Source organism: Centroberyx gerrardi, chromosome 3 (assembly GCF_048128805.1).
Source record: "Centroberyx gerrardi isolate f3 chromosome 3, fCenGer3.hap1.cur.20231027, whole genome shotgun sequence".
NCBI lineage: Eukaryota > Metazoa > Chordata > Actinopteri > Beryciformes > Berycidae > Centroberyx > Centroberyx gerrardi.
In genome coordinates, this window is record NC_135999.1 from 16,009,557 (window position 1) to 16,071,516 (window position 61,960).

The 61,960-nt window shown below is 42.7% G+C and overlaps 3 protein-coding genes across 3 annotated transcripts; all 3 read left to right on the top strand.

The window, feature by feature from the left end:
* The first annotated feature begins 18,079 nt into the window (after nucleotides 1-18,079).
* Nucleotides 18,080-47,447, top strand: sorbs2a (sorbin and SH3 domain containing 2a). Its single transcript, XM_078289848.1, has 23 exons — nucleotides 18,080-18,089; nucleotides 20,025-20,114; nucleotides 22,265-22,291; nucleotides 22,500-22,624; nucleotides 23,032-23,697; nucleotides 24,162-24,575; nucleotides 25,477-25,603; nucleotides 26,399-26,574; nucleotides 28,456-28,522; nucleotides 29,125-29,175; nucleotides 29,312-29,525; nucleotides 29,843-29,957; nucleotides 36,273-36,322; nucleotides 36,891-37,066; nucleotides 37,695-39,488; nucleotides 40,239-40,318; nucleotides 40,783-40,829; nucleotides 41,282-41,396; nucleotides 41,551-41,679; nucleotides 41,889-42,080; nucleotides 45,485-45,522; nucleotides 45,724-45,830; nucleotides 46,435-47,447. Exons 1-23 carry the CDS (start codon nucleotides 18,080-18,082, stop codon nucleotides 46,494-46,496), a joined length of 4,872 nt encoding a protein of 1,623 aa, XP_078145974.1. The 3' UTR covers nucleotides 46,497-47,447.
* LOC139923649 (uncharacterized) lies at nucleotides 42,756-43,817 on the top strand. Its single transcript, XM_071914450.2, has 2 exons — nucleotides 42,756-43,444; nucleotides 43,481-43,817. Exons 1-2 carry the CDS (start codon nucleotides 42,756-42,758, stop codon nucleotides 43,815-43,817), a joined length of 1,026 nt encoding a protein of 341 aa, XP_071770551.1.
* A 3,173-nt stretch (nucleotides 47,448-50,620) lies between the features above and the next one.
* LOC139923656 (PDZ and LIM domain protein 3-like) lies at nucleotides 50,621-60,377 on the top strand. The gene is made up of 7 exons (XM_071914465.2): nucleotides 50,621-50,802; nucleotides 55,647-55,798; nucleotides 56,057-56,141; nucleotides 56,275-56,462; nucleotides 57,983-58,110; nucleotides 58,848-58,959; nucleotides 59,358-60,377. Exons 1-7 carry the CDS (start codon nucleotides 50,710-50,712, stop codon nucleotides 59,545-59,547), a joined length of 948 nt encoding a protein of 315 aa, XP_071770566.1. The 5' UTR covers nucleotides 50,621-50,709; the 3' UTR covers nucleotides 59,548-60,377.
* The last annotated feature ends 1,583 nt before the right edge of the window (nucleotides 60,378-61,960 follow it).

Consider the following 61,960-nt stretch of genomic DNA (forward strand, 5'->3'; position numbering starts at 1 on the left):
AAGTAAACTCCTTTTTGCTTTGTAGGTTCAGATTAGTACTAAAGTTCTACTCTAAACTGATATTCATCTCAGAGTTTAAATTTTAGCCATTTCATTAACGGTAAGGGCAAAGATAAGTTCATTACTGCCGCATGAATAACTTGTAGAAATGATGGGCAAATGAATTTGCAGGGTTGCATGCCATGAATAGAGAGCTTTTTCAGTTTAAGTAGCTCAGGATTGGGGCAAGTCTTAAAGTGATTAGCAACAACAAGAAGGATTAAATAGCCTGTCCTGCCAAGCTTGGAGAAAGTTTTGGAGGACAGCCTTTAGTACACGTGTGTAGTGCTCACAGACATTTTTTTCAGCTCATGTACTGTATATGTGTGCTTCAAAAATGCCTCACACACACACTAGATTTTATGTAAATGACCTATTTATTGATAACTGACACAAATTCTGAATGTGTGCATGGACCTGAAATAAATTTTGAATCATTTACATGATTCGGTATAAATTAGTAGGCCTCAAAATAAATTACGTTTTACAATAGATAATAAGTTCTGTTAAAGTTTTTGGATTTCCGCCCTCTTCCAACATGCAGCTGACACACACAGTATGATTGTGCATTTTGTTGTTTGTTGTTTTACTGAGATGAAAGTTCAGGTGACAGTAGCAGTTGCATTCTGCAGCTTGACCTCCTACTGTGAGTTGCTCTTCTAAGCAAGGTGTCACTGCAGCCCTGCATTCATTTTTCTGCAGGTGCGGTCTCTTCTCTGTCTGTTTTATCAGAGTCCGATATGATGAGCTACTCTTATTTCTACTCTGCTGGATGGCTGCAGGAATAAATAAGCCTTGCTGAACATTAGTTGAGAGGTCTATACAAACTCTATACAAACCACACCTATTTTCAACATATCTAATGTTAGATATCTGTGACACGACGACGAGTATGTTAGCTAACCTATAGTGACTGGCAAACAACTACATTTAGCGTAGTGTAGTGTATTCATCAATGTTGCTGGACAGTTGGTTTCACATGATGATGCTGATGATGTTCTAACTACTACGACGTTGTTAATTAAGTGCCTCACACATCAAACTTAGTTTTATTTCATATGTTATATTATTGGGAACCTGGATTCACAGTCTCTACTTCCCACATGCCCACGTTTACTCTCAAACTGAACTTTGTCTACTCGATGAAAACCAGTGACAGCAGGGTGGGGGGGGAGGTTGTTATTCCCTTGTTCCTCATGGGAATATCATTTATCGCTGTAGTTCTGCTTGGGTGATACATTATTTTTTTTAATGGGAGAACAATCTGAAAAGGCTGACACTTACAACCTTCCATGAAACTTTACAAATATTAGACTTGATATCATGATAATATGAGAACCCTGTATCAAACTGAACAATGAATGAGATGAGGTCTAATAGAATAGCAGCATCTTTGTCAAGGTTTGACGGAGACCCAGGAATTTATCTGTAAACACACTACTTAGTATGCTTCATACTATTATTTTGTGTACGCATCTGTGTTTTTAGATGTGTGCATATCTCTGTGTGTGTGTTTGTGTGTGTGTGTGTGTGTGTGTGTCTGCTATCACTTTGTGTTATTCCTTAATGCTCCACTCAGTGACACACCCTCCCTGCAGTAGCACCCACTCTTGTCTTTTCTGTCTTGCCATTTGATGAAAGAGGTGTGCTGCTAAAGAAAGCCTGCTCATCCCTAAACCCTACACCAGTCAAAGATGTGCAAATCCCTGGGCTGACACAGACTAAGCCAGAAGGCCTGGGCACCACGGCCAACATTTGGATCCTGTTGCTCGTCAGAGAAGTTTGCGAGCTGGTCATGGGAGCTGGACTGGCTGCCTTAATGAGGTAACCTGAAATGTGTCCATCTGCGGGCCCCACTACAGAGCCGTTCGAGAGAAATGTTTTAGCTGGATTTTCTTGATGGATGGCTGTATCATTGTTTATTTTCAGGACTCTGCCGTGAGGAATGAGAAGTGTTTGACATTGGATACCTAAAACCGTTTGAGGTCATTGGATAGCTGGTTTGCAACTTACTGTAGGTTCTTTCTGTAAAGAGCGTTACACACATTTTGATGTAGGACAGCATTTTTCAGCTACATGATTAAGGGCATAGAGCTCAGGTAAGAATTGATACTACTTCATCTACACAAAATATATTGGAGTTCCTAGATCATATTCCAAGTGCACAAGTGTGTACTGTATCAGAACACCAAAATGTAGGTTCTGTCTCTGTAGAACAGTACATCTGTGGATATGTTTTCCCTTGTTTTTGGTTTGCTTGCAAGTTAAAGTGTTTTCCAGTAAGTGACATTGTAATGTGTACATGCACAGCTCTTCTGCTTTTTATATCCTGCCACTTACTTAACTGGGAACGGCAGGGCCGCGCTGGAGCTGATAATGAATTGGGTGTTGAAACTGGGCTGGTGAGACCATGTCGACGCTGCCACTGTAGTCCTGAGTGGCTCATAGGTCAAAGTGTCTGTGTGTTTGTGTGTGAGTGTGAGTGTGTGTGAAGCGTTATAAAAATAGTTTGCTCTGGTACTTTAATGAGAGCATTCCTTAGCTGCTGCTACTGTTAGTTTAATTGTTTTTTTTCCAATCATTCCATGCAAAAAACTGACATTACATCCATCAAAAGTCAGCAACTTTGGCCTGAAAGATGTTTGTTTAGAAGTTGATGGGGATCATCTCTTATAAAGTCCATACCATTTAGGTCAAGGGGTAATGTCTATCTTAATCCGTTCAAGGGGTACAAAAATCTAGTCTTGTGAAAAAGAAAGAAGTCATTGTGCTCGCCATCATTTCTTATGAGTAAAATTGCAGTAGAAGGGACCTAAACTCTGGTGCTTCTCTCTTTTGGTCCTCTCTTGTCCCCCTGATCCTCCTCTGATTCTGTCCCTAAGGTTACATCATTAGCACCTGTCAGTTGTCAGCTTTTCACCATACCTCGGTGATCCTTGGCACGTGACCAGAAGATTCTGGGGCCAGCTGCTGTTCGATACAGGCCCGCTGACACACCGATCGCGGTAGGAGGCTGTGGGTGCCCCGAGGTCTGAGGCTTGGGTGCTCATGGGACGTAGTTGCAGGACTGCTGTCATGTAGCTCAGTGCCACTGGAGCCATCTGTGCCTTTTTAGCTGGGATTTATACATTACCACTTCATCATTGGCATGATGACAGCAGAAACAGACAGTGTTGATCCAGGACAACGCAACTAAGCGCATCCACGCTTGATTTACAAGGTTGACATGCTGGTTGACACCCCACTGTGTCGGTGCATGATGTTTTACCTTGGTAGCTTTATGCACTTAAACATGCTTGGTGTTGGCCCCAATTAAACTCATTTTTGCCATTGTTTTTGATACACAAGCAATAATGCGTCCATGTCAAGTCATTGTTTTCAAGCATTTGCAAGCATAGATGCAGGTCATCTAAGCAAGGCAGTGGACTATAGTGTGAAGTCAACTCGCTGCTTCAGTTAATGAAGTGGACATTAGGTAGGACCACCTCAAAGGAGGCAATTTCAATTACTGTGAAGGTCACATTATAAATTTAAATTGTTTTAGCCATCCATTTTTGTCAAGGTGAATAATTCATCAGTATCAATTATCTGATCAGCAACCACTTGTCCATTAATAGAGCTGCATTAACATACATTAATGAATTTCCTGGGTACCTGACTGCTGAACTCTTCCTGAACCCTACCATGCAGTAGCTTGCTAGTCACTGATTTCTGTGCCTGTTTTGTTTATTGTCAAGTATGAGTGTGAAGGGAAGAGGTGGAAGTGGTCCAAATAGCATATTACACAGTAGCTGCCTGGGTGGTTTTAGGTAACCAGACTCTAAATATGAGATGCTAATAGCAGTCGTTACATCATCACTCTGGGAATAGCAGGGAGTCTGGGGTCTAGAGGTGGTTCTGCTTGACCTCTCTGCTGTGTATATTCAGTGACTATGTGTGTGTGTGCGTGTGTGTGTGTGTGGTCATTTCCAAATATACATTCCCATATGGATTACACAGCAGTAAGATTATTAATGACACAGGTGAGTGAACACTTAATTTGTCTGTATATATTTACAGTTAGATCTGAGACTGAGAGCTGCATAATGTGTGTGTGTGTGTGAAAGAGAAAGAGAGAGATAAAGAGAGTGTGTGTGTGTCTGTGTGTGTGTGTGTGTGTGTGTGTGTGTTTTCATGTGTATATGTGTCCACATTTGCACATCTCTCTGTGTGCCTGCCCTTGCTCTTCTTGACAGGCAATCAAACTGTCAGCAACAGAAAGTGAAAGAACGTTTCATGTGAGGACAATTTGACACTCAAGTCAGTTTCAGTCTGGAAAGTCCACTTTACATAGCCCCGCACTGACGACATCGACTACTGTGTGACATTAAAGCGTGGGAGGAGAGGTGGGCGTGTGCAGCCTCTCCAACACCTCTCTCTCTGTCTGCTCACGCCCACCGCTGTCTGTCATTGAACCATGCTGCTTATCTAGTCAGACGCGTACCTAGCTGCTATTGATCTACACCAAAGCCATAACCTAGGGCCATGGGATGAGGATGTGTATGGTAGTGTTGGTGTTTGTGCGTGAATGTAAGCGCGTTTGTATTTGTGTGTGTGTGTGTGTGTGTTTAGACGCGCATATGTGCATGTGTGTGGCAAAATAGAGATAGTCAGCCCTGTCACTTAGCCCCCACCCATCGACACTGGGGGTAACTTTCCAGTCTCATAGACGAGCATGCCTGTGTCTGAAAATAGCCCTATCTGATCACTGCTTCACCCAAACAGGGAACTCTCTTTCCCTCTCGCTCCCTCTCTTTGGCTCGCTAACGTTTCTCCTCGCTCTGTTGTCTCTGTGCTTCCCAGGCATTGAACAGGGTGAGATCTGGAAATAAAGCTCGACCCGGAGGAGAGGCTTAATCTGGAGCAGGGGGAAACGAAGGAAGAATTTTGAGAACGTAAGAAGAGAAGGAAGAGAGGAAGGAAAAGGCACTTGGACATACAGCTCACCTATACCTGACTCTCCTTAGCAAGCCTCCAGCCTTTTGATTTTATGACGGTAAGAGTTAAATCCTCTCTGCTTGATGGACTCCTGCACCTGCACTCTGCTGGGGAAAGGTCAGGCTTTTAGGGTTAAATGTCACGAAAGATACTCTGACTGCAGTGTTGCACTTCACCAGTTATTCATGTTCACTCTCATCAATGCGTTTTCATGCTTACGCAAAATTTAGACACCATCAGCCCAGCTTCTTTGAGCCACATTAGGCAATGCTTTACAGGAGGCACTTATTATATCCTTATTTATCCAAATTCCAGACTTGACTAGTTCACAGAATAAATAACATACTGTGTATATTATGGTTTGAGCATAACAGTTTTCCCTTGATGATCCATTTAACTAAACAAATCTAAACTGAAGATTAAACTGTGCATACAATAATATTTCAGTATGTGTATGTATGAACAGTTCATTATTTCAAACATTTTATTTTTTTAAATGTCTTTTTGATGCTTGGATACACACAAAAAGATGTTAAATTGTCATCACATATAGTGCTTTCTATTCATTTGTGATGTGTATATGTCTTCTTGCTGTGAAGACATCCATTCTTAAAAGAGAAAGCACGTTAAAAGATATTTAAATAGCTATTACAAACCAAACACCAAAAGGGACTTGTATTTATCTGTTCTGCCAAACCCCAGAATTACAGCCCAAGGATAGAATTTCTGTCTTTTGCGACAGTGGACAGGAGAAAATGGTGTCAAATAAAACAGTGGTTTGTTCCCCGGTTACCCCAGAAATAGCATCAGCAAATACTGAGCTTACAATTTTGAGGGTTGAAAAGTTTTTATGCACAAACCCCACCACATTTATTGTGCCCTCAGCAAAATATATTCACCATGTCTTGTGACTGAAAAGGGAAATATCAAGTTTAAAACAAATATACATAGAAAGATTAGATAGAGAAGATATTGTTGAATACTGCAGAAATTAAGCTATTGAATTTTTCATGTATTTTTCTGTCTAGAGAATCTAGACATGGAAAAAAGTTTCAATTCAAGCCCCCGAAACGTCCCTGTCCTCGTTCCCTCCGCCACTTACCTTCCCGTAATTTTTCCCCTGAATCTCATTTTCCTCCCTCTCTCCTTTCTACATACTTCCATCTCTTGTTACACCCGTTTTCATGGTCTCTTCTTTCCTGCTCAACAATAGCCATGCACCAATCCCTCCATTAGGCCAGTCTCAGAGGTGTTGTGGAATGTCACCTTGACCCCTTGGGTACACAGTGAGGGGTGGTTCCCAGCCCCGGTCCGTCGCACGGTTCGTTTGGTTCCCTTTCCCCCGACCTGACACACAGAGAGCCGCTTTGTTGGTTCCCCCCGTAAACGTCACAGTGCACTTGTTTTTTTTTCAGAGGACCAAATTCTTACATGTAAAAAAAATTTCCTCTTGCATTGTTAATATGCGGGAATTAATCATTCCTATCTCCCTAAACTGTTATTATGTTTGCTGCTATTCTCATTTTCGTTGGTGTAATTACTTACCAGTCGTTTGGGATAGGCATGGCTTGATTGCCTGGCTGGATTTGCATCACCAGTGATGCAGATCTTGGAATTACGCACTGTATTTGAAAGAGTCAGAAAAAAAACATAATGTTTGAACTATCCCTTTGTGGAATTAGATGTCTAGAATTAACCAAAAAAAAGGAGTTTTGAGGTGCATGATCCTAGCAGCTCAACTGGAATCTACAGAAATACCACTGGCTCAATTTTCAGGCAGCCTGAAAAATTTAATTCCCTTGTTATTGTCGCTCTGTTTGTTTTGCCCCTCCTCTTCCTCATTCCTTCCTGTTAGTGGTCATTTGTTTAAAAGCATCTGACGTACAAAAGAACAAAGACATTCAAAAGTTGCTTTTACAGGATGCTGGCAAAAACAAGGCTCTTGAGTTTCAGTATCGTGTGATAGGGCGAAATATACACAGACAGCTTTTGAACAGGCTTCTTTCCTGCTCTCTCTGATAATGCAAAATTCCTTTAAAGACACCTCTAGATTTCACACAGACACGTCCAAGAATATTCACACTCACTCTCGGTACTTCTACCATTAACAGCAACAAAGCTCTGTAAGAGGAAGCAGTTTTGTCACAGCTAAACATTTGCCGTGTTGTTATTTGATGACCTTAAAAACATAAGAACATAAAAACAGAAGCAATTGTCTGTTAGAGGAGCCAAAATCACTAGGAGAGGTGTCCAGGATTATGTGGAACTGTCTGGGCTGTGAAACCGAAGCTCAAACATAAACAAAAGCCTTCCAAATTCGCAGTGTAATGAAAAGCGATTGGCTTTGGTGTTCCTCATTTTCATTGTGATGACATAGTTTTCAGATAAAAGAAGTGTCACCTTTCTGAGACACTTTCACCGACTTGGGATGGTGAAGTCGACCATCTCCGTATAACCCCAGGGTGAATTTTAGGATTTTCATTGTAGCATCTACTGAAAAAGCAACTATCACAGGCCACGTTTTCAGGTGTTCCAGTGCCTGCCTGACACTTGTGGTTAGATGTCTTAATAACCGGAGGTAAGACCCATAGAGATTCTTCAGATAGAGTTTTCTCAGTCCAGACCACCTTAGAGGGTAAGGGTCCTGTCTAATGGCAGTAAATATAGCGCTCGACCCCACGCTAATCAAGTTTCTCTTATCTTCATGCTCCACACTTAACACTGGTACCTGGGGAATTCAGACTATGTACGGGGTTGTAATTTTAGGCACGTTTTATAGCCAGTCTGCCTTAGTGTACCCCTTGCCTGTTCATTTTCTCCCTTAGATTTCAATCTGTCTTTTCTGTTCTGGTGCAATGGTTCATGAGGCTTCTTCACTGTCATGCTACATTTTGTAGAAAACTTCCTTCCCCTTGAAAGCCATTAGTAAAGAAGCATTGCTTACGAGGAATTTAGCTGTAAGTGCCGGAGAGACCCCTGGCCTTTCAAGATTAATTTCTTCACTGCTTTTTCACCATCCTTCCTGATTCCTGCATATAGTGTTTACCTTCAAACCAGTTAGTGGTTAATGTTAGCATCAGAGTGTTCGAATAGCGAATAACGTTGTTTCCCCCTGAAAGACTCTCCTCCCTCAGGCCTCTTACAGCACATCACAGGCAGAGCTGTCTGTTAGTACTGATACATTTCTGAATTCAAATTTTCAGGCCTTTTGCATGGGTACCAGATTGGATTCAAATAAGACAGCAAGAAAAAGTGCATATAAAAATCCTGCTCACTTGTGAAAGGAAATACTATCCAATTTAAGAATTAATTATGGTGGTCTGGGGCCTTGCCAATCATGAAAAATTCAGTGGTATTCCCATTAAGACCCAGCGGCCCATTTACGCCCCAAACGCTCTGTGCTGTGTTTCATGCCTATGGCCTATTTACGGTATGGGACTCTTCTCAGATGCTCTCCAGTGACTTTGATTGCTATGGCTCATTGACCTCCGCCTGCCATGAATGTCTGCTCTTTAAAGGGGAAAGTGCTCATAAAGATCATTGCCACCACAACACTTAAAGAAATTGCTGCCTTTCATAGCTTGACAGACCCTGTTCTTTTTTAGGGTGCAGAATAAAATTTTGCTAGTTTAGATTGTCTTTAGTTGACTTTATCACCAACATATGTTCAAGTATCACAGTTTTAACTGAAAATATTTGAGATTCTAGAAGTAGCCAATGTGTTTTTTCTTCTGCACACTTAACCATGTGAGAAATTTGAGGCCATAACTGGGGCCCAGCTAGTAAACCAAGTCAAAAAGGAAAAAAGTTCCTCAAGACACCATGTCCTTCCATTTGCTCATCTTATCATCTCATTGTAGCACATGTCCATCCTGTTAGCTAGTTGTCTGTGTCTCGGTTTACGGTTCAGGACTGGGGTTCCACAACACTGCATGTTGTAATCACTAGCCATTACTATAGAGCTCTAATTTTGCATGCTCCAGTCTCTGAGAAGAGGAGATGCAACTGTGGCAGCGTGTTGTTTTCTGTTAACGCTCTGTCCCCAGACGGCCTCAGCCATACAGCTTACATAATGCTACATGCTCATATCAGTTTTTTTTCTCTGTTCACCAGCATGTCATTACGTTCTGTTTTTGCCTCCTTACACATCTGTCTTTAAAGATGTTACCCTGTATCTCTTTTCCCCTTTGTAATCTCTTTCAACCCCCTATCTGTGATCCATATCTTTTTCCATATCTATGTTTTTATTTTGCCTTTTTCCTTTCATTCTTGTAATAAACAAAAAGGCAAATCTCTCTCTTTCTCTTAATGTTTTCCACTCTCTCTCTCTTCCTCTTAATGGACATCAGAGTAGTGTACAGTGAGTGCATCTTTAGTTCCGCAGACAAATTTGTAGGATAACAACACCATGAATTGTCACATCCAATTCATTCTCCTCCCATAGCTCTGCTTCTCAGTACAGGCGCTTGTGTTGCATAATTGCATTAGTGCTCTCGGGCCAATGGCTCTGCTCATTAGTGGGGTTGTGATGCAATCTGTAGAACACATGGGCCTCTGTTGTTTGCAGTGTGGGCAGTGAGTGGGCACGCAGGGTCAGCGTATTGACCTCCCCTATCCATTCATACACCCAGAGGGGGGTCTGCTAATGAGTGGCGAGGTTGAACAAACAGGGACGTTGTTGGAAGTGGCTCTTGTTCAACTAGACTGCCAGTGATTTGATGGTGGGACAGTTACATGGGACTGACAAAGCAAAAATGACCTGCATCTAACAACTAGTAGCTTTGCACTTGTGTGGAAGAGAAGATTACAACAGTGTTTTGGGTGAATACATACATACATCTCAAAATGCTGTTTTTTAATTTAATATGAAGTAAAGCATTACTTGCATCGAGACTATGAGTGTTCAATTACTTTTTATGATCAAAAATATGAACTGGACAAGCCTTAGCATGAAGTTTTACAAAAATGCTCATTTTACAAAATGAGCATCCTGTCACAGATTCCCAACCCACTGTTACAGGATAAAATTAAAGCCAATTTTGCCTGAACAGGTTTCACTAACCTCAATATTTAAAATGGACCTAAAACCACCATGGATGTATGCATCACTATGATCGGTGAGTGTGATTTACTCTAGGTCAATGTACAAATCTCAACTGATAGACCCTAGTTATTGCTATTATTACAATTATCCTACTATGTTTTTTTAGCACAGATTTAAAGATTTTGTGTTTTGTTTACTTGTTTTACTTGTGTCAGGCCTATTTCAAAGATGAATACTGGAAGTACTAAAACACCCGTAGCTAAAATACAGCAAGCTGTAAAATGTTAAGTGCCCACTTAAAGCACAATGAGCAAAACATTATGGCTAGACTCTTATTTTGATTCCCAAGCCTCTCTTTTTTCCTGCCACAGCCTTTCACTCCCCACATATTTACCACAAAAATGCACCACTAAAATAACTTGGCTCCAATTCAGTAATTAAGGAATGGAGCAATTCTAAATTCTGCCTTTTTTGGAAGGGTCACTCTCCCTGTCAGTTGGGTTTCAGGCTAGCCATGTCTCGACTAAGATTTATGTTGGACCTCCAGGGACATTCTGTTGCCTCGTTGAAAGGGATTTGTTTTCTGACTCAGGTTCAGCACGAAATTGCTCTGCTTTGCTCTCCAGTTTTATCCCCATCAAATTACAGAGTCCAGACTTAAAACTCATCTTCACTGCTGGGCATCATTGCCGAAGGTAAATAGTGGCTCTTATGAACTGGCACAGAATATTGCACCTAGTGTGCATTAATATTACTGCCAAAATTTATATATCATATTAAGCCTTCAATCTTAAATTTGGGAATAGAAACTTTAAAATGTCAGATGACTTTTTGGTTAGGTCTTTAAATAGATTGGCTAAAGAGCTTCATCTGCTGACATCCTGTGAGTGTGTCCCTCTGAGTGGCCACTCCAGGGTCAGGACCCGGTAGGCCACAGTCGGCTTATCTCCAATGACTGCTCACTCGCTCCTGCTGTCTGCACACACACACACACACACACACACACACACACACACAAAGAAAGAAAAAAGAAAAAAACATATATGCAAAAAATACACACTGAATTTACGAAGCTTGCATATGCACAGAAACTAAAGTCAACATCAACCTCTTGTTTGACTCGAAAATTGCACAGAGCAGGAATGCTGTAGCCTTATATACTATAAAGACTATGATCCAAAACTGTTTTCCCATGCAGAACATACATGGAACATACTGTACAGTATATGGAACTGTCAGGGAAACGTCTTAGTACAAGAGGGGAAACAAAGTTGAAAATGGGTAATAAATATAGTACGAAACCAGTCTTAGTGGTCACTGGCATCGTTTGCTGCAGCATTTCTATTGTGGGAGTGGTCTCTTCCAGTCACATTTTTCTGATCTGCAGGGCAAGAGTGGTCACTGACTGGTTTGATGAGCATGAACACAATGTAAACAATGTTCCAGAGCCACAAGATCTCCACAAAATTGAAGAGTCTCATTGGAAATCCAGACACTGTTAAAGTCTGTGCCAAGGAAGATCGAAGCTTTGCCAGTGACTAATAGCGGCCCGATGCTCTATGACGACACTGTTGTATGGGTTTCCTTTATTTTTGTTTGTCTCACTAGCTGCAGCATGTTTTCCTTCCTGTTTTTATCTATAGATTTCTTTTAACATCAAACATCAACATCATTTTTTTCATGTGCTGTCACCGAGCAAAGCTAGTGGTGCATACCTTTGTGTCATTTTCTGCTTTTCCATTTAACCTCAGTCTCCAGTGGACTCCATTAAATCCTTTGTCATGTTAGCTCCAAACAGTGGCCTGTCTCCATTCTAATTATATCAGCTAATTTAAATAGCGCACACAGACACTGATTGCTTTTGGACTGCCCCATATAAACTCCCTGTGACTTCTCTTCCCTCTTTAAATGATATTTGTGGCTACCAGAGTTTTGTCTAGGTCATCATTATTATAGCTATTCTATGGTGTGGAAAAGCACCATGTCATCAAGGGGAGAAAGGCAGAACTACCCACCTGACATGATAGAAGAGGGGGCAATTCCTGGTTATCAGCTCAGACCAGTGAATGCTCTAAAGACATGTAGTAAAGTAGTTACTATAGTATCTGATAGTTCAAAAGGAATTAGCCTAACACTCAAGCCCCATTCACTCTTAGTGGTTCAGTCCACTGATGGGAATTGAATGGGTCCCGATGGGTCACTCAACAGGCTAATGAAATTTGATGGTCTTGTGGTATTGGACATCATGGCTTTCCTTGGCTTAGAAACTGATAGCTCTGACTTGTGTGTTTACAGTCCCATAGCAATTACATCCAGTAATTATATACACACAAGTCTCCAGAGTGGCCCACCAATCCCTAAATTATAATCAGTGGATAAACCACTGCAAAGTAAGAAAATAAAATGGCTTGAAACAAGCTGAGCATACCATATGTTTTGGCAAGCAAAACCAGGACAAAGAGTTGAAAACAACTCCTTAAAAAATAACATCTCTCCTTGTTTGTTACCCAAGACAGTGCAATTAGCACATTTGGTTTTCATTCACTAAAAAAACAGTAAAATTCAATGTAGAGAATTTTTGGGAATTGAAGTGATGGATGAGTTTGAGTCAAACAGAACTTCTTCATTAGGGTAAAACTGAATAAATAAGTGTCTGATCTGTCAAAAATCTTGCATGAAAATACCTCATACAATACTCTAGAGCACCACAAAAATAATTTTATTCATACAGCTACTCATCTATTCTGTTCAAAAACAAAATGTACCATATCCCCCTGTAGGTAAACGTTTCAAAGTTGTTAAAATGCCTAAGGACTAACAAACTAATCTAAAAATAAAATCTCACAGATCAAAGGATCTGTATGCATTTGGTATTTTGTTTGACTTTTAAGTTGGAATTTTAAAGCTGCTCTAGGCAAGATTTTATGTAAAAATACACTCGTCTTATGAGCCTAAATCACAAGCTCGGGCCGCAACAGAGCATCCCGTCCCCCTAATTGAGACACCATGGATCCGCTGTGTTTGCCCAGATTCATTTCAGGTGTCGGGTGTGGTGACTGGCCAGACCCTGGTGCAGCAGTTCAGATGGACGCTAATTTTTAGAAACACTTTATAAATACTTTATAAATACTATGTTTCACTGGGATGTTTGTTTATCTCAGTAATGTGCAGTGTGGTGTCAGGTTATAGTCACTTGAGAGGAAGTTGAGTATCCACATTGGACTATCCAAATAAAGTGTGACCTAAACTTCCTACATAGACCTCTCATCCCTATACTGTTCCACTCATCCCTGCTATGGCCCACGCTCAGATACCCAACACCAGTGGTTCTCATAGTGGGCCCAAGGACCCCCTAGGGCCCTTAAGTGAGAAACAATAGAGAATAGTTATGTTTTCGACCATTATTGATGGTATACTGTGTAATAATAATAATAATAGTTTTGACCGAATCAAATCCAGAAACAGCAATTCCTCAGATGAAGAAGTCAACAGCCAAATGCCAAAACATTTTGGGATCCTTGACCAAATTTCTTGTCACTTCTGGTCACTTGTATACACAATCTTATTCTTTTGGTCTGTTATTACATCTCTACTTCTCTACTCTACTTCTCTAGTCTACTGCTACTTCTCCTCATTATATATCTTGTCCGTGTATGTGCAGTATGCCAGTGCGTGTCCAAAGGTGTGTGTGTAAGAGAGGGAGAAAGAGAATGATTAAAAAGAGGGAGGGAGACATCTTGATGAGTGTGTGATACTACTGCCTCAATATGTTCCTTTAGGGAAAAATAAATATCTTCTATCTAATGCTTTCCCCACAGAGAGAGATGCACCACGTTAGATATGGTCCTAATTACACAGTTAGATGTTACCATTGAATGAGCCCAACGATTAAACATGTAAAACAAATTTTCATCTCTCTGAAGGGTTTTGCGATTTCATTAGTCATTGTTAAACGTGTGTTTACATTATCTTTACAATAGAACATGTTAACACAAAGTTTTAATTCTTTGATACAATTAATTTTGTATTCTTCACTCTCCTCCTCCCTGCCCTGCCCTCCTTCTTTCCCATTCTTTTATTCTCCTCCAGATCTAAAATTGATTATTCTGTCGATCCTTGACGAGGGCTTGTCGAGGGATTCATCAGTTGCTGGCAACTAATATCTCACAAATGTTGTGCTGGTAGATAAATGAACCCTTCCCTTCCCCACATGATTTAGAGCCCCTGTCACATGTGGTTCCCGACCGTCTGAGGTGAGGCTGGGACTTATAGGATTTAGACTGTGTTTTTTAAGCGGATGGTGTAGGCCATGCTGATCAGCAAAGGTGCAATAATTGACGTACTGGTATGCAGGGGATGACTGCAAATGGTACCATAATTTGGAGATAATAGGTCTATATTATTGACAAGAACGGAAATGGGGAACTTATCTAGTATCTTCCAGAAATAAATATGTAGTATCCTCTAGTGATCCTATTTAACATTTAGTATTATATTTTGGAGATGTCCATGAAGGCACTGACTTATTAATGGAACTGTTTAGTGCGCCTCCAGTATGCTATATGCATGCTGAAATGCATAAGCAGTTAATGATCTATAACTGGCCTTGGATAGTACTCTAGATTCTGTTTTTAAAAGCTTAAAAAGGGCTTGCTGCAAGGAAAGTCTAAATAAAAGTTGTTTGGAGGTGTAGAGCCTGGTGGGTTTGCTTCCAGTGTCCAGCCACAACATTACACCATGGCCACAGCTGCTGTGTCGCCGCTGATCTGCCCCCCAGAAACATGATCCTGTTTATAATCTGGCCATCATTTGGACGCCGACAGGCTGCGACGCCGGACCTATGATTTACCCCAGCGTGTGTGTGTGCGTATGTGTGCTTCTCAGAGATAGATTTACGAGGACTTACTGTATGCGAGTGAGGATTAGGCCTTGGAGGACTGAAAGTGTCCCATGATGCCTGGCTTGATGTAGTTCACGACTAATAGCACTTCCTCCTCACCAGCAACTGGGTTTGACATCTCTCACACGGTGGCAGCCAAATAATAGGATATGAGGGTGATATACTAGGTGTGGGTGCCCTTCTAAAAGGCACTTTGACACCACATTTGTTGCTTAGATCTCTGTAAAGATTATGAATCTTGCAGGTTAAAGTCATGATTAAGCCTATGTTTTGCCTGAGAATAGGTCCTAAAGGCGCCTCTTTCCATTTGACTCTTGGAAACACTTTCTGTAACACCCTCAGTGAATTTCCAATAAAATTCCAAGTACTATTTTATCATCTTTCATCATTTCCTTGTGACTCGTGACTTTGAAAAGACTAATATCCACACAGACTTTTGACTGATTACTCCAGTGGAAAAGTTGTATATTCAGGAGCAATATTTTTTTTCTTTTGTTTTAGACTGCAATGTGAAGAGGACTAGCTCAGTTTGCGCAAAATGGCTTTGACATATAGCCACTTTGACATTTTCTGACATCTTAAAGCGTTCCCTGCATTGCAAGCTTTTTACCTCTGAAGTTTCTCATGTTAAATTTAGCTCTGTTAGTGTTGGCCCTTGTGTTAGCCAGTCCTATTTCCAACTCCTCATGTGAGATGTGAGTCATGATAAAAAAGACACAGCAGACCTGGCATGGCACATAACAAACAAGCAGAAATATGTAGGAAAGGCAGACGTCACTGGATACATCTCAGTCTGCTGTAATGTTTTACTGCACAGATCCACGAACATAGACTATGTGAAAGAATCCTCCTAAGACTTGTTATTTCCTGGTATTATGTGAGCTTAGAGGAAAGAAAGGTATTAAGGAGGTGAGAAAACAAAACTCCTGGGATGCATTCCATTCCATCTTTGGTTTCTGTCCTAACCAGAATCTGTGTTGGATTACAGCAGCTTCCTCAAGTCTGATGTGTTGCCGTTTGTTCTGAGCAGACATAATGATGATTATTTAAAGGAACTTGACAATATCCATATGGCTTCGGCTGTTGGCCTTCTTCCCATCTTAAGCAGGCCGTGAAAATTGTCAGCATGGTAAACTACATGCCATACATCTGGGACCACTCATCACTTGAGACAACTGCAAAGGCAATTGCACATTCATTTCAAAATATGTTTATGTTTAACTTATCCCAGATAAGCCCCAGTAATTGATAACAACAATTATCAAGAGTCACTGGAAATCTGTGTTGAGGCCCACAGCTGTCATACTGTTGAAAAGAACTGCTATTAACACGTTGTCAAACTTTTTTCAAATCCCCAGCAAAGTAAAAACCTTTGTTAAAAAATACACCCAATGATGAATTTTAAAATTATTTTGCTTGTAAAATGAACTCAAAATCTGTGTATATAGTTTCACCATTACACAACTTCTATGCCCAGTGGAAAACCTCACTCACTGATATGAACACAAATTATAATAAAAATAGTTTCAGGATGGCTTTATATGTAGACTAACATCACCTTTTATGGATTTATTTACAATGACAGAGGTCAAGAATTTTGGTCGCCCATTAGATATATTTAGTATTCCTAATTCAAATCTTTTCACTGTATGGATTATGTGACAACATGTTTGAGAGGCTTGTTTTAGGTTTTTATGTTGCTTATTTGTACTTGCTCTGAATGGTGTCATAGTGTTCCTGTAGATGACTTTTCAACATTTTGAATTTATTGAGAATGATAAGAATTGAGTGTGATGCGAGTTGAAAGTTGAGTGTTATGGATTTATTTAAGTCCCAGGTTTTTAGTATCTAGCACTGGGAAATATGTTAAAACAGTTTACACTCATGCTTCCAATGAATCTAATGTCAACATATTAATTGCATGTTACATCATTGGTTATTAAAAAGATATTTTAAGTCATCCCAGTCATAGTGTATCAGAGTAGTTAAAGAGTTCTTTATCCACACAAACATGTAACCAGCAGCTACATTATATTTCCTATACTTCACAACAGTCTCAGTGCGTGTAAGGCAAGGTTACTCATACATGTGTCCCAGTTATTTACATACCAGACATGTATGATCCCTCCTGCAGCCACTGTAGGCTGTTGCATATAGTATCTGTCATGCACACTAAGTCCCATGATGACACACGTGTGCACTCACACAGCGATGCAACAGTTTGTCTTGCGCCTTCTGCTTCTGAAGCATATCCCATCTATATCAATCATGCACCCTACTGTAACAGTTCTGAGAAAAAGTCACATCTATCACATGTCTATCCTCCTATAGTCAAGGCGGTCTCCATATAGCATGAGATGGACATCACATATGGGTGCACTCAAGTAAACATGCTGTCATTCTGTATCATTAATCAATGCTATTTATGTTATTTATGTATCAATTACGTGCCATAAAGAAGTTGCTAAAGTCACTAAGTCTCCTCAGTTGATAGCAGCCAAGTTGCCACCATAATTTGAATTTTATGGGTTTAGGTTTGAGTTTCTTGGTTTGATGTTTTTGTTTTATTTGGATAATCCAAGGGGCTTTTTATTGTTATACACGGTTTTATGTGAAAGTGAATTTGTGATGTAGGCTCTCTGCAGGTAAACCAGTTAGTTTGTGCCTGCGCCTCTCCTTTCAGCACTGCTACAGGCAGCTACGCTTCCACAGCTCTTATGGGAAGGCATTATGAACTCTTCATTGCACCACCTTGCTTCCATTTCATTGAATAACTTTCATGATACAAGTACAGTTTTGCTTCCTATTGTTGTCCTCAAAAAATCTAATCCTAAAAATAAAATCAATTAAATTTAATGTTAGATGTTCGTCTGATATGTCTGACCTCATTGCTGAACACTGTCAGAATTGAGAGTGACTGAACTAACAAGTCCAGATGCTGTCCAGCCCCACGGTGTCTAGCTAGGTGTAGGTCACTGGAAAAGGTGTTTTTGCCTGTGTTTTTTTTTTTTTCTTTTTTTTTCTTTTTTTTTTCAAAATGCAATTCTTTAAAATATTTATTTTTGTCTTGCAGGAAAGTGTGTCCATCTACAGTAGATCAGTAAGAAGTGCTCTTCACCATGAATACAGGTATGCTTCACACACATGCACACACACACACACACACACACACACACGGACACACACACGGACACACATACTGTATTAGGGAATCATGCTTACAGTCCATGTCCATTGTTTTTTTGTTTTTTGGCACTGTTAAATAATTATAATTAAGTTAAATAATTATTATCATTAGAATGTATTTTTTGGGAATATTTTGTATTTTTTGACTGAACATAATGCTATTGTTGCATTTCACAATTTGAAATAAAACAATATATTTTTCAACATTTCAGGCCATTTACGTGTTTTAAAAGTTGCTATGGGTGTTTTTTTTCTGATGCTGGCATTGGTCTGTAACCCTGCCTCGCCAATTTGATGTTGGTCCATTCTGGGCTTAGATTATTGTGACTGAAAGCATTACTGATAAGTATCGTAAGCCTGTTGCTCTTGCCACAGAGGCGTATTCCTCATTCATGAATACATTTCCAAAGCCCTGTACTAAACTTGGCAGTCATCCCAAGCTGAAGTGAGTATTTCAGCCCAGAACCTACAATGACTAATCCTTCATTCAGCCTTCTCCACACACCACACACCACACAGTCTAGTTGGCAGTGTTAGCTTTACTCACCTTGGTAATTTAGCTGTATTTTTTGAACAGAATATAACATTAGCTTCATCATGAGATGTTCTTGACAGACACAGATGATGCAATAACAATACCAGTATTAATAACACAAATTTAACACAGTATCAACATGAGTTAAACCCACAGATTTTTGAACAAATGGTAGTCCTGTTGTCCAATACCTCAAATTGTAAAGTACTGAACTAAGCCTACAATTAGGAAATTGCCTGCAGCGATTCACTGGCCTCAACCTTATTTGTGTAATGGAAGTGCTAAAGCACTTTGAATGCTAAGTGATTTTGCAGCACTGAGGAAAACAGAAGTTGAGTGTCATTATTAAAACATTTACTGAGCAAGCATACAGGTAATGCGCTCTCATGTGTCAGCTTATATTATAGCTTTCCTTTAAGGTACTTAAATAAGGAAAATATTGTCAACAGTTGCTATGTATTCCACAATCCTTTAAAGGATAAGACTGATGATTTTGGACCTATATATAATTTGTCTCTTGCATACCTGGACTTAATACTTGGACCCGCAGAGAATATCGGCTCCTGAGTCAGCTGTCAGTTGAAACAGCGAGCTCCTATTGCTAGTCTCTTGCTGCTACAGGTATGTAAGAGACAGATTATATGTACGTAGGTCCAAAATCCAAAAAGTTTTATGTGAAACACATGTTTCAATTGGGGCCAGAATTAATGGCAGTCAATGATATCAAACTGAAGCATCCCAGCTCAGCATTTGTAATGAATATCAGCTTGCTGGTTTACTGATGGATAGTGAAGCTGTTTCACTGCTGTACAGTTAATTAAGGTGTTTCTACAGCTGTGTCAGCATCTGCAGATTTCAAGATCTATAGCCATGTTGATACTTGATTTCAACAATTAACATCTATTCCCCATGTTAATCTCCTGTATCAAATTGGACCCACTGAATGTGGAATTCATTCATTATCATGCCACTTGATGTTATACCAACCAATTTCTGTCCTTATAAGCACCAAGTCCTCTGAAGGAAGTGGTTAGGCGAGGTTTAGCTAAGGCAGTATAATACCTTCAACCAACTATTTCAGAATTTCATCTGTGGATAGTAATTGACAGCAAATTAATTCTGACACAATTCCTTTGCCCATTTAAATTGACCTTATCTGTTGCAGTGAGAATTGGGCTGTTATAATGCATGTGCTTTGCCTCCATTTTTCTGGGTTATGTTTCTGGCTGAGTGCATGTGTTTTTTCTCTGTGTGTGTGTCTGTGTCTTTATGTCTATGTGCATACGCACCTGCATGCTGCTGCTTCTGCCTCTATGATCACCTGCCTGGCTGTGATTTCCCAGATAGCGGAGGATGCGCTCGCAAAAGCACTGCCTTGTCATTCACTCTCTCTCCCATGAAGAGGGTCCAGAGCTCACCAAATCTGGCCACAGGTACTAACACTCACATACATGCTGTAAATTAACACATGTTCCCAAAGAAAAAGGGTTAACACACAGCTAAACACCCAAAATACAGGCCTGGGCAGTTCATGACTGGGCTATACTGTTGGTCAAAGAATGAGGTAAGCTTACACTAAGCAGCTTGTTGTTACATTAAAACATGTTTAGGATTCATCTGGCTGATATGGCTTGAGCATATATAAAATATTTTCAAATAAGTTGTGGCTGTTTCAGTATGCTTAAGCAATGTTTGGACTGTGGGATGCTGTTCTTTCCAATTGATCCATTGTGCAGTTCTTTTTTTTCCTTGGCTTCTTTTACTTGTACTTACTGTATCAGCCCTTCCTTCCTATTGTTAGTGTTGATCTTCCTCCCCGTTGACAGGTCTCATATGTCATCCTCTGCGACTGCTCCTTGCCATCTCTCCCTCCATCTGTCTAGTTTCCTCTGCTTTTCCTGCTGTTTAAGCTTTGTTATCATTCTCTTTCCTCCCTCTGTCTTTCGCTATCACACTTTTTCCTCTCTCAGCCACCAGAGCTTTGCTGTGATTGGTTACACATGGCCAGCTCTGGTGACCGTAAGCACTTTGGTGTAAATGTAGTTGGATGGGCCTGCTTGTTTGTGGTGGCTATAATGGCACCATTCTTCCTGACCATCAGAGGTGGTGATTAGCACTGGATTTTTGTCCCTTCCATATTCTCATTTGCAGTTAACAGGTCAAGTCAAGATAATGTTCTGAATAACTTTTGATGTAGCAGGTGGCAACTTTGGAACCATATTTTCAGCTTCCAGAGGCTGCAACTGGCCAACCTCAGCTACCTTTCCCTTTCCTCTCCTGAAAGAACAGTGTTTTTGCCTGTACTCTGTCAGCACCCAGGTTAATGATTACCCCCCCAGTCATCACTGATTTTATCAGGCTGGATCTGGCTCAGGTACACATTCTGGCACTGTTATCTTCCTATTTACGATAGTGTTTTTGGTAGCCTTATATCTGATGAGTTATCAGGAATACAGTGTTTGCGTTTGCAGCAGCAGAATGGCCACTGCACAAGGTTTTTAGCCAAGATCCCTGTTCAGTGATTTCATTCATGCATGGTTCACTTGTGTTTTCAGGGTCACTTGAAAGGTCATTGCTAGTTATGTTAGCTAGCTCACTGCAATAGTAGGCAGCTAGTTTTGCCAGCAGAGATGGCTACCAGCCTAGCCATAGGCTAATACAAGATAATGCTTCTTTGGGGCAGATACATTGCTTGTGTTAGATGGAGTGTTCCTGCTCATCTTGCCCTTTTGTAGGTTTGGCTCTCTCCTACCTCAGCATGCTTAGGTCCCAGGTGCGTAGTTCTTGCATGGCCCCTCTTCAGGCTGAAGATGTTCATGATGAATGCTCCTCATGCCTGGTGTTGAACACCTGAGAGAGGGGCTGGCAGAAGCCCCATGGATGAATTGTAGTTTCATGCTGTTGGCTCTGAGGGTAGCCAGGCTCAAGGTTGTGGGGCTTCTGCTCAATCATGAGCTAACTCCATCTGGCCTTGCCACCAGTGACACCCAGTAACTCCAAACGCCTCTCAGTGGAGACAGGGTATCCCCCCAAAGGAGAATGCCAAGGTGGTTGACTCCTTAGCACACAAAATAATTCTGAGTTTTGACGCCTGTCACTCTTTTTGATTACTAGTAGTTCTAAGGATGTTACTATGTGGTTGCTAGGTGATTTCTAGTGGTTGTTAGGGTGTATGCGGTTGTTAGGTGATTTCTGGGGGTATCTAAGATGTTACTAGGTTGCTTGGTGATTACTAGTGGTTGCAAGGGTTTTACTATCAGTAGTAGACAGTGTAAATGTGTTAACGTGTGTGTGTGTGTGTGTGGGAGGTGTATACTCCATGTCAGGTAAACCTTGGCAAAGAATTAATGTTTCAATTTTGTACATTTTTCCTCTCCATTCTGTGTCTTCTCATGCCTTTTGCACCTCACATCCCCATTTAGCTCTTTGTCGTCTTTACACTAAGCTTTCTGTGAGATAAGGAACTATTGTGTAACTACTTCAAACGTAATCCTGCACAGTGATGTTGGGATTTGTTGTAGAAATGCATGTGACCAGACATTAATTGTTTGTTTATTGTTGTTTTGTCTTTTCCGTTCCCCAGGGAGTGAGTCTCACTCATCAGACTCAGGTAAGTTCAGTTTGTTCTTTCTCAATGAACAGACTAATTAGTTGTTTGTTTTCAAAGTGTATTGGTGAATTCCTTGGAGACTCCTGATATCGCAAATGACAATATGAAAATAGCTATGAAAAAACACCATAAGAGACCAGAAACTTTAACCAAAAAGATGAATCCGCTGCAGTGTGTGATGTTAACGATGTTGACTGTGTATCCCCAGATGCTTGGCGGTCACGCAGTGCAACAGATGGCCTAAGGAATGGAGATGCCAGTAGCTCATCTCTTGCTGCCAAAGGCTTCCGCAGTGTCAGACCCAACCTACAGGACAAGAAGTCACCCACACAGGTAAAATTTTTCTTCTTCTCTCTCTCTCTCTCTCTCTCTCTCTCTCTCTATCTATCTATCTACACACACAACAGCTTTACAACTGCACTCATTACCATTGCTTCATCTTTTCCCATGCCTGAGACTTTCTGTAAGCTGATATGTGTTTGTGTTTTTTAGTGGCCATTGAGTTAATCAAAAGATTTGGGGTGGGTTGTGGGTTTGAAAATGCCTGTGTGAAAATTTCACTCCGAAGGGTAAATTAAATCACACCACAGACTCATTACAGAACCAAACTGTATTTCAAAGTATTGTATTTGGAACAGCTTGATGATGATTTTTGTCAAGCTTCGCACTGATCCAATTTTTTGTTGTTTGAACTCCCTTTGGCTGTTGCATCCTCATTGACCAATAAGGCTGTCAATCAGGTGCCACCCCCACCCCCCAGGAGAGAGAGTTTCCACTTTCCGCCCACTGGGACTAATCCACCCTCTTACAGCTCCCTCGTTAACCTGGCTGATGTCTTAAGCCCTGGAACACTAGCATTATGTCAGAATGAGAAAGCAGTTTTGAAGGAGTCCCTCACTATTAGTAGCACATCTTCTTACTCCTACTCAGAGACTAGCACAAACCCCTCCACTTCTGTACCTCCACCTGTCCCCCAGGTATGCCAGTCCACTATCCCAAATAATATCAGCGACTGTAGTGCAACTGCCACCACTAATACTGAGGTCCAGGAACGCAAGGTGTCATCCCTCAAACTGACCCCCGTCACCATCCCCGACCCCCCTGCTCACCTCAACTCCTACGAGCCTCAGCCTAAAACCCAGACCCCAGCTTCTCCTCCACCCCCTACCCCGCCCCCACGAAGGGACTCCACCCTCTCTCAGCCCCTGGTGCAGACAGCCTCGCTTTCTGTCCACTTGGCCCCCAAGACCCCGAAACGTCCAGAGCCCCAGCCGCCAAACCCCACAGCGGCACTCAAGGTCCGAGCTCAAGCCCCAATTCTAGCCCCGACTCCAGCTCCATCCCCTATGGAGATGAAGAACGCTCCTCCTGCGGTTCCACCAAGACCTTCTCCTGCAGAACTGTTGGTACATAACTGACTACATACTGTAACAAGAACAAATAGAAAGCTATGATTGTGTACATTCTCATGTCATTATTATTCAACAGCATTGCTTTTTGTCTTGGTGCCACCAAGACATCACTGAGTTTTTTTTTGTCTTGGTGCTGCCATCCAACCAACCAAACTAACTGCGATTCTACATTATGTGTGAACTTATATTTATCATACCAGTGTTGCTGTCACTATGTTTGTTGCATTCCACAAAGTTTGAACTAACAGAGCCTCTTCAATTCACAGAATTACTTGTTTCATAAAAATGTGCAGCTCATGACAGTTCAGTGTGGTTCCACAGCAGCCTTTCACCTCCTGTCAGACTCACCTGTTACTTCCACACTGCCTGTGTGACAACATGGCTAATCAGTGATATCACTAAGCACTCTCCATCTTTCCTCCTTCTCCAATCAACCCCCTCTCCCTCCCACACAACAGGGGCCTCCCTCCCCCGACCCCACAGCACGGCGTTCCCCCTACCGCTGCCACAGCTCAGATTCACTCGACTACCTGTCAGGCCTAATCCCCAAGGCCCTATCGCCCGCCCCGTATGTCCCTAGCGGAGCTGGCCAAGTCAGCGGGCCAAGCCTTACCGCAGTCAGCAGCGTGAGCATCGGCGGCTGCGCGTCACCCTCGGCCTCCCCCGTGACGGTGTCAGCTCTCAGCCACTACTCTTCGTCCACAGCGGGTCTGCTGGACGAGCTGCAGATCTGTAGCCTGGACTCGCCCGGTGCCTCTCCCACGCCGTCGCCCACCCTCAGCCACGTCTCCACCTACACATCCACTGCTGGCCCCGATGACGTGCTAACAACCCCTGTGGCCTCCACTGCTGCAGCAGCCACTTTCACTAACGTAATTATCCCAACAAGTCACTGCTGTAACACACATCACTACCAAAAACATACGGTTCCCTCCCGCCCCCAACACAACTGGAAGGCGTGAATCAAACCTCCACAATGTGTGTTATCACTATCGATTTTTACCTTACACTAACCACCAACTTCAACCTAGTTTTGCAGCATTAAATTCAACCTGCTGTGTCCCCTTATAATATGTTCATGTCTCTGTACTCCCTAGTACTCTCTATGTAAGTGTTTTTTTTATGTTTTCACTGTGACAGCCCTCTGGCATTCCTTTGCAAACCTTACTCTCTCAAATTAAAATACTATAATTTTATTCTTCGTTGTTAAATCATCAACTGAAATGATTTGCTAGTAGTGCATCATGTTGAATGGGAGCGCATTCTTTTGAAGAGCCTTCCATTGTAACTTTTTCTGCATATGTGCCACACTCACAACTAATCTGCAATGAAATGTATGTGAATCTGAAAGATGTCTTTGTTTACCTTCACTGTTTTAATCTCTTCTGTGTCTGTTTTTGAAGTGATTCAATGTGTGTCTCTTTCCCTCACTAACTACTCTTACACTGTACAGTCTCTTCAGATTCAGCACTTCCTCATGAATCACATCTGACCCAATATCTGTCTACATGTATATATCCACTCCCATATCAGAACTGGTTCCTCCCTACCCTTTTGTGTCTTACACTTTGTAGAAATATAGAACTTATAATGACTACCCTCTGATTCACACAACTGATCATTCTCATTGAAGTATTTCTTATTGTTTTTTTTACATTTACACCCCTGACCTACTGCTGTGTGGCAGAACTACCCCAAGAAATACATTGTTGCTACCATTTCTGATAGTAGATCTGATTGTTTATCTGTTCCTGGCTTGTGGGTCACTCTTAGGGCCAGGTCCTCTCTCATGCCATGAATGGAAGTACCGGCCACCCCCAGAGGCCCCTCTCCCCCCCAGCCTACCCTCCTCCCCCCACCTCACTCAACATTGGGCTCCAGAGGCAGAGCAGGAGTTCAGGTGAGCCGCTGGTCTCACTCACTACTCACTGATACCACAGGCAACAACATCCAAATGCATGAGGCAAGACAGGCCAGACCTCCACAGATACACACACACCCACACACACACACAAACACATACACACACACACACCCAATCAGCCTTGTAACTAGAAATCAGGACTGCAACTGGGTCTGGACCGTGACCTGCAACTGAAATTTCCACACCCACTGCTACAAAAACAAATCCAATGGGAAAAATCAATATACCTTTATTGGTTCTGTATCATATTAATGGAGCCTACTCCGAAGTTTTCTAATTGCTTCGAATTTCAAAAATGTGTAAAACTGTTTAGTACCGCTCAAGGGATTTTTGTTAATTAATCTCACACAGTGTAAATTAATGGAAAATTGCTTGCCTGGCATTGAAATGATTTGCTCAAACCTTTTTTCATCATCATTCCCCTTATCGATTGAGGAGTTAATGGGTCTTTAGTGCGCTTGTCATGCTAAGGAATGGATTTGTTGACAGTCACATGCTAGGTGAGGTTCACGGGAAATGATATATATCTACCCATTAGCAGCAGACAGAGCCAATCAATTGTGGAACGCAATCGGAAATGAATTGCTGCAAATGGGAGAGGGAGATCATGCTTATCCTTGCTTATCCAAATCTTACCACACTGATTACAAGAGAGCAGCTGGATCTTATTCTTGAACAGACACTTCCATTTCTGTTTGACTATGTACTAACTGTTGGGACAACTGATACAGTGTTTCTTTCTCTACCTCTCACCTCTCTCCTTGTGTCCAGAGGGCAGTGAGTCAGTTACCAGGGAGTCCGTGGTGTCGGGCCACACCAGCGTCAGCAGCACTGTGCCCATCGCCCGCTTCTCAGAAGAAGAGAAAAAGGTGTCCGTCGTTAAAGCCCCCCACTACCAGGGCATCGGCCCTGTGGACGAGTCTGGCATCCCCATCGCCATCCGCACGGTGAGGTCCAACAGAAGCACAATCAAACACATTGCTTGGTAGCGGACTGACTCAGACCGGCTCTAAGTTTGTTACCGTGGTGTTGTTCAGGAATACTGGAGTGTCTTTTGGCTCTGATCAGACCCATTTCTCTTGTCTGATATGCGATCAGGCCCATGAGAAAGGGATTATTTTCAGCTGTCAGCAGCTTTAGACCCAACATTAAAAAGCCCTTTCTCTCTCTTGCTCTCTCTATCTCAGCCTGTCTTTTACTTTCTCTCACTTTACCCTATTTGCCTTTCTTTCTTCTGTTCTCTCTCCCTCTCTTTCTGTGTGCCACTTGTAATTAAGAGCTCAGACAAGGTCTTTGTTATGTACTGTACTGCAAGGTCCTTGCTGCTTGCTTGTCAGTGTGTGTGTGTGTCATCTCCAGCTAGGCTTTCTATGTATGAGTACTTCAGCCTCTTATCCATTTCTGGAAGAGAGGTTTTTAAAAGGCAGACATGCCAAGCTAGAGAATGAGAAAGCAATAGAAAGAGAGAGAGAGAGAGAGATAGGAAGAGCGAGAGAGACATCGAGACAGGCAATAAAAGCTGAGAGAAAAGGTGAAAAGAAAAGAAAGCAGAAAAGAAAAAAAAAACAGATGCGCCATGTTGTGAGCCGACAAACATTTTTGTGGCCCCTCTAGTTGGTAACCATGGTGAGTGAAGTGGTAATTGGCCCTTCTGTTGGCCGGGCCTTTGCTGTCTGGGACTGCCTGGTTATACATACTTCCCCCCTCTGGAGCCAAACTGCCTCTTCTCTGACCAGAGTCAAGACACAGCGCTTAGTGCTATTGAATGATCAATAGAGTAAATCTCTCTGTCATTTGATAGTTCTTTTTAGAAGTGGCTGTTAGATAAATATATATACACAGCCACAGACACACGCACACATACCAGGGTTTCCCCTAGATTTGCTTTTCCAGCCAGGGCACCAGGAGCCCCAAGGTGCTGTGGCAGCGTAATGTCTTCCCCAACCTCTATGCTGCAAAAATAAACACACACACAAACACAAACACACACACACACACACACCACTAGTAGCTTACAGAGCTACTGGTAGCACTGCTGTGTCTTTTTATGGCTATGCTGGCTGTATTTATGTTTGGATATCGTAGAATGACAAGTTCTATGCTGAATATCCACAGATGGCATCTCCGGTTGGTTTCCAGGTTCATAGTTTTCATAAAATTAAAAGGCAAAAGCCCCTTTAATAAAACAATGAGAAATGCAGACTGAGAGCAAAAAGAGAGAATTTTCAGGCAGTCTGATGGGTCAATAAATATAATATCCAACACTTTCCTGTTGGTCACATCTCAGTGGTTATTCTGTTGTTAAAAGCTTGTCCCTTGCTAAATTATTACCGATAGACCATTAATTACTTGTCAATCTTTGCCATATACTGTATGTTTATAGCCCATATCGCTCCTTTAGTTTGAATGTACAAAGGAACATGGAAGGAATGAGGATAGTTTGCTGCGTAACTCACAAATGGTTAGTGTAAAGATTACAGTTAAATATAGAAGAGAATTGCGCAAAAATACATGATATTTCCCAATGTTGATATTACGGTATGTTAGCTGGAGAATGGCAGGAGAAACACTCCTACCACTCCTCCTTCACATTAGTGTGACAGTGCGTCACTTAACATCTGTTCTCACTGCGATCACTATGAGATCTATTATCTATTTGTGTTTTAGCATCTAGAAGGGTTGAGATTGAGTACATCCCTGCACAGTAATGTCCTAGAGAATGATACCTTAAAAACAGCGGAAACCCTTTCTAGTTTCTAACATTAGCCATTCAGCTTATGTTGAATTCTATGGCACATTAATCTTGATGGTTATTTCTCTCTCCACAGACGGTGGATAGGCCAAAGGATTGGTACAAAACTATGTTCAAACAGATCCATATGGTTCACAAAGCAGGTAAGGCTACACTGAGTCAGTGTGTGTGTGTGTGTGTGTGTGTGTGTGTGTGTGTGTGTGTGTGTGCGTGTGTGTGTGTGTGTGTGTGCCAGTTCTTGTTAAACCAAAAGAACCCCAGAGCCAGAGCTCATTAGATTAGAGAGAGAGGGAGAGTATATGGAGAGGCGGAGGAATGGGAAGAAACCTCTAATAGGCACAGAGATGCACTGGGAACTCTGCTCTGTTTGTGTGGGCTCGACCAAATCACATAGTCAATACAAGGCCTGCTTGTTCTGAATTGCTCAGGCTTTTTCTACTGCAGTAGACACACAAACACTCACTTTTTCATGATTATCTGAGCCTAAAAAAAAAACCTACACGCCTGTGAATATATTTTTGGTGCATCTCATTAGAGTATTCCCTTCACTCATTGGATATTCACACAGCCTCAGTGGATTTTGATGGGTTTCCTGAGATGCGCAGAATATTTCTGCTGCGTAGGGGGCCAAGGGATAAGGGAGGTGTACAAAAAAGGTTAGCAAAGGGCTGTGCTCAGCACAGAAAGCTATGCACCATATGTGTGTGTGTGTATTCTACTCAATCTTTGTCCCTTTCTTCTACAGATGATGACTATGCTGACACATACAATGCAACATATGCTGTCATAAACAATGGTGAGATTTGCTTTATGCATAGTAAAAGTTGTGTCTCATACAGTAAGTCCATACCCAACCCATCTGTCTCCTCCTCTCTGGCTTGCTCTGCTTCATTACCTGTCTGTCCGTCCCTCCTCCCTCCTGTCCTCAGCAGATGCCTACAGCCCGTCGTCAAACCCCACCATGGCCCACCCCGCCCCCAGGACGCACACCTACCGCCCGCTGACCAAGAGCCCCTCAGACAACGGAGGGCACCTGGGCCCTCGGGAGCCTTCGCCCTCCCCCGTGCCCCCGCCGCCCCCACCCATGCCCTCCCTGCTCCAGCTGAGGACCCGAGACAGCGACCGCGAGAAAGACTCACCAGACACGTAAGAGGAACTGGAGTCTTATCTTTCTCATTTAGTAAACCTCATTAGTGACAAAATCCCGGTGTACATTTTGGAGTGAACTTTGGAGTGCTTTCACTGCAATCAATTAAATTTGAAATATCTCTTTTTTTATACATCAGCTAGTTGGACTATTGTTGCATTCACTCTTTGAGGCACCTTGAATTATATTATTTTTACAAAGTGTGTGATAAAATTCAGATTGATTAATTAAATAGTAGAATTTCAGTCTGTTGTAGTTACAGTGTATGATGTGTTTTTCCTCAGTTTTGTTGTTGTTGTTGTTTTCCTTGCACTAGGAATGAATGGGGTCCTCCCGACAGGAAAGTGGACACACGAAAGTACCGTGCTGAGCCTAAGAGTATTTTTGAGTATGAGCCAGGGAAGTCCTCTATTTTGGAGCATGAAAGACCAGTGAGTATTTTTAAACAGTGTTTTTTCACTTGATTACACTGAATTATGACATTTTCACATCAAAATCCATTGATAACGTGTTCCCCATAATCACATTACTGCCTCCCTACTTGTCCGACTGCACGCTCCAGCTGAAAGGCCTGTAGCCACCAGTCTCGAATCAGCTCACTCTGTTGAATTTAGTGTCCATACAATCAAGGAGAACTAATCCACGCTGGCTTCAGACCAGCATCTTGGGGAAAATCTTGCTTTTGCTGTGATAGTGAAGTGGGCTCTGTAGCTATTTCTGCCAGTCATGCTTGTTAAGGTTCAGTAAAAAAAGCAGTTACATTGTTCTGCTGCTCTACACCTTGGAGCCAAATATCCTAGAAGGATATTCAGAGGTAATGGACTTAAACTGTTAATAATGCAACATGACTGTGAGTGAACTCTGGTAATTCAAAATACTGTAATGCAGAAATGGAGCCATAAAAAATCACTCTTTGATATAATGGAGAAGTGTCACAAACACTCACTTTTAGCATCCTTGCTGTAGTGAAGCAGTGTTGACTTAAGACAACATTTCCTTGATTGCAATGGTTTGGCAATTTACCCAGTTGTTAATATATTTTCATATTATGTGCTTGTGTATGGACCTCTTTTCTGCAGACAGCAATGTAGGAGATGAAAAACAATGTTTCCCACGTTATGCCGAATCCACTATTGACTGTATCGGCTGTTCACTCTGTGTGGGGTGAATGAGAAAGCAGACAGCTGAGAAAAAGGCTGTGCAGATGGAGGGCAAAAAAAGAAACATGGGCTATCAAAGATATATAAGGACAGGAGAGAATGGGGAGCATGTTATGTGAGAGAGGAGTAAAGAGAGGTTAGGTTTTCTGAAGGTTTGGCAGATGTTTAATGTGAAGTCTGCAGACAGCTCTCCCAGGACAGCAATGTGTGAGTCAGTCCCTTATAGAGACAGAGGCAGTGAAAGGAGAGAGCTATAGAGAATACCAGCAAACCCACATCGGCTCATATACCCATAACATCTCTCTTTTCTCTGTTTAGTACATTTATTTCTCCGCTCTGCAAGGTAAGAAATGGCACCCTAAAGAATCTGAATGAATCTGGTGAATTTGGAGATTTCCCAGCCACAGCAGAATTTTGTCCTGGCACTTTCTTTCTCTTATTTGTTATTTATTCTGTGTATGTGTGCACCTACATATTCATGATAGGCAATCTCCACTCTGTCCCGCAGTCTCCTCTGGGCCCCCCCCTTATTAGAGTGTGACTCATCTATCTCCGAGCTGAATTCTCTCTTTTGCAAGTCAGATGTAATGCCACAACACCTACAAAGCATCCCCCGGCAGTGTTTCCTCTAGCCTGCAAACTCCATTTACGTGTGGGCATTGGGTTAGAAAAACAGCCCGCCTATCAGGCAGAGTAGTAAACCACTGCTTCAGCTCTACAGTAGTAGTACAACTCTTTGAAAATGACTAGAGAAGAAGCCCCTCAGCTATAGTGTAGGAGTTGTTCTCGCACTGAAGTCTGTAGGGAGAGAAGGATGGAGAAAGTTGAGCTTGTTGCAGTTTCAACATACAGCAGAAAAGAGTAGATGATTAACTCCCGACACAGTGGTAACCATCTAAACTCTCTAATTTTACTATATGTAAATACTTACCTCCTAGCTGGTACAGTTTATTGCAGATTGTTTTGATGATGTGAAAGTTGCTCATTGTGCTGTGAAGGAAGAGTTGGGTGTTATAATACATCATGTGAATCAATCAATATGCAATTAACTGAGTGAGATTACCTACAATGTGCTTACAGTAGGAAATTTGTCATACCTACTAAGTATTTCTCTGCTTTGGAGTATATATTTCTTTCAGCCAATCATTCTTAACGTTTAAGTAAGTTGTGTTAATGGAGTGCTGGTTGGTAAGCCTCAAATGTAGAAGATACAGCAAATCATCTGTAAAATCATCTCCATTATGAGACTTGAATTACCAGGTAAATTTTATGGGTTGCGTTTTTGTGGCACCACCCTCTCCTTTTGATCATTTTTATGTTTCATAAGTAATTCATAATAGCACACCACAGCTCAAAAAATACCACCTAATCATAACTCACGTTTATGATTAAGAAAACACTCTACGTCTCAGCATTAGCATCAGTTGGGTTTCAGCCTAAGTGAGTCCAAATTTTATCTTTATATTTATATCATTCATTATAATAAAGAGCAAAGACCAAAAGAATAAATTGCCAAATTTGGAAGCCATTTAGGATCAATGCTCCCTTTAAATTGTGTGTCTAATAATTCATCATATTGACCAAATAATATTTTATCAGTCGCTAGGAATTGCTCCACTTAGTCCCTAGAAATTTAGTCGATATAAGCAGGTTTGGAAGTTTTGTTGGCAAATGATATCAGATGCAGGCACACATAGCATAATGTTAGTGAATAGACACCCCTGTCTTTAACGGTAAGTTTTATGAATAAACCCTCATGTCTTTTCCAAACAATTCTGCAATAAGTGCCACTACCACTCCTTCGAGTTCTGCTGGTGAGAATTTTGGCTTTCTCTGCCATTCTGACATTTAGTATGCAATCCACTGAACCTGCACAAAGGTGTGGGTAATAAGGGTGGGTGTAACATGTTCATTTTCAATGGCTGACACCTGAACTATGGCTGAGAATAAGGCAGCGGTAATGTGATTCCTTCAGGGAATAGCAGCCCTTATTCATTATTTATGAATATGAAATTAATGAATATCAAATAACTGGGCTGCAGATATTGTGTACAGCAATGTTGTTACCATTCAGTTCTGTGAATAAGGGCCTAGATGTTGAAATAGTGTGATTCTACTGCCCCCAGTGGAGGCAAGTGGCACCACAGTGGTTGCACTCTTTCTATATTAGATCATTTAGTCTATACAAATTTGATTACTTTATAGCATATGCACTGTTTTTGACTGACTTGTAAATTGTTTGAATTCCTTAAAGTTTTCTAAATATTTCAAACCAATGAAAATGTGAAGCAGAAATTTGCCATAGTCATAATAGGATTTGTTAATAGTAAATGTTTTTTGCATTACTGCTTTTGTCCCCATGATCCAGTGTAAAACTTTCCATTCTGGTTCATTCTTTGTCCATCTCCCTGTGCATCTTTTGCCCAATCCTAACCATGAGGTCCATCTCTCTCTTTGTGTGTGACTTCTCTCTCCACTCCCTGTCTTCTGTCTGTTCTCTACTCCCTCTCTCTGTCGCTGTCATGCTCTCCCAGACCTATGATGACATAGATTTAGAGAGCGAGCCTTGGTATAAGTTCTTTTCCGAGCTGGAGTTTGGGCGGCCGGTAAGTTTAGGGCCTAGCTACTCCCTCAAACACAACCCTGCCATAGGCATACACCCCCTTTTCTCCACCCCACCCATGAGTTTTTGTGTCTGCACCAATAGACAGGGTGGGGCTAGCTGTTTGGGCATGTGGTACAGTTGGGTGCTGTGAACCCCCCACCCTTGTGACAGGTTGTGTTATGTCTCTGCGTCGCTGGGTTGTTTGGTCTAGTGGCTAGCAGGCACTGAATGTTCATAAACTGCTGAAAAGAAAACAAACCTGGGACACTTTATTTCAGTTGGTTCATTATTGCTTTCATTATTCTCCTAAAATCAGCTTGTTTCTCCACTATGAGATGAAGATGTTTGGAAAATATGTCAAAAGGCAGTGTGCACCTACTGCTGGTGGAACTGCACAGAACACCCACTGATAAATATGTAATAGATGATGAGTTTTGTAATGATTAGATAAACATTCTCCTTTTGTTCTTCATAACATTCTGAATCTGTGCAGTTTCCCCAACACCTCTTGCACAGGCTAATTTGTGTATTAATTAATCAATTTATTTATTTATTTAGTCATTTATTTAGTCATGTATTTATTTATTGTGTTATTTATTTAGTCATGTATTCATTTCTGCTTGTATTTTTGTTTATGCTCACTTTTGGCCCTTTTGGTATCGGGGAATGCTTTGCTTAAAGGGGAACACCACACATTGTAAGAATTCACATATGTTATTTTTGTGCCCCAGGACAGTTGAGTCAGTTGCACCAAGCTAGAAATCAGAGAGAACCCTTTCAAATTCACGGGTTAGTTCTCCACTTTCTAGCTTTAAGTAAGAGTGGTGCATGTTCACAGGTATTGACTTAACTGTCCTGGGGCAGAAATAACACGTGAATTCTTAAAATGGGTGGCATTCCCCTTTAAGCGCTGGAGCGAGCTAAAGGTTTTAGTGCCCTCTGCTGGGTGTAGGCGGCTACAGTATGTCAGTGGCTCAGGGCAGGGATTGCCTCTAGCCACAGATCTTGGATCAAATTACCCCGACCTGATTGATTTACCAAGTGTCTTGAGGCCATGCCTCTGTCCAGGCCAGAGCATGACATCAGGTGATGACCTGCAGGGCTTATTCAGAATATTCAGGTGGAAATGTCACATGTGGAGCTGGCATGACTTTCTGTTTTCCAGAGTCATGTTAGAATGTGGGGTCACATTTCTACCTGCAATATTCTGAATGTTGCACCTCACTGAATAAGCCCTTAGACTGTAGATGATTTCCCCACATGCACTGACTGGTCCAGCCAGTACAGAATCTCACAGTATGTTCAGTGTTTGAGCGTTTATTGAGGTGACAAGTCACAAGAATGTTTTCCCAACTGAATGAACTGTAGTTTATCTGCACTAGTAAACCAGGAGCACAGCTTCAGTGCACTTTCAACTAAACCCAACACTGTAGCTTGTGCTTCACTCTGCTTTCTGCTTACAGCTTGCTCTCACACTGCATGCTTGTATGTGTGTGTGTGTGTGTATATACTGTATGCAGGCACACATTTGTGTGTGTGTGTGCGCAAATGTGTGTGCGCACATGTGCGTGTATACGGTACAAATGTTGGGGTGGTGTGACTCATGGAACAGTAATTTTAGCATAGAAATTGTTTAATAGTAGATACATTTTGCTAGAACATTAAAGCTGTTTTAAGATCAACGTAGGAATAGCTGGACAAAACATTAATAGATTACATTAGAATTTGTGTAGATGCTTATGGTGTGTGCGGGTGTGTGTGTTGTGTGTATGTCTGTGCATGTGTGTGTGTGTGTATATTGCGTGTTTGTCAGGAATAGCGTGTTAGTGTGTGTAGAGTCTGTGCACATGTGTACATGCAAAGTACATGTGCGACGTTTGTGAACTAGTCCATCTCAGTTACTCAGTTTCTCTAACTGGTGTCACTCTCTCCACATGTTTCTTGTTTTTGGTTTCTCCCCATGACGTCACCACTGCTTCTCCTCCTCCACCTCATCTTCACCTTCCTCCTATTCCTCCTCCTCTCCTCCTCCTCCTGCTCACTGCTGCTGCTTGGGGCTCAAGCCTCCTAAAAAACGGCTGGATTATAATCCAGACATCTCCGCTCGCCAGCACATTGAGGTAATCTCATATTCACGAGTATTCCAGTAGCACTGTTAATCTCAAATTCCTAACTGTAATCATATGAATCCAATAAATTATGAAATGGAAAATATGATGACTTTAAATGAGAATAACGTACAGTGTAGCAGCCATGGCCTTGTCATGTTATCTCACCTCAGCACCATGTCAGCCATCTACCACAAGCCATCATTTGACTGTGATGATGCTGCTTGGTTATAGTAGTGAAATGAAATTCATCCATTTGCTTGAAATGTGATCAGAATCATTTCTAACCACCCTTTCAGCTGGTGAACTGTGTGAAAAAATGTACATACAAATTATCGTCTGCTAACATCTCTCTCCTTTGAAAATTTAGATTTTTAGTTTTACCTCAAAATATAATTCACATAAAATCTTACATATCTTGCAAGAGACGCAAGGTAAGATCTTGAAGCTTAGCACTGAGATATTTAGCATTTCCTTGCTATGACTTGCTGTTATAAGGCATATCGACTCCTTTGTTGTTACCACTTCGACCCATTCCAGCTAATCCATGCCAGGTTTTGCAGGGCAACATTTGGCCTCTGAGCTTGAAAGCTCAGCTCTCACATCCTTTGATATTCCACTTTTGCCATCATCCTTCACAGCAGCGCCTGAGACGACAGAGCAGAAGTTCGTCTTCACCGTGCGCACCGGTAGGCCTCCTCCCGGGTCAGGTGTGCCATGTGGAACGCGCGTCCGTCACACCTTACGCTGGGGGAGCGTTTTGAGTGTGGCACAGCAACAACCGCATGCGAGCTGTGCATTGTGAGCTGCTCTGCCTCCAGTCTTTGTTCATGCGGAGCTCACTCTTCTCTTTTGTTGTCTGCCCTCTTTCAGACATCGCTGTACATCGCTCCTGCTGACAAGGCTCCCGAGAGGCCTGCGAGGTAAGCCCTACTTCTTTTATTCTCCTCTGCCCCCACCCTCCTCTTTCTCAACAGCAGCGGGCCTTGTTGTGAGGCAACATGGCATCCAAAACTCTTCTGCGCCTCCTCGCCCTCCCTCTGCTGCAGATAGCCTCTGTGTCAGCTATTTATGATGCTTTATAAGGGTTAGTGTGCTTTTTGCTTTAGTCACTGGAGAGAGGGCGCTTTCCATCCCCCTCTTACTCCTCAGAGCCTGAATAAATTAACCCAGCAAACCCATTGATTCTCTGTCCTTCACCTCCTCTCCTTCCCTCACTCCCCCTCTTTCCTCCCCTCCTCCCATTCCCTTTCACCAATGCCCCGCTTATTCAGTTGCATTTTCCTCGGTTAATGGGGAGGGGAGAAATGGGATGTGATGAATAAGCTATGTAATTCATGTAAGTGACATTGAGTGCAGTTGTTGTGAATAGAAAGCAGACAGTGGTGTTTTTGGACATTTTAAATGTGAATGCAGTTTACCTATAGCACAAGTGCGTAGTGTACAGCAGCTGGTAACTTGTCTGCTTCTTTCTTCTTCTCCTTGTCACAGTGCTGCCAGTGATTATAGGAAGAGAAGGAAGTCTGAGCCATCAGGTTCCCAGGCCAGTGCTCAGTCTGACCAGAGCAGAGCTGCAACCTCCCCTAAACCGCTGGATCCCTACAGAGCCGGCACCCTAAAGAAACCAGTCATCCGCTCCTCACCATCCTCACCCTCCAGAGCCAAAGGTACACACATGCACAAATGCAATTTCATCTCCTTTTCTCTCACCCTCTCTTTCTGTCTCTGTCTCTCTCTTTCTCCCTCTCTCTCTCTCCCCCTCACACTCTGTCATACGTGTGTACTGAACTCAACCACATGGCCAGCAGTATTTACATACATCACAGTGACACCGCCCCTCCTCTCACACTATGCCAAGGGCCCCTTCCAGATCAAGGAGCAATAAATTTGCAACTGAGAGTATTTGTTTGTAGCATCGAAGGCAAAGTATTTTGATCAAAGAGTTGTACATTTCAAGGATTTGTTTTAGTCATGTGTTGGTATTATAATGTCTGGTGTGTTTATGTCTTTCCCTGATTGATGTTGGTGGAAATCTTGAACACAAAAGATCACATCATCTATGACTTAGTGTTGTTATCTGTTTTGATTGCATGATTCAATGCAGTGCTTCCTGCTTACTCATTTAAAATTATCTTTCTTACTGCTTTTCCCTCTCCTCAACTCCCCCACCTTTTCGCTGGGTATTATTGCTTAACGTGCTTTCCTCCCTCTTCTTTCTCACCACGCTGCTCTGTGTTGGACATCTGAAAGGTGGGGACGCATGCAACATGTACTCACCCCGCTTGACCTCTCCAGGTCCTTATCTTCGCCCCTATCTATCCCCTGTGTCCTCTGACCCTGTCCATTGTCATGAGGATGGCAGCCAAGAAGGCAGCTCCTCCTCCAAGCAGTCTGTCTGTTTTAAGAACAGTTGGCAGACAAAACGGCAGGATGCTGAGACATGGAGCAGTGCAGAGGAGGTGCCACCCTCCCCCGGGAAGCTCAAGTCACGCAGCTGCGACGACCTCCTGAATGATGGCCATTCTGGCTCAAGCAGGCACAATGCCACCCGCTCAGAAAGTGCTGGGTCACTGGTGTGTGATGGGAATGCCTCAGGTCAGACTGGATCCTCCTCCACGCGCTCCTTGCCTCGCCCCCACCGGCGACGGGCACACGATTCGCCAGGCTTTCTCCAGCTCTACCGTAAGATGCACCACATCGACCGCGCCCAGCTCATCCCATCTGAAGTCATCCGCTCGGTCCGTGCCCGCATCCTGGAGCTAGAGCGCCAGCCACACCTGCATCGGCATCGCCTCTCTCCTTGGGCACCCTCTTGGGGCGTGGAGGTGCCACGGGATGTGGTGCCAACCCGCATCTCTGAATATGAGCGCCTCATTCAGAAGTCCAAATCCATGCCCAACCTGGGTGACAGTGAGGTGCCATCGGGCACTACCACACCAGGTGGCTCATCATCTCGAGCCAGCAGTGGCGGTGGTGGCACACCGAGTTTTCCAAAACGCCGTTTCTCCATAGAGTCTTTACTAGAGGAGGACACCAACGGAAACAATGGAACGGTACCGCACACCATGGATCACTTGCATCGACCGCGTAGCCCCCCGGAGGGCCAGCCTCGTGTCGGGCCGGAGCCCCACCATGGGCGGTCCTTTGCTGCTCCTCATGCTCTTCCCCAAGGCCGGCGAGCCAACCCAGAATACTCTGACAGTGAACAAGATGCTGCTGCGTCAGACCTCAGTGACTTCATCCAGGTGGAAGGCTCCTCCTTTTGTAGCGAGAGTGACTTTGACCACTGCTCACTAACCTCCTCTGAGAGCCTGTATGGCTCCTCCACCCTCCACCACCACCACCTCCGTCATCACCACCACCATCACCACCACCACCACCCTGGTCACCAGAGCCTAGGTCAGAGCCAGGGCTACCAACACCGCCACCTCATCAGCTCCTGTAAAGGCCGCTGCCCGGCCTCCTATACCCGTTTCACCACCATGCTACGCCATGAGAGGGAGCGGGCACGCCAGGAGCACCAGAGACCTCAACAGCAGAGCCGCAGCAGCCACTCCCAAATCCAAACCTCACAGTCCCAACAAGCGATGTCCAAGCTGGCCTTCCTGGTCAGCCCAGTGCCTTTCCGCAGGAAAAAGGGCTCACCACCTACCTCCAGAAGGACCAGTGGCGGTGGAGGTCGAGGTAGCAGACCTAAGTCCAAAGAGGCTATTTACGAAGCGCTAGACATAGCCTTGAGAGACATATATGAGCACATCCAAGCAGAGAGAGGCCACAGAGGCACCAGGGTGCCCGATGATAGCATCCTGCGGAGAATACTGGCAGAACTGCTACCAAATGTGCCTGAACGAAGCTCCTCTCTGCGGGGGAGGAGGCTGTGCGGGCAGGGGGGTCACTCCTCTACGTCTTTATATCCAGATGGCAGCCCCACGGGGTATGCCTCATATAGACGGGATCCCGCCACACCACAGATTCCGTCACCACGGCTACAGTCACCAATCAGTGCCTGTTACGGACACCATTCAGACACCTCAAACAATAACGATTACGGAGAAGAGCAGGGCAATGGAAACGCTCTCTGTTACTCAGGTGGAGATAACACACTAATCACATCTCAAATATACACATACACACTTTCTAATGTACCCAGTCGTACTCACACATAGTTTTTCTACACACACACACACACACACACACATGACGTCACACAGACGTCACACAGTGAACGTCTCCCCATTCAATCCTTCCAAAATTGCCTGCTCACCACCCCATCAGCTGATATCCATTAGTGTGATGTTATGAATAGTACTGTCAAACATCTGTTTATATAACATTCATGGAAACTTGTCTTTATTACCCTGGTTGGAATACATTATTATGAATTCTCTTTTTTTTATGTTTGTTTTTATTTGATTATTGTTTTGAATGTATTATTGTTCTGCTTTGCACTCAGTCATCATATTATCCCACTATCATTTTCTTTCCTTTGAGCCATTTGTATGTATGGTCATGTTTATAAATGTTTTAGGGTACATCAGTTTTGGAATGCATTCCCCTTGTTTCATTTTGTGTTTCAGCAATTTGTACAATTGCATGTGTCTCCTGTGTCACACTGTGAGAAAAGTCCAAAGTTCATGTTTTCCCTATGAAATGGAAATAAAACACATTTATGTTTTTTTTCCCCCCAAGCGTTCAGTCCCTCATTCGCCTGTTGGCATGGCCGTCACCATACCATTCAACTCTTTCCCGAAGCACACTTGTATTGTGCATGCATGTGGCATGATCATGGTCACCATGGTAACTCGTGTGACCTTTGTCACCTGTCTCTGCCAATCACAGACCAGGATGTCTCCAGGGGTTATTCCACCATGGACGGACGCCACACACCCCAGAGCAGAAGACCGACTCCTGACAGAGAGGTAGAGCACTGAACTAAAGCATTATGGGTCGGCTATACTGTATAGTAGCCTGCCAGTATACTCAATACTAGCCTGCAATTCAAAAAGCAGTAGCATAAGCTGGATAAATATGGGGTATGTGGTTGTGTAGCAGTAAAGCAATTAACCCACTTTTTTTTTTCTTTCTTTGACACAATTCAGAATTACTGCCTTAGGTTTCAGCATGTTAAGTTACACTAATAATTGATGTGGTGATGTGTAGTTATTTAAAATCATTCCAGAATGAACCTCAACAGGCTCACATATGTTTTTTCTCAAGCTCTAGTACTTTACCTCAGCTCACTTTATATCCTCTCACAAAACTTGTGAAGCTGTATTTTATGTTATACCTGATAATGCTTGCTGGCTTTCTTTCTCTCACTCTCATCTCCTAGGTCTCCCATAAACAGATGACACAACTTATTCTGTTCTCTCTCCTCCATCAGAAACAGCCTGCGAGAGCCATTTATGATTTTAAGGCACAGACAGCTAAGTGAGTTCAGTAAATGCACAGAGCGTATCCGTACGCGAGGAAACCAAGCTTTAAAGCATGAATGTCATTCTGCGTATGAATACTTCTTCATCCAATGCATCATCGAAATGATTTCAGATTCTTAACCATTTCTTTGCTGTGTAAACTTTTTTTCCTATAATAATTTTTGGCATTCTGAGAAAACTCCTTTGTCATAATATTTTACCACCACCTGGATGGCTTTAATAAATTTACTTTGTGCATGAATAAAGCTGAATTCTGTTGTGCTTCAGCATACTGAATCATGCTTCAATGGCTGCCGTTGCTGATGTTGCTTGAATTAAATGAGTTCTGCTGTTTGAAGTGGCTGTGTCATTGAGTAGAGCTGCTGCCCAGCTCACGTCTTGCTCACTCCTGTGCGGTGGTACAGTACAATACAGTACAGATGCTCTGATCACATGACTCTGTTGCAGGGAGCTGACATTCAAGAAGGGTGATGCGGTGAACATCATCCGGCAGATAGACAACAATTGGTATGAGGGAGAGCACCGCGGGCGGGTGGGGATATTCCCCATCTCATATGTAGAGGTATGCACGCATCTGGTATAAACTGTGTGTGTGTGTGTGTGTTTGTGTAAGTACGTCTGTGCTGTATTTGAATCTGAGCCACGTCTCTCTCATTCCCTTCTCTCTCCCTCTCTTAAACACATACATTTACACTAATGTACTCCCACATACACAGAAGATGCCATCCACAGAGAAGCAGCAACCGGTCCGGCCTCCTCCGCCAGCACACGTCAGAGAGATCGGAGAGGCAGTGGCCCGCTACAACTTCAATGCCGATACCAACGTGGAGCTGTCTCTCAGAAAGGTAGCCTGTGTAATGTTTGTGTGTGTGAACAGCTGCGTACAACATGTTTATAATGCATATGTCTGGTGTCATTTAGGACTGTGACACGTAGTATTGTGGGGTTTTATTCATTACTACCATGCTGTGTCACAGTTAAATATTTTGTGTGTACTTGTGTGTGTACCTGTGTACTTTTGTAATTGTGTGTATGTGGGTGTATTAATCCACAGGGTGAGAGAGTAATCCTGATAAGGCAGGTGGACCAGAACTGGTATGAAGGGAAGATCCCAGACACCACCAAACAAGGCATCTTCCCTGTTTCCTATGTTGACATTGTCAAGCGCTCTCCGTCCAAGAGCCCCGCCCACCACGCGGATCCCCATGGTTACCCTGGCAGCAGGACACCAAGCTCTACACCCAAGGTAGGGGACTGACAATCAGCAATTTGTTTGCCCATCCAATTTTTGGGTGTATTCTGTGTGTGTTCTTGAAGAGTTGGACTTATTTTAGTTAGAAAACTAGATGGGCACTCGGAGAGCTCAGACCTCCGCCAAGGTTCGTGCTATTATTGCTTGTTCGTGAGTCAGATCCGGATCTGCTCCAAAATTTAATGGGTTCTTCCTTGGCCCATGCTACACCCTTCCACGAAGTTTCATGAAAATCGGGCCAGTAGTTTTTCCGTAATCCTGCTAACAGACAAACAAACAAACGGCACTGAAAACATAACCTCCTTGGCGGAGGTAATAAGCTTTTCAGGAAATTTCTCAACCCATCATAAATTGTTTACAAACATTACAAACACCGCACCTTTTACATCCTCAAAACATGAATAAAACACTTATTTAAGCTGTCACATATTGCAGCACATGTATCAAAAGGTCAAACATTAAATTTCATGGTGAAAAAAATGCCTCCAATGCAAAAAAATCATTATGTAAACAAAGGCTGGTTATGTGTGAATATAGTAAGAGCAAATGGCTCATTCACACTAAGGAGGTTTTGTACGTTAAGTCCTGTTCACAACACACACACAACACATACCTCTCTACTCCGGTTTTGTAAGTTTCTCTCTCTTCCTTCTTTTTCACTTTACCTTCATGGAGCCTTTCTACCATCCACCTCCACCCTCCTCCCCCGATCACCTCCCCTCCCATGACACCACTGCGAGAATGCTTCACCTGCAAGCTGTCACCAGTGAGTGGCTCTCCCTCACTCTGGAACCATCAGCCTCCGCTGCCGGCCCCTCCCTCACAGGCACGCCTATCCCCCCCACGCCTCCCCCGCTCCCCGCCGACCTCACGCCTTTCCTAAAGCCTCCGGAGCCTAGGGCGACCCCGGCCGCGCCGCCACAAAGAGGCTTCACCCCGCCGCCCAGAACTCTGTCCAGAAAATCAACCCCCTCGTTTAAAGAAGGGATGCTAGGTTTAGACCGCACCCCAACGGCCCTGCCTTTCTCCCAACCTACATCTCCACTTCCCGACCCTCCTTCCTCATCCACCTCTCTTCTGCCTGACACTTCACTCCAATACGACTGTGACACAGAACTAAGTATCACTGAAACGACCGAACCATTATACCAGACTGAGACAGAGAGTGTCCTCTGTATAGAGCCAGAACCAGTGGCGTCGCCTACACAAGTGCCACAGTGGCACAAGTCAGCTGTGCGAGTTAACAAAAGCAGCAAACCCCCTAAAGCTCAGCAGCAAGTGCAAGATCCCTATGACCAGCTGTTGTCTATGATCCTGGATGGTCACACCAGTACAGACGATGGTGAAGCTTCGAGGTTGTCCGCAGTAGAACTCCCACCTACCACACTGACCAGTCAACCCCAGAGCAGGTTTAGGCTAGAAGCAAAGGAGTCCCGTCAACCGGCAGTGAAACTCCCGGCTTTTGCGCCCGCCAGCGAATCGGCAAGCGGCGTTCGGCTAGAGCTGGAGTTTCACAAGCCGGTGACGATGGAGCCGCTGTCTGCCACTTGGGAAGGGCTGTCAAAAACTCTGAACAAGCAACCAGCGGAGTCTCAAAGGCTGCCGTCAGTCACAGGGACGGGATATCCTGAGTTGTTCATTGAGGAAGAGGAGGAAGCTAGGGAGGACAAAGAGGAGAACATTAGAATTTTTAATGAGAGGCTCAATCCACAGGTAGCGCATGCTGTGTGAACTAAATTGGATTTTGAAATGCAGCCATACTTTCCTAACACATTATAAAAAATGTATCTCTAGTTCGCAAAGCTGCTATTTATTCTAGCCGAATTCTTAAGTTTCTAAGCGTTTTCGATTGTTGTGATTCAGCTTTAGCATTGATGTGTGTCATTGCCTCCATAGGCTGATGTCTGTCCATCCACTCTGAAACGGCTTGCTCACCTTGGCCTCCCCCCACGCTCCACGCTACCTCCTCCGCCCCCCTCCTCACCTGCCTCCTCTTCTTCTTTCCCCCCCTCGCAGCAGCACGATCATCCGACCAACCTCCCCTCTCCCCGTCGCTCCCCTACTCCCCCTCCCCCTCCTCTTCTCACCATATCGCCGCTACCTCGAGTCTCCCCCTCTCCGCCTGTTTCGCCAGCCCCTCCCCTCCATCGCTCCTCTCCAAACCCCGGCTCGCAACACTCCTCTGTCTCTTACCCCTTTTCCCTTCCCCCAAGCTCCCCCTGTCTTCCCCTCTCGGTCCCATCCCGCCCCGACTCAGCACCACCTCTCCCTTTTCCTCCTCCTCTGCCCCCCTCTCCTCCTCCCCTTGCCACTCCATCCTCTCCTCCGCCTATACCCCATCCAGAGCCTAGGTCTACCAAGGTGAAGGTAAACCCGCTGCTGGAATGTGGACATGATGGTGATGTGGTGTTGATGCTGATGATGTTAGTCGTGATGAGGATTATGATAGGAACTCATCTCAGATTGATAATATCCTTCTCTAACTTTGACCCTGCTTTGACACTGTTGTTTTATACCCATTGACATTAGTGGAACTGACACATGAGTTTGTGTCTTTGTACATTAACATCTATTGACAAGCAGCTATGGTGTAGATAGATGAGAAGAGAACATGCTTGTTATTTGAGTGACTCCCTCTATGGTGACTCCCTGTAAATAGGAAAGCGTGTGCTAGTATGTGTGTACTGTAGTTTACGTGGAGTTTCACTGACACATTGATAGATCAGGTTTTGCAGCATGACATTGGCCTATGTGCTTGTGTGTAGGTGTGTAACCTGTAGTGAAGGCGGCTGACTCGGTCACTGTTGAAGCTTACAGGTGTGTTGCTTCTGGTTCTTTCAGCCAGCTTTAAAGCAGGATCTGGTGGTTGATGGTAAACCTCCCCGTAGCCCCATCATGACCAGGAGGTCCTCTTTGTCACCCGTTAGAGGTCGAAGGGTAGGGGGCATGTCTCCGTCACCCCATGCTCTAACCCTACTAGCTGTGCAGGAAGGGATATGGAGTTCTTTACTAACACTTCTACCTCAAACCTTGATGGGTCACCCCATATTCCATAACAGTGCATGTTGGTGTGCTTTTTACCTAGATACAGTGCGATTATCCTTATAGGGAATGGAGAGATTATAGTATTTCTGCTAAAGGAATGGATTTTAGGCCTGATTGTTTGGTTGGTTGATTTTTCTTTGTCTGTCCAGGTTTGTTTTCAAAGAAATTGTTCATACCGCTGTCAGTCTTCTTTCAGTATAAGCCACTGATTTATGTAATGCTGAAACCTTAAACCAAACTCTGCAAATACCACATTTGAATTTACTGTTTCTCTTTCTCTTTCTCTTTCTCTTTCTCTTTCTCTCTCTCTCTCTCTCTCTCTCTCTCTCTCTCTCTCTCTCTCTCTCTCTCAGCGATTTGTTCAGGATGCGCTCCACGGTGGAGGAGACCCGTAAGTCATTGCTATTACCATGACAATCAAGAGTATCATTGTAATTTCCACTGAATTGCTTCTGTTGTATAACAAAAGCTTCCTCTCTGTGCTAGACTGTATTATCTGAGAGTTATTATTCATCAGTAATCATCATCAGAACAACAATTACTTGTTGTTCAAATAGTACAGCAGCATGATATCCATGTTTTTCCACCACAGGTTCCAGGCCCTGTATAACTACCTGCCACGCAACGAGGACGAGCTGGAGCTGAAGGAGGGAGACATCGTTGATGTGATGGAGAAGTGTGATGATGGCTGGTTTGTTGGTATGTTGGACTTCTTCTCAGCAACAGAAAGAGTTTTCTTGTTTGTCAAAGCCCTGAAAATCTTTTCAGTATTGCACTTCTTAAAACAAAACATTGCAATCATTATGTTACTGCTTAGGGAAACAAAAGAAAACATCAACATCTTTAGGCCACTAGATGGTGCTGTGGTCCCACCACATATTTTTAACATGCCTGTCCTTGAAGAAGTCCACTTTGTCACTCACAGCTGAACACAGCCTGCAGTCTGGCCAGTGTAAGCCTGATTGCTCTGAGAATCCATTTGACATTTTAACCTCTTATGTCTCATGTGTTTCCTTGCTCACAAAACTTTGCCCTTTAAAAGTGTTTCCAAATATCTTATCTTGACTGAAATTTCCTGGGTTGGATGATAACTAGACTCTAATGAAGTGGAATAGTGCTAGTGTCAGTGACATTTAATGCTACTGCAACTTTGGATTACTCTAGTTTCAGTTTATAGTTAATGATAACACACTCGGTAAAGGTGAAATCAGGCTTATTGTATTGCTGATACATAGAGGTCACAAACATGCATTAATTACAACAGCACTAACGCTTTGCATTGTATTGCTTTGTGTTTGTGAAGGGACGTCTCGACGGAGCAAGCTGTTTGGAACCTTCCCAGGAAACTACGTGAAGCAGCTATAATGGTGATTCCAGACTCCCAGCGCCCCTGCCCCTCCCCTTTCTCTGACACTTTCATCGCCCCAGCACAGCGCCCATAGGATACCACATCCCAAGAAGGGTCAACCAAGACCTGCCGCACATATGTGTGTGTGTGTGTGGCTTGTCAGCTTCACACAGAAAGAACAATTTAGCTGTAACTAGCCATCTTTATGGAAGACTTGTTCCAATAATATAATTCCGTTTCCTTTATTTTCTACCATGGAGCACCCAAGCTTTGTACTCCAGTCAGTGACCTTTAACCTTTGACACTGATGGAGGGATACAGAATGAACGTGGCAGACACTCAGTGATAGTGAAGTGAACAGTGCGCCCCCCGGGGTGCTTTTTGACTTTTTGTTTAACCGATTCTTTGTGGTTTCCACTCTAAGGCCGTGACTACAGGCTGATTCTGTAGCTTCAGTCAGTTCTCAGTTTACACTCAAGATAATAACCACAACATTACTTTTTCAAGGATCACAAATCTGAACACTTGTTACATTTCCTTTCAGTGTTCAATTACAAGTATCCCCCAAAGGCATTCTCAAAACAGTATTCTTTCAATGGGTCATGTAATGTATGCAGACATGTTTAATGTAGTATACTAACTGTGTTGTAGTATGGGCATTGCAGCCATGCGGCCAATATGTTGCATCAGCATGGCAGGTAAAAGGATGTTACTCACTATAGACAACCGTTACATGTGGAAACGAACGTGCATGTATCAATGCTATACAGTGTGTTACCCAAGGTATTGATGACTTGATAATAAATTGGGGGTATCTTTTGTCCTTACACAACATTATTAATTACAATGAAGCAATTCTATCAAATATTACAAATGAGGAAATGGAAAATATTGACGCTGTTGTACTTGCTGTCCAAACAAGTCCATTCGATCTAGAGTATAAGATTAGAAAATAATAATAATAATAATAATAATAACTTTTTGCTTTGTATTTTCTGTCATCTTCACACTAGGATTGATGCACTTTGATGAAATTTTAAAGAATTCACTTCAGATTTTACAACTAAAAGCGGAAGAGAGGTTGCTATGACTTGGAGGGCGGGGGGTGGGGGGGGGTATTGATAATGATGATTGATCATGTCTGAAAGTGTATGCAAAAAGGTTACCAACTTTTTATGTATTATATTTATTAGAGGATGAGTGCTGATTAAACTATGTAATAAGACAGTTCTAGAATGGAAGGAACAACACTCTATACTTTTTTCTCATTGAAGTGGCTTACGGTAAAGTGTACTTTTAACACATTTCAACAGCAGCGAACCCACTTTTGAAGCTGCATGGTTTTATTGTCAAGTAAAGTATCCTTTTCCAGATGCTGAATATGACAAATAACACCGTAGTTAATGGGCTATAATTAATTGCCAGTTTTCATATCATTTTATTCTGAATTTATTTAAGTCAGATGCAGGATGAATAGCATTTTATCAAAACACAGTTATGTGACTGCAGTTTTTCCACTAGATTGTGGTGGCATCCTATTAATCCTATTGCCAGAGTGAGTGGGTAGAGTGTCACTGTGTTATGTGTTGTTATAATATTTGGAATTATTGGCAATTGCCAACTTGGCTTTTCATGTTCAGTGAATATGATTTATGAAAGTTTTTTTTTTTTTTTTTTTTTTTTGGCCTTTTACTTGTCTCACATAGGATGGACACTGACAACAAAACAATTGTTAAAGCACCTTAATATATATATTTTGTTCGTTTTTATCATTCATTGGTTCCTTCACATCACCCCCTGTCATTCACAGTTTCAACTGGTGTGAGAGCACTGTGTGTGTCTGTGATGTTTTTGTAAGCCTTTTGTATGAGAGCTGTAAAATGGCCAACATCCACTGCTTTATAAAGTCGGCTTTTTCTCACCCCCCATCATATTTGGTTTCCTCTCCTTCTTTGTTCACATTTTCTTCATCAGTGGTGCTAATTCTTCTTCTTGAAAGCTATTATTGTAGCTAGGCATGTAGGCCTTTTTCTGGTTATTTGTGACTCCATTGACAGTGATGTGTTTAGCAGTCACTTGCTAAGTTAGACTGAGTAGAGTTGGTGACTGCAGCCTTACATCCAACTCACTTATTTAACAGCCATGTATATATAAACCTCTTCTATGACGCAAAAAAACATGTAATTTATGCAAACGTAACTTACAAAATGTCAGGAAAGTGTTTGAAAGTGTGCACAGAACATAATCACAAACTCCACAGTGTTCAAACATAAGGTTCTGGTATGCCTTTGATACTACTTTAGGAACAGATTTGGACCGAAGACACTGGAATTCTTAAGGATCATTTGGCTCCTATTATGTTTATACATGAAAATGTACAGGAATCCAAATGCAAAATCCTATATTTCATTCATATTGTACAAATCAAATTCAACGCACACTCTTGGACCTAAGCATTTCTACAATATCTTAGCTTTTGTTGGATGATTTTATGGGGCTGTATTGCTAATAAAATCCAGCTGGTAGATTAAATATTTCCCCTCATTTTTCCTTTCACCAAAATAGATCAAACATTCATACAGTTTGCTTTAGGGTTGAAAAGGAACTCATGACATCATCCAGTTTTTGAGGTTTGACAAAAATGTTGTAATACTTACAAATGCTATGTGTAAAATTTTCTCTTAATCCATCTTAATTTAGCAAATTTGCATTCATCTGACATGCCTGTATACTATAGATGTTCATGGGTGAAGTACATTTTACTTGCATAAGTCAACAGGAATGATCTGAAAAAATGAACTGAAAAAAAACTGTAGACAAGGCAGTGAAGTGTGCATGCATGCTTTTATGTTTGCAGGTGTGAGTGAGAGAGAGAGAGAGAGAGAGAGAAAGAGAGAGAGAGAGAGGAGTAGGAGTGCAGAGAGAGAAAGTTTGGAGTCAGAGTGCTTCATCATAAACTTCCTTTATTTGTCTCAAACCAGGCACCATGGTAACTGCAGAAACAAACCGTGAAATGGGTGCACTTTAAAATACTACCTTGGAACAGGTTTTGCAGTGTTCAAGAGTGAGTGATTTTTATGGAGTAAAACAAAGAACATTGGTCACCAATACTGGAACTTTCTTTCATTTACATGATGGAAACAATAAGGTAGCCTACCCATAGAGAGGGAAAAACTGTCGAAGTTCAAATTTATTAACATGCCTTACTAACTGCATGTTTACATAGTGTTCTAGTACACAGAAATAACATTTGGTGTTTTTATTATTTTAGGAATTATTTAGACATGAAGGAGATGCAGCCAGGAAAGAAAAATAGCCCGAGCTAACTGGAATGAAAACACCGTAGACTAAACTCTGGTTATAAACAAAGTGCGCAGTAAATGAACTGTTTGTGTCTGAGAAACAGAGGGGAGGAAGTGTGTTGAGAGATGAAAAATAACTCACAGGCCCGATTTTCTGGTGTAAACACAGAGAAAGAGGAGGTGTGGGGGGGAAAAAAAATCCAATTCCAGAATAAAATGAGATTGTCAACACGGTTCAAGCTCAGATCACGGGAACGGAGAGAGAGGAGAGGAGCGAGAGCCCTGGGTCCCATCCAGATCAATAGGGGCTGGAATGTGCCTGGGGGACCTCCAGGGCTTCAGTGTGGAGCTGCGCCTCCAGACCAAATAAGGACAGGAGCAGCAAGACCCGTCAAGCAGAGCAAGAGGAGGCCAGCCAGACTCAGAGCTGCCCAGGGATGAGGAGAGGTGAGGGGGGCTGGCTCTCATCCTCACTCCGTCTGGAAGTGTCCATATAGGTCCTCACACAAAGCTGGATGAGAGTAAAGCAGCTGAAGCCATACAAGTGTTCGGTAGCAGTAGGTCTAAGAGGCAAAACATTTGTAAAATCACAGAAGAGAGAAGCCAGAAGAGTGCATATAAGAAATAAGAAAATCTGCTCATCAGAAGTAGTGTGAAAAGCTGGAGAGAGAGAGAGAGAACGTACTGGTAGAAGCCCGTTCCCAAAATCTGACCAATGACTTCACTCTCAGGGTGGGGTCTCCAAATTCTCCTCCCCCATTCACCCCCCCCCCCCCCCTCCCCAGATGGTTCAAAATCTCCACAACTTAGTCATTCCCTTGCTCTTTAACTGTGCTCCCCACAGTGTGCAGGGACACCCTCACACTCGAGCCTCCGCCACTTCACAGCTGTCTGTGCTGGTGCGACAGCAGGGAGACGAGTAGGGGACATGCCACTCAATGTAGTCTTGGACGGTCCGGCCCCCTGGGGGTTTCGACTGACCGGAGGAAAGGACTTCAACCAGCCCCTGACCATCTCCAGGGTGAGTGTGTGTGTGTGTGTGAGGTGTGTGGTATGATGTCTGTACACAAATATAACCTCCTGTACCTCAACTGTCCTCAAAACAGAACATTTCATCTTTCTCACTCCCCTCTTAAATGTTTGTCTTATTTCCTCTATTATTCTTTCCTCTATTATGTATCTCCTCTATTAAACAGTGGTAAAGAATTCAGTTTGCTAAATCAATCTAAATGTGAGCAGGCTTGCTTAAAACAAATCCTCTCTCCCTCCCTCCTTAGCTCTTATTTCCATTTCTTTTCCCAGCCCTTCTCTCCTCCATGATTGCGCTCCTTGTAAGTCACTCGGGATGAGAGCATCAAGCTAAATGCCTAAAATATCAATGTAAATCTGTGGCTTTTATCCCAAGGCAGAAGGTCCCGACCAGAAGAGTAAATGTTTGCTTTGGGCTCCACTTTGTTATCCAGGAGGATTCATTCTGGACAGAGTATGCCTGGGGTTAGGGTGGTGTGGGGCTTGCACCTGTGCCACAGTAAATGCATGAGGCTTAGATACAAATAGCAGCTTACATTGTAGTCTGACATGCGCACACACACACACACACACACACACACACACACACACACACACACACAAACGTTCAAACACGCACACACCATTACACACACGTGTCTCATTGTGTGGAGAAACAGACATTTTGCATCCTTGACTGTTTGAATTGTATACGCTTGCACAAACTTCTTAAAATCTTCCACACACCCAGAACATTCATGCCAGCAGCTGAGTCAACACAGTTAAAAATGGATTTGGAAACGATGAGCACAGCTCCGTTATGGTTACTATCTGATCTAATGGTGCAGTTGTCCAAGAGATTCTCTGCTTTAGCTTAAGGTCAATACACACCATCATGCTGTGTTGGTAGATTAAGAGCGCAGCCAGGGTTGGGAAGTGACAGATTGCATGTAATGGAAGTAATCTTCTTACAAAAGACTGGTAACTGTAATCCATTACAGAAAACAAAAACCAGATTACGTATTATAGTTACTTATATTTTGGGGAAACAAACCATTAATTGATGGATTACACAGAAAGATGTTTAAAGAGAAAGGGGCATTTTGATTTTTCTGTACACACAATTTCACTTGAAGTAATGATTAATCGTGGTTGCAGATTCAGATTGATAAATTGGAATGAATCTTCATTTGTTAAATTTCTATAGTTTTTTGAGGCAAAGGGAAAAATTAACATTTTAATTACTAAAGTTTACTGAAGTTTGCGTATGTGCGTGTGTTTGCCAGCATCCATGCATGTGTACATCTGTGTTACGGTGGCGTTCACTCTCATGTGCATACTTTCACAAATTTCACAGTATTACAGCTGGCTTGTGTTGATCAGATGTGAGGCGGTCCAGTAATCCCGTGCTGTTGGGGTTATGCGTGTCTATATTTAGGAATGGCATCAGGGAGGACCGGCTAAAAGTGTAAGTGGCTAGGTCTCCAAACCACTGGCTCTGTCCAATAACCTCACACCTGTTGTGTTAGTGGACACTCACTGGCCTATATGAGTACAGTGATGAGAGAAGATTGGGATGGACGAGGAAAGAGGGGAATGGAAGAGGGAGGGAGGAATCAGGGAGCGGGTAAACGATACGCGCACAGAAGCGATGTGTTAGAATGCACGTGTAACAGAGAGCTACATTAAAGAAAGGAGTGCAAAAAGGATGGAGGTCCAATGTATCTGACATAACACCTCAGGAATACACACATTGTCTGGTTCTATACGCAAATGAGGGGAATTAGTAGGCACCAGCACATTCCTCTTGCTCTCCTGCTGTTGCTGCGCTGGAACCAAAGCCTTCACACAAGTGTAAGTGCATGCAGTGTCTCCCTTTCACTGCCATTTTTGGTCAGAGATTCCATCCTCCTTATGCTCCAGCACTGTTTCCTACTGGTGGGATAAACTGAACATTAGTGAATATCATCTTTTTTTTCGGCAGAGAGGAGCCTGGAGTGATCATGGTGGGATCAGCAAACATTTTAGACCAGCCAGATTGTTTTCCCCCCATTACTTCCAAGATAATCTCACTTTCTGTCTTGTCGTCTTTCCTTCCTTCCTTCCTTCCTTCCTTCCTTCCTTCCTCCGTTGCTCTCTTTAATTGAGCGCCTTATTTCTTTTCTTGCTTCAAGTACTCATTTGGAAGGGGAACATGGGTGTTATGGCTAATGTTTGCAGTAGTTTACCCAAACATAGACAGATTTTTGACATGACAACAGAAGCATGTGAGAACACAAGGATTCAATAAAGGTAGTTGTGCAAGGCCAAGGCCAAAGATGGGACCCTAGGGTCAGTACAGAAGACACAGGTAACAGACACAGGAGTAGTAAAACATGCAGTGAGACAGGAGCAATTCAACAAATGCCTGACTGTAAATTATTGCTCCTTCTTTGGCAGCATGATACATCCCCTCAGCACTCTCATCCAGCGTTATTTATAGGCAGATGACCTAATTCAAACTTCAATGCAACGTTCCCTTGCGAGAGATACAATGTATCTAAGTTTCCTCTGTCCCGTAATGCAATATGGTTCGCCTTAGGTCATGACCCTCTGTAGTCTAATTGGGAATGTTCGGCTGAGTTTGAAGTTGGAAACAGGCTGCCTCCTGAGGTATTTGACCCTATATGACCCTGATGGTTATCTGGGACCACTTATTATAAACTTGATCACTTCCCAGCCGGCAGCATCCATATTCCATCTGGATGCTGTCACATGGTGGGAAGCAGCACATGTTTACTTTATCTCCATGACAAGGGACGAACAGTTTACACGCATGCATACCAACCAGGGCAACGCAGTTCTGTAACGGGAACCCTCGCGCCGCATCACAGAGAGCAGCCGGTGTTTTGCAGTGTGCATGTGGTGCGAGGAGTGCTATATGTTTTTATTATATGATAGTGAGAGTTGGCATGGAGGCGTGTTATTGTGGTCCTGATGGCCAGCTGTTGAGGGCCACAGCATGGGGGAAGAACCTATTCATGTGGCGAATAGTTATGGTCCTGAATGGCCTGAACCTTTTCTCTGATGGGAGTTTATTGAATAGTTAGGCCTCTTCGGTGGAGTCTGGAGCTGGTGTTTTGCAGGACCTGCATTTAGGGCAGGTGATACCCAAACACCCTGCCTACATACTTGCCTCGTATATGAAAAAAGTAATGTAAACTTGTGATCCCAGTGGGGAAAATGAACAGGGGCCTTGCAGGCTAGTGTCGGCTCAGGAGATGAGGTGCCAGTGATTGAGAACAGACCAAAAAATTTCACAAGGCTTCACCATCTGTACATTATTCATACTATACTGTGTAAAGGAGATTAAAAGGGGAGGGAGGGAAGGATAGGGAGATAGAAAGAGGGAGAGAGAGAACACATGATAGAGAGAGGAGATTGTACAGAAAGATGCAGGGTGATAGATGGGAGAGTAGCATGCCTTGGTGAAGACAAGAGGATGCTATCCCTCTGTTTTCTGAGCAGTGGTCAGACAAATGAGAAACCACTGCTCTCAGGACCTATTCTACTGGCAAGTTTTAATATGAAAAACAAAAACAAATATAGGCAACAGCCTTATCTGCCACGAGCTCTGCTAATGTACATCAATTCATAATCATACCAACATTCATAAAGGTAGCACAACCCTGACAGTGTGATCACCCATTCCTACAGACTTAGGCTAAGTGAATTTTAAGGTATAATATTGTGATAAAAAAAAAAAAAGCTATACTGATTACATAACATTCAAATTTAAATAATGTATGCAACAGTTCAGCATTGCATGATTAAAGGCAAGGTGATGATGATGATAATACTTTATTGTCAGATCCAGTCTGACATTTTTCTTGCATCACAGCAGCTCCATTTGCAACATCACAAAAAAGACAAAAATTAAGACAGGGCACAAAGATACATACATTCAACATATCATTACAATCACAAAAGACAGTATTCAAGGCCCTTCAACGTGCATTTGATCTGGGATTAAGCTCCATATTTAATTTTAGGATTGACTGGTGTACAAAAGAGTGCTTCAGTCTAACCCTATTAAATCGTGGAACCCTATATCTCCGATTTGATGGTAACAGTTTGTATTCGCTGTTCAGGACGTGGTTGGGGTCAGAGACAATGTTGTTGGCCAGCCTTAATATGTTATTATGGTAGGCTGATTCATAGAGTTTCTCAAGTGATTGGCCTACGATCTTTGAGCAGATTTTTATTTGGTGGAGCAGTTTTGACTTTAAAATAGTGGACAAACACTTGTACCATGTATTATTACAACACAGGTACACATGGTAAAATCTCCAGTTCAAGTCATATTTAATTATGAAAACACAAATCTCCTTGTGTTTCTTTGATTATAGTCAGAGTAGTAAAAATGACAGATTGGTTGACAATTATGAAATGGATTGATAAGCATTACAGGGCCACAAGGCTATAGGTAGCCCTGCCTCATATTGTTTCCAAGCTGTTATGCAATCAACTGTTTTATGTATGCTCCATATGTATTTATGACTCAATGGTTGTTGTGTGTTGAGTGCTCTCTTTCCTATGTGGGCAGGCACTCGTCCCATTGTGACGAAGACAGTAAGAGCCCCGACAACCAAACCAACCCCGCCTGCAGGAAACCTACACAAACAAAAAAACACAGCAAAAATGCAAAAACACTGTCTTCTCTGGTCCTCCCCCTCCCTTCTTCCTTCTGTAACACTCTTCTACTGACATCTTCAACCTTTAAATACAGTATATCCTCTCATTTGAACACCCACTGCCGCAGTCCTGTTTCTTATCCTATCTCTCCCCTCCTTATTCATCCCTTGCGCTCCCTTTCAGATCACTCCGGGCAGTAAGGCCTCCATAGCCAACCTGTGCCCCGGTGATGTCATCCTGGCCATCGAGGGCGTCCCAGCCGCAGACATGATGCACTGTGAAGCCCAAAACAAGATCAAAGAATCCACCACTCAGCTCTGTCTCACTGTTGAAAGGTTATATGCAAAAACTAGTAGCATACACGCTCACATACTTACTCACGCAACATACGAAGGTGTCTTTGTTTGTATCCTGTGATATGGCAGGAAAAGGCTAGCATGCCAAGCATAGGTTTTAACCTGAGTTTAAATGTTTTATGTCAGTAGATTATAGACAATGCACACACACACACACACACACACACACACACACACACACACAATCACAACTTGCGGTCATGTTGAGCTGACCGTCTAACCATGATGTGTTCCCAGGAATGAAACAAGACTGTGGACACCACAAGTTACAGAAGACGGTAAAGCCCACCCATTCAAAATCAACCTGGAAGCAGAGCAGCAGGTGTGTGTGTGTGTGTGTGTGTGTGTGTGTGTGTGTGTAAAATGGGTCCATACTGATTAAAGATTAAAAAAAAAAATATTGTCTAAATTCACTCCTCCCCCTTGTTCCCTCCTTTCTCTCTGCTTCCATTCAGGAGTACAAACCTATTGGCACCGGTCACAACCGGAAGGCTCAGCCATTCGTTGCGGCGGCGAACATCGACGACAAGCGTCAGGTGGTCAGTACAGCCTACAACACTCCCATAGGCCTCTACTCCTCAGGCAACATCCAGGACGCCATGCAGGGCCAGATCCGCGGCCTCGTCCACGACAAGCCTGAGAGGTGACACTGCATCTCAGACATGTCAGGTTCATTCCATACACTACCAGTCAAAAGTTTGGACACACCTGATTCAATATACTATGTTTTTCATTATCTTAAAGTCATTTTGAGCTAAAGGTTTATGCTTAAATGCTTGAAATTTGTTTCTTAGACAAATATTAATAGTGAAGTTGATGCCTATGTATGAATTTCTTTCCAAAGCCTTTGCCTTTCCATCAAGGCAAAGGGTGGCTACTTCTAATCTAAAATATAAAATAGTTTTGATTTGTTTGACACTTTTTTGGTCACTGCATAATTCCATTTGTGTTATTTCATAGTTTTGATGTCTTTACTAGTAAAAATGTGTGTCCAAACTTTTGACTGGTAGTGTAGATAGATAGATAGATAGATAGATAGATAGATAGATAGATAGATAGATTCACATTCAAAGCCCTGCCCCATCTGTCTGGCCTTCTATATCTCGCTAATAGCAGTGTGTTGTTACTGCATTGGCACTGTCAACCTTTCCATTTTTTCCTCTATGTTTTCTTCTGCTACTGCTGTTTTTCTGCTTAGCTCGTGTTTCGTTTCTTGCATTTTTGCAGCCGACCTGCTCTCCACATCAGTCACCTACTGGCTCTCCCTGCCAGTCACACAGTTGCTGTTGGGAGGCGTCAGCCGCTTTGTTTTATGCAGCCCCAGATCTGCTATGATAGCATTCAGCCTTCCCAGGAAGTCATGTGGATTTCATTAGGCTACCAGATATATGGTGTGTCATGCTGAGTGTATATTACCGAAGCACACAGGAATGATTCTTTCCATGGATTGAGCAGGACCTGTTTCTGAATGAGATATAAATCACATCAAACCTGGGTCATGTCAGCTCATACTGCATTACATACTGCTGCGTACAAGGTACAAGCAGTACATTAGAAAGTAGGGCAGCCAAAATCTCAGTCAATACTGTCAGCAGACTAATATTTGTTATTGATGCATAAATCAAACCATGAGTCTTGAAAAAAAGGGCAATTATACTAAGCATGGAAAAGGGCATGTTGTACAATCTGCATGTTGTAACAGCTAAAACCATTCATTTATCAACATCCTCTCTCCTTCTCTGTGTGGTCCTGGTCCACTCTGTATTTCCTTACTCATCTCACATTTCTCATCTCTCTTGTTCTCCTTTTAAGGCTGCCTGCCCCTCTTGTATCTGTCTAATCTCCAGCTGGTTGTTCTCCCCTGATCTTGCCCACAATAACCACAAGTTCAGGACAAGGCAGTTAAGACTGTCCCAGCTGCCATGCATCATTTCTGCCAAAGAGTATAAAGCATTTTTTGTCATAAGTTATGTGAAAACCTATTATACCATAATAGTGCTGTGGCATGGTTATAAGTAACAGATACAGATACAGATACAGATGCACTTTATTTACATCTGTCTATATCTGTTGTGTGTGCACATGTGTTTGTGTCTATAACCAGGCACTATACTCTATGTGTGTGTGTTTTAATCTGTGTTTGTGTGTGTGTGTCCTGTTCAGCCCCAGGACCTTATCCTCCATTGAGGAGTCTGATGTGTACCGGATGCTACAGAAAGACCAAGAGGAGCCCCAGGAGCCCCGGCAGTCTGGCTCCTTCAAAGCCCTGCAGGACTTTGTTAACAGCGATGGTGAGCTCTTCCTCTTTCCCTGATGAAGCACTTCCTCAGCACTACAAAAACATTTTACGCACGGCACATTAAGGAGTGAACGGCGTGAAATGATGGAGTGAAAGCCTTGAAATGATGGAGTGAAAGCCTTGAAATAGTACAGAGAAGCGTCTGAAAGTCTGAAACATTTTGGCTTATGTTGATAGTGAGCGAGGCAAGCCAAGCTGTCTAAATACTTAAAAATCTATTTTATCATTGCTTCTGCATTTTTCTTTTCATGAGATACTGTTTTTGGTGAGAATCGTTCAATATGTTGTATTAATATCGTTGCAATATTGACGGATCCAGTTCAATATGGGCTACAGAATAACAGTGCTCATCTGATCATCTATTAACTGTTGCATGAGCAGTTCATAGCAAACGGTGCATGAGTGGGAAAAGAGCAGGCATGAGACAAAGGCAGAGAGTTTACCGCACTTCCTTACCGAGCGGCTTCCTATCTATCTTATCGTTAGAGTAGTAAAAACGTGTTATGATACAGATTGGTTGACAATTATGAAATGGGTTGATAAGCACATCATGGATCAGATGGACAGTCCCAAAATAAAGCAGCAGTAAAGGGCCACAAGGCTATAGGTAGCCCTGCCTCATATTGTTTCCAAGCTGTTGTGCAATCAACAGTTTTTTATGTGTGCTCCATATGTATTTATGACTCAATGGTTGTTGTGTGTTGAGTGCTCTCTTTCCTATGTGGGCAGGCACTCGTCCCATTGTGACGAAGACAGTAAGAGCCCCGACAACCAAACCAACCCCGCCTGCAGGAAACCTGCAGAAACTGCCCCTCTGTGACAAGTGTGGGAATGGCATTGTGTAAGTACAAGTAGGATGTAATGAGCTGAGTATTGTATCACTAGTAGGAGTATCACCTCCCATTCACATTCAAACCACTATCCTCATCCCTCAGTGTATATAGTCTTGCACTGTAGATAGATAGATGGATGGATGGATGGCTCGATGGCTGGATGGATGGATGGATAGATAGATAGATAGATAGATAGATAGATAGATAGATAGATAGATAGATAGATAGATAGATAGAATCTCTATATATAATATATCTAAATATATCTATATACTATTCTTTGCTCCTGCAGTGACCCAGAAGCAAAGATTTATCGCCTATAACTTATTAAATACCTAATTAAATACCTAGAATTATTTGTCATTTTTTGACATCTCTCTCTCTCTCTCTGTCTTTTACGCTACAGGGGGACAGTTGTGAAAGCACGGGATAAGTATCGTCACCCTGGTTGCTTTGTGTGCTCCGACTGTGACGTCAACCTCAAACAGAAGGGCTACTTCTTTGTGGAGGGGCAGCTGTACTGCGAGACCCACGCTCGTGCGAGAATGAGACCACCAGAGGGACATGACCTCATCACGACTTTCCCCTCTGCATAAATGCCCTCTTTAAGAACATACAAACAATCACACACACACACACACACACAAACACTCCTACATCTGTGCTGTATGTGTTCATTTACACTTTGACGTTGTCTGTGTGCAATGTTTTGCACGTAGGCTTGGAGTGATTTTAATAAGAATACACTTTTCTCTCATATCTAAACATAAAGGTGTGACGTTTTGTCAACTTTATAAAGTCAACTTTATAAAGGAGCATTTTGCAGATGACAGTTGGACAGCGCTGTTGTTGGAGGAGCCAAATGGCAGTGAGTGACAAAACAAAAGACACTGAGACTTGCCACCTTCATCTCATCAACTTCTCACAATTTGGTGTCCTTCCAATAAAGACCTCTATTCAAACTGTAAGATGGCATCTGTATGTGGACTATCAGATAAATAGGACCACCTATAAAGATTAACAGGGGACAGCCTCAATATGGCCATGTTGATAGATGACAAAAACCTAGTCAGTTATGTTGATTGAATTGATCAATTAATTGATCATCCACAATTGCATTGTTTTGAGAACTTCATATCAACTGTTAAAGTTGACTTGTGGCCTCTTGTGGTTGGCTAAGTGAGGAGTGGAGCGGTCCACTGCTGGCAGCCTTGGAGGAGGCAGCTGCGTTCCAGTTGTCACTCAGGGAACAAAATCCCTGAATGCCCAAAACAGCCTGTAGCTCTGTAGGATACAAAAAAATAGAAACTAGATCTCCCTTTAAATGCTGGTGTAAGTAGATAACAGGCTTCTCAAGCTGATGCTACATCCAGGCAGGTGGGAGAGGCTGCCTCTGTCATTGCAAATAAAAAATAACTGCTCTGCCTCAACAGTAGTATTTCCTGTTACCAAGCAACCTCGAACACTAAGGAAAAAGTAAAGTAAAAGTAGTAAAGAATCTTTGATAAAGGCAAATAAAAAGCAAGCTTTGCTATGTTAAAATAATTTTCATATGTCAGTTTATTTTGATAGCTATGCTTTCTCTCTACCTGCGAGTAATTTGATAGTGGGCTAAATAAGTTGAATTTTACCAAGCCCTAACAATAACTAACATGTTAACATAAGTAGTGAACTACCATAATTATCCAACATAGCTTAACCTTAGCTAACATGAGTTTAGCCAGAAAAGAAGATCAGAACTTGCAAGTCAACCCCTCTCTTTCTCAGAAAGGCCCAACAGACAGGTCTTTTTAAAAGAAAACATAAAGGATGGATATCACTACATTTACTGGATATCTGATAAAATGCAGAATGTCACTTTTCATCAACATCAACCTTTATTTAAACAGGGAAAACACTGAGAGCAAGCTCTCTTTTACAGGTGTGTCCTGTTTCCAGGCTAAAAAAAAAAAGAATAAATAACAGACAACAATTACAAGATAAGGCAAGATAAGTTATAGGGTGAAAATAATGGGGATTGGGTGGAGAATAACCCTGTTTTGAGATGTGTAACTGCACACTGTAAGAACTAGGCCGACCTTTTCTTAATTTGACAATTTAAAAACTGTCTGGCCGGGGAAGTCAGACAGCTCAGAGACAAGCTGGTGTTCAGCAGAGCGGTGGACCAGAGGAGAATCCTGACACCAGCCACAAGGACGGGAGCCTTGCTGTAGGCCAACACCCAGCTGAATGAATGCTTTTCCAGTGATATTGTCCATAAATGTGAAAACCAGTTCAAAAAAGAAAATAAGTCTTTGAGACAAGGCTGGAGGAAGATTTGAGGAATATCAAGGAAGCTGCCGGCAACATAAAGAAGCTGAAAGAGAAACACGGTCGTCCTAATAAATTCCTTCTTACAATACAGAAAGAGAAGGCTCTACTTCAGCTGGAGGTATGCAGGCTGCATTATGAGTACATAGACCTTGGAGAAACCATCTCCCTGCAGCTAAACATGAAAAGAGAATAATAGCATGGTCATATAATACACCTAGGCACAGGTATTGATCCTGTAGCTATAGACAGCACAATTCAATGCAGCATCAGCCCAGTTAGAACAGATAGAGGGTAGTTGAGGATATGAGATGATTTTTTTTTTCCTCATTCTGGTTTGTTTGGGTTCCTTTGTAAGATCAGTCAGATTTAAAAAAAAAAAAAAAGTTTAAAAAGGTTGAAAATATTGGAGGTAAAGACTAAAACTGAGATATAGTTTCAACTGTGTCAGCAATTATAATTTATACAGCAATGATGTGACTTGCAGCCCACTTCGCAAGTGCAGGTAGTGTGATAATTGTATTTGTATTTGTATACTTTATTATCCCCGTGGGGAAATTTGTCCTCTGCATTTGACCCATCCTATACACACACTAGGAGCAGTGGGCAGCCGCAGTACAGCACCCGGGAACCAACTCCAGTTCTTTTGCCAGTGCCTTGGTCAGGGGCACTGACAGGAGTATTAACCTTAACATACAT

What these genes read in the sequence shown, in the direction of transcription:
- sorbs2a (XM_078289848.1), top strand. An exon ending in ACAAGAAGTCACCCACACAG is followed by an intron (nt 22,625 to 23,031) that starts GTAAAATTTTTC and finishes GCTGTCAATCAG; the next exon opens with GTGCCACCCCCACCCCCCAG. An exon ending in ATATGCTGTCATAAACAATG is followed by an intron (nt 29,176 to 29,311) that starts GTGAGATTTGCT and finishes TGTCCTCAGCAG; the next exon opens with ATGCCTACAGCCCGTCGTCA.
- LOC139923649 (XM_071914450.2), top strand. Translation starts at nt 42,756, where the DNA reads ATGGAGCCTTTCTACCATCCACCTCCACCCTCCTCCCCCGATCACCTC. An exon ending in GATGGTGAAGCTTCGAGGTT is followed by an intron (nt 43,445 to 43,480) that starts GTCCGCAGTAGA and finishes CACACTGACCAG; the next exon opens with TCAACCCCAGAGCAGGTTTA.
- LOC139923656 (XM_071914465.2), top strand. Translation starts at nt 50,710, where the DNA reads ATGCCACTCAATGTAGTCTTGGACGGTCCGGCCCCCTGGGGGTTTCGA. An exon ending in AGCCCCTGACCATCTCCAGG is followed by an intron (nt 50,803 to 55,646) that starts GTGAGTGTGTGT and finishes GCTCCCTTTCAG; the next exon opens with ATCACTCCGGGCAGTAAGGC. An exon ending in GTCCACGACAAGCCTGAGAG is followed by an intron (nt 56,463 to 57,982) that starts GTGACACTGCAT and finishes TGTCCTGTTCAG; the next exon opens with CCCCAGGACCTTATCCTCCA.